Source organism: Leucopleurus acutus, assembly GCF_964270905.1.
Source record: "Leucopleurus acutus genome assembly, chromosome: 9".
Lineage (NCBI taxonomy): Eukaryota > Metazoa > Chordata > Mammalia > Artiodactyla > Delphinidae > Leucopleurus > Leucopleurus acutus.
This window is the reverse complement of record NC_139144.1, coordinates 102,954,523-103,007,122: the sequence shown is the minus strand read 5'-3', so window position 1 is coordinate 103,007,122 and position 52,600 is coordinate 102,954,523. Positions and strand designations below refer to the sequence as shown.

The 52,600-nt window shown below is 53.3% G+C and overlaps 4 protein-coding genes across 4 annotated transcripts; all 4 read left to right on the top strand.

The window, feature by feature from the left end:
* Window positions 1-6,146: 6,146 nt before the first annotated feature.
* On the top strand, window positions 6,147-21,582 carry LOC309966032 (ATP-binding cassette sub-family F member 2). Its single transcript, XM_082845933.1, has 15 exons — window positions 6,147-6,221; window positions 6,882-7,083; window positions 12,620-12,832; window positions 13,315-13,497; window positions 13,582-13,753; window positions 14,804-14,899; window positions 15,861-15,963; window positions 17,526-17,621; window positions 17,789-17,908; window positions 17,997-18,086; window positions 18,458-18,568; window positions 19,235-19,297; window positions 19,504-19,632; window positions 20,117-20,320; window positions 21,003-21,582. Exons 2-15 carry the CDS (start codon window positions 6,924-6,926, stop codon window positions 21,138-21,140), a joined length of 1,878 nt encoding a protein of 625 aa, XP_082702059.1. The 5' UTR covers window positions 6,147-6,221; window positions 6,882-6,923; the 3' UTR covers window positions 21,141-21,582.
* Window positions 21,583-24,932: 3,350 nt separating this feature from the next.
* On the top strand, window positions 24,933-27,258 carry H2BK1 (H2B.K variant histone 1; the record flags this gene model as incomplete). Its single annotated transcript, XM_082846306.1, has 2 exons — window positions 24,933-25,064; window positions 27,004-27,258. The coding sequence occupies 2 exons, from the start codon at window positions 24,933-24,935 to the stop codon at window positions 27,238-27,240; spliced, it is 369 nt and encodes a 122-aa protein (XP_082702432.1). The 3' UTR covers window positions 27,241-27,258.
* Window positions 27,259-28,069: 811 nt separating this feature from the next.
* Window positions 28,070-43,137, top strand: DRC11L (dynein regulatory complex subunit 11 like; the record flags this gene model as incomplete). Its single annotated transcript, XM_082846873.1, is given in 25 exon segments — window positions 28,070-28,086; window positions 28,451-28,564; window positions 30,111-30,417; window positions 31,300-31,419; window positions 31,709-31,798; window positions 31,802-31,828; window positions 31,832-31,894; window positions 33,986-34,057; window positions 35,460-35,653; window positions 36,215-36,299; window positions 36,766-36,801; window positions 36,804-36,896; window positions 37,628-37,700; window positions 38,095-38,127; window positions 38,130-38,197; window positions 38,844-38,927; window positions 39,021-39,079; window positions 39,689-39,771; window positions 39,927-40,034; window positions 40,681-40,880; window positions 41,326-41,406; window positions 41,678-41,773; window positions 41,776-41,857; window positions 42,224-42,462; window positions 43,030-43,137. Coding segments are annotated over 25 exon segments (2,532 nt in total).
* A 2,489-nt stretch (window positions 43,138-45,626) lies between these two features.
* Window positions 45,627-52,219, top strand: ASB10 (ankyrin repeat and SOCS box containing 10; the record flags this gene model as incomplete). Its single annotated transcript, XM_082846054.1, has 5 exons — window positions 45,627-45,936; window positions 46,093-46,360; window positions 49,041-49,560; window positions 51,661-51,774; window positions 52,034-52,219. 5 exons carry the CDS (start codon window positions 45,627-45,629, stop codon window positions 52,217-52,219), a joined length of 1,398 nt encoding a protein of 465 aa, XP_082702180.1.
* Between the last annotated feature and the right edge of the window lie 381 nt (window positions 52,220-52,600).

The window sequence follows — 52,600 nt, the reverse complement described above, 5'->3', positions numbered from 1 at the left end:
AAGGTGACGCAAGCTTCAACCTCAACTCCCTTCTGCCCTAGAAAAAATTACTCTCCCTCAGTGAGCGCGCTTCTGCCTCCTTGGACGACTGTTCCCAATGGGCTTCCCGAACCCCATCACCCACTCAGTTATTTCAGAAATGTTTGTTTGCCTACTAAGTTCCAGGTCGTCGTAAAGGAGTGGTAGACGAGATGGGCATGGTCCCTGCCCTCAGGTAGCTGAGAGTTGCGGGAGACAGGCATTAAAGACACATTGACAAAAAAAGTATAAATTTAGGTGGAAGTCACAAACTGTCATAAGAACCATTGCAGAAAAGTAGACTCCAGTGGAGAAACAGGGCAGGAAGAATTAGACTGAGAATTTGGGAATCCTGAGATCCAAAGGTTCAGTAAATTACCCAGACAAAAAGTGAAGAGGAGTTTTCCAGGCAAAGAGAACACAGAAGGCCCTGAACAAGGAAGAGATTGGCCCAGAGAACTGGGAAGGCCAAAGCCGCTAAAGCCTGGTGAGTGAGGGGAAAACAGGTCAAGGGAGGCTGGAAGGCAGGCGGGGCCTTCAAACAAGTATGGTGGGTTCCCACCCAGGACGGCACATCCCTAGGGAGCAATCTGGAAGTGCAGTTTTGTTGTCAGATGGTTGAGGGGAGAAGCAAGCATGCTAGATGTCTTATACGTTGCAAGATCGTATCACACTAGAAAGAATTACCTGTCCTACATAGCTTTCTTTGGTTTTTGTTTTTGCTTTTTCTTCCAGCCGCGCCGTGGGGCATGCAGGGTCTTAGTTCCCCAACCAGGGATTCAACCTGCGCCCCCTGCAGTGGAAGCCCAGAGTCTTAACCTCTGGACCCTCCAGGGAAGTCCCTGTCCTACGTAGCTTTCAAATATGTCCTACTGAACAATCTTGTTAGTGAAAAAAAAAAAAAAAAAGCTTCCAATCATCTAATCCTTGAGCCTGTGTTTTATATATAAAAATTAAGTAATTTTGCAGGGTTGTAATATGTGCAGAATTTTCAAGGAATGGAACTGTCATGAAAATGGAAGGAACATTGTACTTTCATTTTGTCCAGGAATGTACTTGTTAACATTTTGGAGAACTGTATCATGCACAGCAATGTCATTCATAGTGTTGTGTCTGCATTTGTCCTGTCACATTCAAGCTGGTACTACATTAGGTACAAGCGTCTGACTAATGATGTTTTCTAGCATACTGAAATAACATTATTCTTTTATTATAAAGGATTTCCTTTTCTTCTTGCTGTTGTCATCGCACTGTAATTTTTTGAAATTTATGTGTGTAGTTATGTGACATACGAACTTTATTTCAAAACAGGAAGGGGGGTGTTCCTTGAAAAGTTTGTTATTAAAAGGGAACACTGGGGTTGGTAGAGTCAAGAACCCATATAGGAGGCACATGAGATGGAATGCACCAGCCCCTTTACCCTTTACTGTGTTTTGGTCTTATCCTCAGATAGACAGCAATTTGATCTCCCCTCAGCAACTGGCACATAATAGGTGGTAAATGAATGGCTTGTTAGAAGACTCTGGGAAGCATAGTAGAAACACTCATCTAGAGGTTGAAAGATACAGTTTCCAGACCAGCATTGTCCAATGGAAATACAATGTGAGGGACTTCCCTGGTGGTCCAGTGGCTGAGACTCCGAGCTCCCAATGCAGGGGGGCCCGGGTTTGATCCCCGATTAGGGAACTAGATCCCACGTGCCACAGCTAAGACCTGATGCAGCCAAATAAATAAATAAAAATATTAAAAAAAAAAGAAATATAACGTGGGCCGCATATGTAAATTTTAAATATTCTGGTGGCCACATTTTAAAGTATTTATTTAATTGAAGTATACGAAGTTGATTTACAATGTTGTGTTAGTTTCAGGCGTACAGCAAAGTGATTCATTTAGATATAGATATATTCTTTTTCAGATTCTTTCCCATTATAGGTTATTACAAGATGATGAATATAGTTCCCTGTGCTCTACTGTAGGTCCTTGTTGTTTATCTATTTTATATACAGTGGTGTGTATCCCAAATTCCTAATTTATCCCTCCCACCCTTTTCCCCTTTGGTAACCATAAATTTGTTTTCTATGTTTGTGAGCCTGTTTCTGTTTTGTAAATAAATTCATTTGTATCATTTTGTTATTCCACATATAACTGATATCATACGATATTTGTCTTTCTCTGACTTCATTTAGTATAATAATCTCTAGGTGTATCCATGTTGCTGCAAATGGCAATATTTTTAAAAAATTTATTTTATTGAAGTATAGTTGATTTACAGTGTTGTGTTAATTTCTGCTGTACAGAAAAGTGATTCAGTTTTATATATATATGTATATACATTCTTTTCATAGTCCTTTTCATTAGGGTTTATCACAGGAGATTGAGTATAGTTCCCTGTGCTATACAGTTGGACCTTGTTGTTTTTTCAGTCTATATATATGGGTTTGCATCTGCTAATCCTAAACTCCCAATCCATGCCTCCCCCACCCACCCTCCCCCTTGGCAACCACAAGTCTGTTTTCTATGTCTGTGAATCTGTTTCTGTTTTATAGATAAGTTCATTTGTGTCATATTTTAGGTTCCACATATAAGTGATATAATATGGTATTTGTCTTTCTGACTTACTTCTCTTAGTGTGATAATCTGTAGGTCCATCCATGTTGCTACAAATGGCATTATTTCATTCTTTTTTATGGCTGAGTAGTATTCCATTGTATATATGTACCCCATTTTTTTATCCTGCAAATGGCAATATTTCATTTTTTATGGCTGAGTAATATTCATATATATATACCCCACATCTTTTTTATCCATTCATCTGTTGATGGACACTTAGGTTGCTTCCATGTCTTGGCTATTGTAAATAGTGCTGCTATGAACATTGGGGTGCACGTATCTTTTCAAATTAGAGTTGTCATCTTTTCTGGATATGTACCCAGGAGTGGGATTGCTGGATCATATGGTAATTCCATTTTTAGTTTTTTAAGGAACCTCCATACTGTTCTCCATAGTGGCTGCACCAATTTACATTCCTACCAGCAGTGTAGGAGGGCTCCCTTTTCTCCACACCTCTCCAGCATTTCTTATTTGTAGATTTTTTGATGGTGGCCATTCCAACTGGTGTGAAGTGATACCTCATAGTAGTTTTGACTTGCATTTCTCTAATAATTAGCGATGTTAAGCATCTTTTCATGTGGCCACAGTTTTTTAAAAAGCAAAATGAAACAGGTGAAATTAATTTTAATAATATATTTTATAGTATCAAATATATCCCAAATGTTAACACTTCAACGTGTAATCAATATAAAAAATTGAGATATTTTTCATTCTTTTTCTTTTCCACATGCAATCTTTGAAATCCAATGCCTATTTCACACAGCGTATCTCAGTTCAGACTAGCCACATTTCAAGTGTTCTGTAGCCACATCTAGCTAGAGGCTACCACATTGAACAGCAAAGTTCTAGACCTTTCTCAGTTACTAAGTTTCTAGGTAATTCTGGATGAGACATTTCCTCCCTTGGGTCTCAGTTTCTTCATATTTTAAATGAAGAGTCTGGACTCTTCATTTCCTGCTTCCAGCACTGATCTTCTGTAATTGTTCATATTTAGCCTGTCCTTTTCTCCTTCCTCTCTCCCTCTTATTTCCCCGTTTCTTCTCCCTTCATGCCCAGGTCTGTTCCCTGCAAGAGACCTAAACCCTGGATGAGAATGGCAGAACTTCTTACTTTTCTAGGCCACTCTTGATGTGCTGAAGGAGACTTTGCCCAGCAATGGTCAATTCATGGGAAATCATGGATGTGATAGGTGGAGTCAGAGAAGGAACTGGTTAGCCCTTGCCGTCCCAAGTCACTTTACAGAGCTGGAGTCCCAGAACTGGAAGATTTGAGCTTCAAGCCTGGCCATGTTTCCTCTCAGCAGTGCTGTTTTATTAACAGCGCCGTGCCTGTATTTCCAATCTGTAAAATGCTATTAATACCCACCTTAGCGTCTGTTGGGGGGATTAAATGTGATGGCATAAATGAAAGAGTATAATTAATTTTAGGTCTCTGTAACCTGAAACCTGCCTGTGACCACGCATTTTAATGAGGCTGGGAGAGGCAGGCATGTTGTAGACCTCCCAGGAGGCTAGATGCTTGGATAAGCAATTTTATGTGATCCACAATCATATATAACTTCCTTGTTTCGAAGGGCTTTGCAGGCAGTTGACTATTGTCTGTATATCTCTTTACCTAAAACAATGCTTTTGCCCCTATGGCACTTATCACCTGAATGTCATGATCTGTGTCCTTTTAAAATTTTCCATCTTGTCGGCTGAAAAAAAAATGCACAACATGAGAGTTGTGAGTTAAGTTTTATTTGGGGCCTAATGAGGACTATAGCCTAGGAGCCTCTCAGATAGCTCTGAGAAACTGCTCTGAAGAGGTGGAGGACGTCAGTATATATATGATTTTACTGAAGGGGGGCTATTTGTAATCAAGCACACATTTTGGCAGGTTACTGCTAGTCACAAGGAGCAAATGCCTCCATTAATGATTTTAGTGTTTTTCTAGATATGAGGAGTTGCAAGAAATTGGGCTCATAAAGTCTTCTCCAGAAAATATCTGAAGGCCTGTTCTGCCAGTTTTTCCCAGAGCACAGAGTGCCTCATTCCTGATCTCGGCCCTGAACTCCTTTCAGGGTGTGTGGAAGGTCAGTGACTGCAGTGGCTAGTGACTTCATTATTCTAGAACCAGATGGTGAGTGACAATTTTTTGGCATTCTTAATTGTAAGCTCCGTGAGGTCCGGGAATGACTTACCACCACTGAAACTCTAGCATCTAGCTCTGAGTCGGACAGAGTAGGCACTTAATTCATGGAGGGTATTCTAGGAAAAGGCATGCTCAAAGGCGTGTGGTGTAAAATGGCATGGCTTATTTCTGAAATGCAAGTAAGTAGGGTCTACTGGAGCATCAACTTTGAGGAGGAAAACTAGGTCTGTGGGGGGGGGGGCATGGAGCGAGCTCACTTTAAAAAAAAATTTTTTTTTTAATTTATTTATTTAGGGTGCGCAGGGTCTTAGTTGCGCATGCGTATGGGATCTAGTTCCCCGACCAGAAGGCGAACCTGGGCCCCCTGCATTTGGAGAGCAGAGTCTTACCCACTGGACCACCAGGGAAGTCCCTGGGCTCACTTTTGTAAAGGGTCAGGGGGGGCTACTTTTGGAGGATGTGCTCAGAGGGAGTAACAGCTTCCTTTGCTTCCCTCCAGCCGTCTCACTGCTGGAGGCACTGCTGGTCAGAAGCCTGGTCAGAAGCCTGGAGAGGTATTTGAGACTACACATTTGGTATTTGCACTGTAGGCTATGAGAAGTCTGTGATGGATTTTAAACAGTGAAAAGTTAACGGGCAAGGAAAAGTAACGGGCAAGATCGCGTTGGTAAATGACGATAAAGCTAAATTCAGAAAAGAAGTCTTGTTTTTTACTTCAGGGCTCTTCCCATCAAACTTACATGGCTTGGATGGAAACCTAACAATTCTAGAGTGGGTAGGCTGAGCAGCCACGGTTCAGGAACAACGTTCCGCACCTTCTAAAGTTTGGTTAACACTGGACCAGCCTCTAAAACCTCAGTTTCATGGAACGAGGACACCTTTCTTTCATGAAGGAATTCTGTTCTTCGCATCATCTTCGTAGTGATGAGCGTCTTCCCGTCCCTCTCACCAGCCGGCTCACGCTTCCTCCTTCTCCCTCCTCTTCGTTCCCCCATTGTTTCGACCCATTCCTGCCTGATGCCTGCCGGGAAGTGTAGTCGCTCGCCCTGTTGTCTGAGCTGGTTGGGCGGCCCTATAAACCCCGTATCTCCGCATAATTCCTCAGCTATTCCCGGGGTAGGGTAGCCTGGGAGGTCCAGCCGCTTATCCGAGGAGCCAGCTGGGATTTGCAGTTTCCAGTTCCCGCAGCAAGCCGCTGGCAGAAGGTTCTTGGACTCCAATCTCCCCAGCCTCGCGCATCCTGATGACGTCGCGCCGGCCCGCGAGGCCCCTGGAATCCGCGGTAGTTCTCGAGGAGGGTCTCAGGCTCGGCAGCCACGGCTGGAGGACGACACTTCCCAGGAGCCTACGCGGCGGCGCGACGAGAGCCGCGCGAGGCCGTGATTGGGTAGTGAGCCGGCCGCACGCGGAGGAGCTCAAGGAGCTGCTCTGTTGCGACAGAGGCCGAGCGGCGAGGCCCAGTGAGTTGGGGGAAGGGGCGCTGGGGGGGAGGGTGCTGGCCGGTGAGGGGGAGGGGGGAACGAGAAGAGGGAGGAAGGACCGGGCTGGGATGGAGGCGGCTGCGCGGGAGAAGAAGGGGCCAAGGGAGAGACGGTGACGGGCGGGGGCTGGGGAGGTTCGCGGGTTGGCGAGTGAGGAGACCCCGAGGAGACTCACGGGGCGGGGGGGGCACGAGGGCTCCCCGGGAAGAAGCTGGACCCGGCGGCCAGCTGGTGTGGAGGGGGACGACGGGGAGGAGGCCGGAGGGAAACAGGAGGAGGAAGCCCGGGAAAGTGAGGCGGCCGGCTGGAGCGCGGAGCGCCAAGTTGTGGGGAAACTGGGGACCGGGACCTGTGCCGAGGGCCCGAACCCGGGCCCTAACTGGAGGCCCCGAAAGGAGGAGCATTTCCAGAGTGAGGCAGTCCGTGGGGATTGGTGGACAAAGCCCGAGGGAAGAGCTGTTGAGATTAGAAGAGCGGCCGAGGATCAGAATTGGCTTGAGAGATCCTGACAGAGTTGGGAGCGACTAGTCTGGGACGGAGCTGGGATCACAGGCTCGCTAGGCAGTTCCTGAGAGGGATGGAGCCAGGCCCAGGCATTCTGCGGAAGTTTAGAACCTGGGGGTGTTTGCCTTTCTTCAGGCTTCCTGAAAGAACAGTAACGTGCCCTTGTGGTTCATCACCATGCCTTCCGACCTGGCCAAGAAGAAGGCGGCCAAAAAGAAGGAAGCTGCCAAAGCACGACAGCGGCCCAGAAAAGGCCATGAAGAAAACGGAGATGCTGTCACAGAGCCACAGGTGGCAGAGGAGAAAAATGAGGAGGCCAATGGCCAAGAGACCACAGGTGAATTGAGGGAGAGGTGGGTCCCTGGGATGGTTGCTCGGACGTAAAGGACGCCCCGGCTGGAGTCACAGTCCGGATGCTGGGGGCGCTGGAGAGTATATCTGGGGCCATGAAACTTTTCATGATGAACCAAACCAGTAGAGTTGGCGCTTGATCAAGGAAACTGAACACAGAGTTCTCACATACTCAGTGGCAAGCAAACATGGGAGTGGTGGTGCTGCCTTGCTGCTCTGTCTTCTAGACTTGGAGAAGAAGGTCAGTTCCCTGCCCCTTTCTTAATTTCCATTTCTACACATGAAGGTCAGTGTGCCAGGCTCCTCACCACATAATACCCTTGTCCTCCCAGCGGTAGTGGCTGTACCAACAAGACGGAAACACATGAGTTGTTTTATGGGTTTTTTCTGGGAGAGAGATGCCTTTCGGTTGCGAGCACTTCTCAAGTGTTAGACACTGTGCTGGAAACTCAGGCACTATAAGAGCGCCCTGCTGTCTGATATCTTGCAGTCTAGATGGGGAAACAGGGCAGTGTGTGATAAAGAATATCCCAGGCCCTTGGCAGTCTATCCCAGCCTTCCTCCTTGCCCCCCTGAAGACACTCTAAACAGGTCGTCTCCATCGACTATTGTTGTCCCTTGAATAGTCACCACATTTGTCCATTTACACACTGAGGTTCTAATACCACAACTTTTGTACTAGCTACATTTGACATTTCTCTCAGGGCCCAGCTCAGGATGGTAACATCTTTCCCAACCAAACCTGACCTCAATAATATTGCCATTCACTATACCCCTGTACTATCTATAGTGTTCCTTTTTTTTTTTTTTTTGGCCGAGCTGCACGGTATGTAGGATCCTAGTTCCCCAACCAGGGGATGGAACCCACACCCCCTGCGGTGGAAGCGTGGAGTCCCAACCACTGGACCGCCAGGGAAGTCCCAGTGTTACCTTTTTATGTTGTGCCTTCTGTTTCTTCGTCTAAATTGCTTGATCTTTGAGTGCAGAGACCATGTCTTGTGTAATATATCTTTTTTGCCTGATCAGCCTTGCAGATAGAGATACTAGGTAGATGTTTGAAGAGGAGAGGAGAATTACTAATGCAAGTTACAACAGACAGATAGGAATTCAGAAAAGGGAGAGTTAAAAATGATTGAGAGCAGAGAGTTGAATGGTAGGAATTGTCTCCAAAATAAGAATTATGAGAGAAAGCTAGTGCAGTAAAGTCAGGCCATGGGGAAGTTTTCTTCCTGGCCAGAGTGGTGGAGGGATGGGAAGTTAAGAATGATAGGAGTGAACGAGCAGGCTGAATTGTGATCTGTAAAGTAGACAGGGTTCCCCCTAGGTCCTCAGGAACAATGGTCAAGAAGTATCTATCATCAGCTCTGTAGGTACTTTCTGGATGAATTGGAAAAATAGAAAACTGAATCCCACTCTGAGACTATTGTCCACTGTTCCCATTACAAATTTCTTCTTCACCTTTCTCCTTAGGAAACCAGAATTTCTCAGGGGGAACCCAGCTATAATACCCCTATCTCAGTAATAAGGGAGCTTTGGTTTTCACCCTGCTTCCTCAGGGAGCTACTCTTCTGAAATATGAAATCTGGTTTTCTTTCCAGCTCTCTCAAAACATTTCTTATTACCAGGGACCCAGCGTCATTTCTGCTTTCATAATTAATGGGTCATCTGTTCCCTCTCCCAAGACTGGGTCCTCTCTCTTCTCTGAGTTTGGAATTACTTAATGCTGCAGGTCACTGTTCTCCAGCCTTTACCTGTTACCATTGCCACATGGCCTTCTTTAGGTAGTGAGGTACGGAAAGATTAAGATAAATATCAAAGAAAGCGACTTCTGGCAGACAGTTCAACCTTCTTTAGAAAGTGAGACTCTTCAAGACAGGTACTGGAGTTCAGCTGGTCCCCTTGTTTGGGGAATGAAAGGAAGGGGCTGCTTGTGAAGCCTGCAGTATTCTCTCTGATGAAGTTTATTCCAGAATCCCTTCTGCATTTATTCAGTGCTATTCACTTACTTTTTGAGTCTGTTTTGTGGGATGCTGTAGGCTAGGACAGTGAGGTCTAAGTCTTACTTTTTTTTTCTGTGGTACACGGGCCTCTCACTGTTGTGGCCTCTCCCGCCCCTGAGCACAGGCTCCGGACGCACAGGCCCAGTGGCCGTGGGTCATGGGCCCAGCCGCTCTGCGGCATGTGGGATCTTCCCGGACCGGGGCACTAACCCGTGTCCCTGCATCGGCAGGCGGACTCTCAACCACTGCGCCACTAGGGAAGCCCCATCTAAGTCTTATTTTTAAAGCTCAGGAGATGACTTAGGTCATAGATGCTGTAAAGTGGAAGAGATCAAGAGAAAATGGTATACAGTAGTGCCTCGGTATCTGCTGGTGATTGGTACCAGGACCCCTGTGAATACCAAAATCCACAGAAACTCAAGTCCCTTACAGAGAATGGTGTATGTAGTATCTGCATATAACCTAGCACATCTCTAGATTACTTGTAATACCTAATACATTGTAAATGCTATGATATAACGGCCATTGTGTGGCAAATTTTGGAACTTCCTGGAACTCTTTTTTTTAATCTTCAGTTGGTTGAATTTGTGGACGCAGAACTGTGGATGTAGAGGGTTGGCTGTATAGCTTTCCCTTAATTTTGATCTTCTTGCCCGAGCAGATAGAGATATAGACCAAGGACTGGCAAACTTTTTCTGTAAAGATCCAGATAGTAAATATTTGTAACTTTGTGGTCCATATGGTCTCTGATACAGCTGTTCAACTTCGCCATTGTAGTGGAAAGCAGCCAGTAGACAATATGTAAATGATGTGTGTAGCTATGTCCCAATAAAACTTTATTTACAGAAACAGGCAGTTGGCCAAATCTGGCCAGCCTCTTTTTAAGCCACCCCCCCCTCCCAGGCTAAGAATGGTTTACATTTTTTAAGTGGTTACGTTTCAAATGGTAATGTGTATACCTACATAATAGTTTTGATTTTTGCCACTTGGGCTGTAAACCCTAAAATATTTACCACCTGGCCCTTTAAGAAAAAGTTTACGAACTCCTAATCTAGAGCATCAACTTCTCCCTGTACATCTTCTTCTCAACATCTAGAACATAGAACAAGGATTGGCACAAAGCAGGGCTGTGGGAAGCCTGGTAACTCAACTGTGTAGGAAAGAGACTTTTTAAATTCTTCTCATCAGTCAAAACAAAAAATTTGTCCTCCATTTGAAAAGTACAGGCATACCTTGGAGATATTGTGGGTTCAGTTCCAGACCACCATAATAAAGTAAATATCAATATTGTGGTATCAGTAAAGTGAGTCACATGAATTTGGGGGTTTTCCAGTGCATATAAAAGCTATGTTTACGCTATACTGTAGTTTAGTAAGTATGCAATAGCATTATGTCTAAAAAAAAACAATGTATGGGGACTTTCCTGGCGGTCCAGTGGTTAAGACTCCGCGCTTCCACTGCAAGGAGCACGGGTTTGATCCTTGGTTGGGGAACTAAGATCCCACATGCTGTACGGCATGGCCAAAAAAATAAAAAACAAAAAACCAAACGAAAAAAAACCACTATGGAATTCCCTGGTGGTCCAGTGGTTAGGACTCTGTGCGTTCACTGCTGAGAGCCCAGGTTCAGTCTCTGGTTGGGGAACTAAGATCCTGCAAGCCATGTGGTGCGGCCAAATAAATAAATAAATAAAACTAAACAATGTACGTACCTTAATTTAAAAATACCTTATTGCTAAAAAAATGTTGGCCATCATCTAAGCCTTCAGTGTGTCGTAGTAGTAATATCAAAGATCACAGATCACTGTAACAGATATAATAATAATGAAAAAGTTTGAAATCGTGACACAGACAGGATGTGAGCAGATGCTGTTGGAAAAATGGTGCTGATAGACTTGCTTGACGTAGGGTTTCCACAGACCTGCAGTTTGTAAAAATTGCAGTATCTGTGAAGCACAGTAAAGCGAAGTGCAATAAAATGAGGTAGGCCTGCATTCATCAAGCAGTTACGTATAACACACTGTACTGGAAGCTGAGGTAGACATAGAGTGACTGCCAGCTTTCTGGCAGGACAGTCCCTGCCCTCAGTTCTGACTCCTTGCAGGCAGAGCAGGTTCAGCAGCAGGGTGGGTATAGCACCAGCAGTGGTATCTCCCGACAGGATGGGGTCTTCGGAGAGTGACCTAAGACTAACCATCACACTCTTGAAGTTGCTCTCCCCATGCCTGCCTGTCTGAGGACGGCACCGAGCTCTCTTCCCCCTTCTACTCCATCTTTACTCTTGCTAAGGACAAGCATGTGGGCTTTCTCATTTCAGGTGTTCTACTGTAAGGTTACCATGGGAAAACGGGTAAGGGTAACAAAGACTATAAAATTAGAAGATTGTCACGGTAGCGGATCCTCATGTAGTTTTTGACTCCTTCCTGAAAAGGTTAATAGATCACCTTACTCTCTTTTGGAAGAAGCTTACCAAGACTCCCTGTACCCCCATTTCTGTCCCACTTGCAATAATACTTTGTGGGCGCTTGTCTTTTATGGAGAGGTAGTATAGTGAGATAGCTAAGGTCATGGCTTTGGGGTCAGACAAAGCCTGGTTCAAACTCTGGGTCACTAGCCTTTTTGACCTTGGCTATATTATTTAACCTCTTCATCTATAAAAGGAGGGTCCTAAGTGTTATCCTATAAGGGTTATGGGGATTAAATTAGATGGGGAATGATAATGTAGTACAGTCCCAGGCACAGAGTAAACTCAACAGCTATTAGCCAGTTAACGTTAGCCATATATTAATAGTTCTTCCCAGCCTGAAAATGTAGTCATGCCTGCAGAGCTACAAAGGCAGAACAGCTAGTCTCTTGTCTCATGTCAGTTTGTGTCTCTGACACCCTCCAGACTTGGAACCTCTGGTCTTCCCAGCCTTGGCTCTGCCTGCCATTGACCCCTCTGTGCATTTCCTTATACTGGTCCCTTTTGGGCAGCATAGCGTCTTGGAAGCACCATCTGGAAGCTCTAGGTCGTGGAGTAGGAGCATTGCACCTCTATAGCATCTGCTTTATTTTGGGCATTGGGACTAATTCTTTAACACATACTCATGGAGGACAGTTTGGAGTTCTAGCCATTCCTACCATGCATTATATCATCTTAGAACAAGGAAAGTTAGAATTAAAAGGACAAGTTACGAAGTAAAAAATGTCCGTGGAAGCAGGATACCAGGGCAGATCTGTATGCAGTGTACACCCTGTTTAAAGCTTGTGAAACATCTGAGTCATCTCAACCTGATCTGAGCCCAGGTCCTTCAGGGCATGCCTTTTTCAGCCTTTGGATCTTTGTATGGTAATATTTGGTAACTTAAGGAAGGGCAAAAGCCACAAATGCCCAGACAGTGGCCTGAACCCTGGACCCTCCGATTAAAAGTCTGATGCTCTACTGACTGAGCCATCCAGATGCTCTAAGACATGCCTTTCTGTGTAAGAGCTCAGTCTGTCTTACAGCCCTCTTCCCAAACTGCTTTGTTTCTGTCCCCAGAAGTGGACTTGCTGACCAAGGAGCTGGAGGACTTTGAGATGAGGAAAGCTGCTGCTCGAGCTGTCACGGGCGTGCTCGCCTCCCACCCCAACAGCACCGATGCCCACGTCATCAACCTCTCCCTCACCTTCCATGGCCAAGAGCTGCTCAGTGACACCAAACTGGAGTTAAACTCAGGCCGTCGTTACGGCCTCATTGGCTTAAATGGAATTGGTGAGGCCCTTGGAAAGTGAGGCGGGAGGTATCTCTCCTTGGCTCATATGTCACTCAGCAAGTATTTACTTAGCACAGCTATTACAAAGCAAGGAGTTTATAGTATGGGTGGGAGACCAGGTATGCCCAGGGAAGAGGAACTAGCAATACAGAGCAGTCATGTGATAAGCACCACGTGAGTAGTTGTAGACAGTAGGTGCCGGAGAAGTGGGTGGAAGGGGCGGGAGTAGCGGTGCGTGAGGCGGCTGTAGATGAACAGACTTCACAGAGGAGGGCTGGGACAAGGACTGGAGGAAAGGTGTCCCGAGGATGCGGGCAGGGGTGGGGGAGTCATAGGATTTGAATGAATGAAAGGAAGGAAAGTACGCAAACAATGATGAGGTCGTGGTTTGGCTGGAGTGGAGGGGCTGAAGTAGGAGAATGACAGGCAGAACTGTGCTGAGCGTCCACTTCTCTTCCTGTGCTTTGCCTGCCCCTCCCAGGGAAGTCCATGCTGCTGTCTGCTATTGGGAAACGCGAAGTGCCCATCCCTGAGCACATCGACATCTACCATCTGACTCGGGAGATGCCCCCTAGTGACAAGACGCCCCTGCAGTGCGTGATGGAAGTCGACACAGAGCGGGCCATGCTGGAGAGGGAGGCTGAACGGCTGGCTCACGAGGATGGTAGGGCTCCAGACCCAGGGCCCTGGGGGTGGGCTTCCTCCCGGGAAAGGCCCAGGAGCCTCACGGGCCTTGCACTGTCCGCAGCGGAGTGTGAGAAGCTCTTAGAGCTCTATGAGCGACTGGAGGAGCTGGACGCTGACAAGGCGGAGATGAGAGCCTCACGGATCTTGCACGGACTGGGTTTCACACCTGCCATGCAACGCAAGAAGCTAAAAGACTTCAGTGGGGGCTGGAGGATGAGGGTTGCCCTCGCCAGGTGAGTCTCTCCCTCCTCGACCCTCTGTAGCACCCCATCTCTCTCAGCGTTTAGAACAGGGTTCTAAACCAGTGGAACTGTTTAGAACAGGGTTGATGGTCAGTAAGTGCCAAATATTGACAGTGTGGAGGGGCGGGGGTGCTATACCTGAGCTAAGGAGTGCGCTTCCTGACTGAAGTGGTCATTGCTGGACTTCCTGCACAGGGTTTAGGAATCTGGGACCAGCCCTAGGTGAATGGTAGAAGAGGTCTGTTTCTTCCTTTCCTCTTGACTCCTCTACCACCGTTGTTTGTGCTTCAGTCCTTCTAATTCTTGCTGTTTAAAGATAAAATGTTAGACAGCTGTTAGGATATCTGTCCTTTTTACCCTCTTGTGACCTGGACCCAAAATGAGTATCTGTAGATCATCATTCCCCCACCAAACCCCCAGAAAGTCCCCAGTTAAAGAGGTGGTTGCTTACCCCACCAGCCTCTGCCAAGGGCATTGGTGAGGCTTGATAACTGCTTTAGCAAAGCTGCTTGTGTGCCTTAGAACGTAAGAGCCGTGGTTTCACGTGCCAGCAAGGATTAGCTGCCTCACATTCACCTGGGGAGCTTTTAAAACTACAGATTTCCTACCCTCTTCTGTCTGTGCTGGAGTCAGAATGCCGGAGATGGATGTCCAGAAATCTTTCTAACAAGCGCTGCGGAGGTGGTGACCGCGTGCGGACCCAGCGCTCTCCCCTTGTTTCTCCTGTCTTGAGATGCCACCTCAGAAAAGAACATTCTTTGGCCTCCTTGCTGGAGTCTGGCAACCCCACCAGTTCGGTTTAACCTGAATACTTTGTAGTTCAGCATCTTCCCTCTGCTTTTCAGCTGTTTCCTGCCCTTTAACCCCCACTCTTCGTCTCTGGTTTCTCCTAGTTCTCACCTTTCCCCTGAGGTCTAGAGCCTAGAGTTGATTTCAGGACTCCGTGCAGGCCTGACCAGAACTGCAGGTAGCAGGCAGGCTGTCCCCTCCTGCGTAGCACCCATCACACTGAAGTGGCTCTGTCTCCTTCCTGTTCTTCAGAGCCCTCTTCATCCGGCCCTTCATGCTACTCCTGGACGAGCCCACCAACCACCTGGACCTCGACGCTTGTGTGTGGTTGGAAGAAGAGCTAAAGACGTAAGGGGGCGGGGCTGGGGTGGAAGTGGGCGGGTCCTGGAGGGGGAGTTGAGCAGAGTCCCAGGGAGATGGATGCCCAGGACCCACAGTGATATTAGAGCAGTGAGAAGTGGACTGAAGTGGGGCCAGAGTGAAGGCCGGATTGAGAAGGTGGTAAGCATCTTTAAGGCAAGCCTTTTTGTTTAGTCTGAAATATGTGGATTGGTTTGTTTGTTTTACTTTTTTTGGTTTTTCCCATTATTTAAAATACAATGTCTTTATTAAAGACAATATTTTTTCTTAAGTGTATTTATATATATGTCATATAAACGGGGATTCCCATCTAAGATCATGATGCAGTGACAAAGAGAAAAATAGCGCATACAGCAGTGGTCCTATGGCTGGAGAGCCAGATAACCTGGCATACTGCCCCAGTTCTGGAATAAGGCTTTCCATGGTCTCTGCAATGACTTGGCACCTTCTTTAAAAAGCCGAGCTGGTGACTTTCACTGTGCCCATTGCTTCTTCCCACCCGTGATTTTAGATGCGTTCACGGGGGTCTGTGTGCACACACTTGATGTTACCGTCACTGTTGCTGCCACCTCCACTCCATTCTTCTGAAAATTAGAACAGGCTGCTCTCGCCTTCTGAGACGGCCCACACTCTTGTCTGTGGAGTATGTTTCTCTCTAAATAAATCCACTTCTTACCTATCAAGAAAAAAGAAAAGGAAAATTAGAACAAAAGTCTGAGGAAACTCAGACTGTCTCACCATACTTTGAAAGGCATCAAAGTGTTCTTACGGGTCGATTGTGCACTGGTGGCTTAGGTGCTAAGAGCTGGGAATTGGAGAATAAATCTAAAGGATGCCTAGGCGTAAGGATGGGAGAGGATGAAGGTTTTCTGGGCCTGACATTCAGCCCACCTGTTGTGAACCATCTACCGTTCTGAGCACCGCCCTGACTGGTTCTCTGGCTTTGCAGTTTTAAGCGCATCTTGGTCCTCGTCTCCCATTCCCAGGACTTTCTGAATGGTGTCTGTACCAACATCATTCACATGCACAACAAGAAACTGAAGTATTATACGGTGAGTGGGCCCCAGCTTCTCCACAGTAACCTTTGTGCTTACCAATTCCCTGAAGTTCTCCTTTAAAACAAAATAGACTTAGCAGTCCTTTTCTACCTGTTGCTATAAAAAGACGTGGACAGGGAGTTCTGCACCCTGTTTTATTTTGGTCCCAAAGTAATTGCTTTCAGGCCATAGGCCACGGATTGGCAGCGTGTGCATATGGTGTATGTTTGCCTTATGCAAAGAGGTTGACTTTTCGTGGTGCCCAGGCAGGCCTTGCTGCTCTCTGCCTTCTGCAGTGGCAGCCAGCACAGTACCCCTCCTTCTCTTCTTCCATGAAGAAGGGGAGCCAGGATCTCAACAGCCCACTTTTCTGCCTTGCCTTTACACTTTTTCTGTTTCAGAAAACATATCAAAAAATGAAAACCAGAAGTTCTCTTTATTCATGGTTGTACTCACCATGGGAGTATTAATAGGTTTCTTACATAGTCTTTCAGAAATTTCACATGTACTTGCAAGTAGCATTTGTAGAAAATTTCACGTATACTTACCACAGTTGTAATCTTAATCATTCTCTTCTGTAGGTTGCGTTTAAATTTTAATTTGTCTTGGACTGCTTTCCGTATGAGTATATATAAATCATGCTCATTTTTTCCAGTGACTGCATAGTATTTCATTGTGTGGCTATCGTGTAAGTCATTTGTCAGACCCTTTTCGATGTATGTTTAGGTTGAGTCTAGTTTTTTGCAGATAGAAACCATGGCAGCCCATAGTGCAGGGTTTGCCAGGTCCTAAATCTGATGGGTCTGATGTCTTCCCACCTGGAGGAAGTTCTTGTAGTCTGCCTGGGGGCTTCAGTCTCTAGGGATGGGGAGTAGAAAGAGGTGCTCTTGGAAGGCTGTGAGCCTCTAGATATCTGTTTGACAGTGGTTTTCAGGGCTATTGCCAACGCTGTGGGTGTTTTTATGGCCAACCTGAGGATTTGATCCGGAGCCCTGCTGTGGCTAAGCTAAGAAAGAGAGGCACACAATTCAGAAGACCTCAGGTTCTAGATTAGGATATGCTTCTTTAATGCACTTCCTCTTTCCCTACTGCACAATCCTTTTTTTTTTTTTAAAGTTATTTATTTATTTTTGGCTGCATTGGGTCTTCGTTGCTACGCGCGGGCTTTCTCTAGTTGGAGTGAGCAGGGGCCGCTCTTCGTTGCGGTGCGCGGACTTCTTATTGCGGAGGCTTCTTTTGTTGCAGAGCACGGGCTCTAGGCGCGTGAGCTTCAGTAGTTGTGGTGCGTGGGCTTCAGTAGTTGTGGCTCGTGGGCTCTAGAGCGCAGGCTCAGTAGTTGTGGCGCACAGGCTTAGTTGCTCCGCGACATGTGGGATCTTCCCGGAACAGGGCTCGAACCCGTGTTCCCTGCATTAGCAGGCGGATTCTTAACCACTGCGCCAGCAGGGAAGTCCCCTTACTGCACAGTCTTACAACCAGGGCCAAATGAGATGCCATCTCACATCCCCCTGAACCCTGAGTGAGAACCCAGGACCGAGGCTAAAGCTGCCCGTCTCGCCTGGTGCACTTTCCTGCAGGGTAATTATGATCAGTATGTGAAGACACGGCTGGAGCTGGAAGAGAATCAGATGAAGAGGTTTCACTGGGAACAGGATCAGATTGCACACATGAAGGTAGGGCGATCGTAGAGCCGAGTTCGCATTCTCCGGGCCAGTTGGGTGAGGGTGTGTGGGGATTGGGGGCTGCTGGAGGAGACGTTGTCAGCAGTTTTTACCGTGCAGTTAAGATGAGTTGTTTGGTGCCTGCCCATACTCCTGGCCCCCTCTGTGGTCTCTTTCAGAACTACATTGCTAGGTTTGGTCATGGCAGTGCCAAGCTGGCCCGGCAGGCCCAGAGCAAGGAGAAGACGCTACAGAAAATGATGGCATCAGGACTGACAGAGAGGGTCGTGAGTGACAAGGTAGGTTCTGACTGGGTGGAATTTGGCGGCCTAAGGTGAGGTGGATAAGAAAGGGCCTGACTTGATAAATGCCCTCTCTTTTTCCTAGACACTGTCATTTTATTTCCCACCATGTGGCAAGATCCCTCCCCCCGTTATTATGGTGCAAAATGTCAGCTTCAAGTATACAAAAGATGGGGTGAGTACTTGGGTGTAGTTGGGAAGCTGGGGTGCATTTTCCAAGGTAAGTGTCAGCTGCTGAGAAGAGTCTCCTGTTCTTTGCTGAGCACGCCTGCTAACCCATGCGGTGCTGGGGAATTTTCAGGTGTGGCAGCCTGGGGCGCCTAATTGAGGGACTTAGAGTAGAAGCCCCCCCGCAAGTACTTGGAGGGAATACTGCTCAGCTGGGTTGGTGGGTGGAGGCTGTGGGTTGGGGTCTGCCGTGAGAGCTGCCGCCCTCCTCACTCCCACCTCCTCCAGCGGTGACTGGGGACTCAGCGGGGTGAGTCTGCCAGTCAGACTGATCAGCACCCTAGCCCCGTATCCCTTTCTCTCTCACACCCACCTCAGCCTTGCATCTACAACAATCTAGAATTTGGTATCGATCTCGACACACGAGTGGCTCTGGTGGGGCCCAATGGAGCAGGGAAGTCAACTCTTCTGAAGCTGCTAACTGGAGAGGTATGGTGCCACGCTGGGGCGTGGGACTTCCAGGATTGGATGCTGGTGCGTCTGCGGGAGAGGGAGGGGAGGCAGGGGCCACTGCTCTTAGAGGGCCTGAGCGAGCCGTCCTCTGGGGCGTGTGGTCTCACTGGGTAGTGCTGAAGTTTGGGGCAGTTTTTTCAGAGAAACCTGACGGGGGGAGTCTGTGTGTGTGAGAGCGTGGGTGAGAGGGAGAACACATGCATGCTCTCAGCATCTTTCTGTGGTTTCATTCAGAGCAGTTAGAACACAGAAACGCCTGTGCGTTGAGAAGTATGCTCTTGCTGTAGAAAATGTATGTCGGACCTGTACCCGAGCCCCTTGTTACACAGTCGGTGCGCCGTACAGTAATCCAGCGGCTACTCAGTAGATGGTGTGGCGTGTGTCTGTGCCTCCCTTGAAAGCACCTGTTTCAGTACCTTCCTAGGTATTTTTGGAGTGGCCAGAATAGCAGTTCGTGAGGTGGTGGCGTACATTCAGTTCAGGAAGTTGTATGAGTCTCGTTCAGTGCGAACATGTGTTTGTTCCCCTCTCTGCCTATGTCTGCTTCTGACCGGGGTTCCTTTTCTGTGCGCTTATCTTTCCACTTTCTACTCTGTGTTTTTTTGTTTTTGTTTTTTGTTTTTGTTTTTGTTTTTTTTTTAGCTACTTCCCACAGACGGAATGATCCGAAAACACTCTCATGTCAAGATAGGGCGTTACCATCAGGTATAGTCCTGGCGGGGAGTGGGGAGCGGGGAGTTACCCAGGGTGTGGGAATGGGGCTGCATGTGACCAAGTCAGCTCCTAGTAGCCTCTGGAGTCTTGAACAGGTCCCTAGGTAGAGGTAGAGAGGTACTCGGCAGGAAACCCAGCAGGCTTCCTTTGGAAGTGGGACACCAGCCACATCTGGGTGGGTCCCTTTTTTCCTGTAGCATTTACAAGAGCAGCTGGACTTAGACCTCTCGCCTTTGGAGTACATGATGAAATGCTACCCAGAGATCAAGGAGAAGGAAGAAATGAGGAAGATCATTGGGCGATATGGTCTCACCGGGAAACAGCAGGTCAGTGGAGGGGGTGTGGGAAGAACCCCAGGTAACTGGGAGGCTATGGCCGGATGGTCTGCCTTTCCTCTGCTCTGGGTTATTATGCATTGGAGCACTTAGGTCTCGGGGGAGGGGCGAGGATAGCATGCCAGTCTCTGACGTGCCCTTGCCCCCCTGACTAGCAGGTTGAGCCATAGTGCTTAAAGGCAAGGGAAACTGAAACCTAGCACACAGGTTCCTGGATTCAGATCCCAACTGTGGGTCCCCTGGATTGCTCCACTTTATTAAGATTCTGTGTCAAGACAGGGCTTCAGGCTTCTAGATGTATCCCTTTTGGGTCTTGAGAGACAGGCAGCTATGCCACCGTCTTGCTGTGTGACCTTGGGTCTTCCTGAGCCCCGCTTTCCGTGAAACGGTGACGACAGAGGAGCCATGGGGAGAGGTGAGTTGCGATGTGTGGTGAGGGCGACACCAGCTTTTATAACTGGCCGGTTGCACTCAGGTGAGCCCGATCCGGAACCTGTCTGATGGGCAGAAGTGCCGAGTGTGTCTGGCCTGGCTGGCGTGGCAGAACCCTCACATGCTCTTCTTGGACGAGCCCACCAACCACCTGGATATCGAGACCATCGACGCCCTGGCAGACGCCATCAATGACTTTGAGGGTGGTATGATGCTGGTCAGCCATGATTTCAGACTCATTCAGCAGGTGAGGCTCCTGGCTGGGTGGGAGGCATAGCAGAGGGCATCTCAGAGGCAGTTGGGTAGAGCACCGTCGTGGCACGTGGAGGGCACGTAATTCACGTTGACTGTATTTGGAAAGTGGGCTCAGGACATAGACAAGGTGGACAGGGCCAGATCTTACGGTTCTTTGGGAAACTTAGAAAGCCTTAGTGGAAATACTTGAATTCTTCAGCAGCTATTTGGGGCTGTTAGCCTACTTGGCATTGTTGGCCAAAATGGGCAAGGGAGTTGGGTAGAGAACAGGGTGCTGCTTCTGTGGTTCCAAGATTCTTCAGCCTAGAAGTAGTATCATACTAGGGAGACTGGGTTAGACAGAGGGTTACTGCTAGTCATCAGTGACAAAGCTGCTGGTCGTTTCGCTGAAGCTTTCAGGAAGATGGGGTGGAGAAAAGGAAACTCAGAGTGAAGCGTTCCTGCTAGGGAACTGGAACTAGGGGTGACACGGCAGGTCCTGGCTTGGAAGGCTCCAAAACCTGCTGGTTACGGTGCCCTTGGGTTAGGCCAGACCTAAGTAGCGAAACAGCTGGCTGTGGGCCTGCACGGGGGGGTTATGGGGTTTTCTTCCCAGAATCCCCTGGGGACAGTCTCCTGGGCAGGGATGGGAAGGATACTGGTCAGGATTATTAAGTCTAGGATTTGCTTTCTAGGTTGCACAAGAAATCTGGGTCTGTGAGAAGCAGACAATCACCAAGTGGCCTGGAGACATCCTGGCCTACAAGGAGCACCTCAAGTCCAAGCTAGTGGGCGAGGAGCCCCAGCTCACCAGGAGGACCCACAACGTGTGAGCCCTTGCCGGCTGGCCGGCTGGGCCAAGCCCCTGGGGCCACACTCCTGCATTGCTGCAATACTGCTCCCCAGCCCCTCCCCCACCTGCCTTAGCTGCACTCTGTGATCTTATCTACAGCTGGACAGTACCTGTCCGTCTCCTGTCCTTCCAGTTACTTTTGTCCATGTCTGGACTCGGCTGGCTGTTCCTGCCAGCTCCTTGCTGGTTCTGACCCTGATAGTGATGCAGCCAGAGGCATCTGAGTGTTAACCCAAGGGCCCGTGCCCTGGGTTGGCCTGTGAAAGAGCTTAGGATCCTCGTTTTCTGGGTTTGGGGATGTTGGAGGAACACCTCCCAGCCCACCTCCCCTGTTCCTTTCTGCTTCTGGTTTGGAGCTCTGGACCAGGGTCTTAATCCTGGCCGGTTTTTAAATAATTATTTAATGGTGTAACTTTTAGACCTGTGTGACATCTACAAAGCGTCCAATAAAGAGAGAAGCAGCCATGGTCCCTGTCTTCCTTCATGGGTCTCTAGGCCCTTCTCCCACTCCTTGCTGCAGTGCCAACATTCACTTTCCCTCAGCATGAGCTAGGGCAGGAGTCAGTGGGCTGGGTGCAGCCTGAGGACTAGCCCATAGGCACTGGAAGAACTCTCTTCCCTTCTGATCTGAAATTGTGCCTTTTCAGGGACTTCCCTGGCGGTCCAGTGGTTAGGACTCTGCACTTCCACTGCAGGGGGCACAGGTTCGATCCTAGGTTGGGGAAGTAAGATCCTGCATGCCGTGCGGTGCGGCCAAAAAAAAAAAGAAAGGTGAAATTGTGCCTTTTCTTAGGCCAGTGGTTCACAAACATTAACATGCATCAGAATCACCTGTAAGTCTCGTTCAATCACAGATTGCTGGGCCTTGCCTCAGAGTTTCTGGTTCAGTAGGTCTGGGGTGAGACCAAGAATTAACAATGCTAAGAAGTTCCCAAGTGATGCTGCTGCTGCTGGTCTGGGGGCCACACTTGGAGAACTGCTCTCCCGGAGCATGTTTTTCAGAGCGGTCTGAGGCTTTGCTGCTGCTGCCTGTACAACACTTGGGACATTGGTTAAAAACGCAGATTCCTGGGCTTCAGGCCTATTGATTTCGGTTGGTGGGATGGGAGAGATGCAGAAATGGTCAGGAGTCTGCATTTTCACACTGATGTTTGTGAACTACCGTTCCTGGTGGGATATAGGAAGTTTTATCATTTTATCTGTCCACAACCTTAATTTTCATTAGTGCTATATCTGTTTTATTTCCAAGCCAGGACTTTGCATAGCCCGTCTGAGTTTTAATAGCACTTCCAGCCTCTGTGCCACCCGGCTTCTAGCCTTACCGATGTGGATTCATCACACCATCTCTGAAACCTCAGCAGCCATCCCTGTGGGGAAACCTACGCAGCCATGATTTTTCAGTGCCCATCATGGAACATCTAAGACTTTGTAAAACAGACCAAAAAAAGTCCCAGGTGGTGTCTGAATCCCCAAGGAGCTCTCGATCTAATGGGAAAGCCAGTAAGACAGAAAGGGCGTAAAGCAGATGTTAAATTGTGACTGAGTAGGATACACCGAAGGCTGTAAAAGGGAGGGAAGTTTCTCGTGAGTAGCTGCCCAGAAAGGTGGGATTGGTGCTCTAACTTGGAAGGTGAGTAGGATCTCAGATGGCCGTGGAGTCCAAGAGCTGCCCTGGGCAGAGGGAACAGAGTAGCAGGTGAGGAGTTGCAGCTGGGTCTGAGATTCGCGAGGCTGGAGGAAGAGACTAGGACTCCCACTCCGCCCTCTGACCCCAAGGGGCCTGGCTTGGCTGCTTTGTGCCTCAGGTGGGGCCCAGAGAAAAATGGCTTGTCAGTCTGTCCTGAGTATCCAGAGACTTGGTTAGGAGGATAATGGGAACAGATGAGAGCTGGTACTCTGGCCAAGGGAGGGTCTGGGTATGTTAAGAAACCCCGTTGAAGTCTGTTGGGGTCTCCAGGGATGGGAGGGCTTCAGAACCAGAGGAACAGACATAATAGGCTATCAGCTTGTCCAGAAAAAAAGGCAGTCTCAAGATTTTTTAAGAATGCTTAAGGGCTTACCTGGCAGCGCAGTGGTTCAGAATCCGCCTGCCAATGCAGGGGACACGGGTTCGATCCCTGGTCCTGGGAGATCCCACATGCTGCAGAGCAACTAAGCCCGTGCGCCACAACTACTGAGCCTGCGCTCTAGAGCCTGCGAGCCACAACTACTGAAGCCCGCGTGCCTAGAGCCCGTGCTCTGCGACAAGAGAAGCCACCGCAATGAGAAGCCCGCGCACCACAACGAAGAGTAGCTCCCGCTCGCCGCAACTAGAGGAAGCCTGCATGCAGCAACGAAGACCCAACGCAGCCAAAATAAATAAACTAATTAATTATATAAAAATTTATACTTTTAGGGGCTTCCCTGGTGGCGCAGTGGTTGAGAGTCCGCCTGCCGATGTGGGGGACGCGGGTGCGTGCCCCGGTCCAGGAAGATCCCACATGCTACGGAGCGGCTGGGCCCATGAGCCATGGCCACTGCGGCTGCGCATCCGGAGCCTGTGCTCCGCAACTGGAGAGGCCACATCGGTGAGAGGCCCGCGTACCGCAAAAAAAAAAAAAAAAAATTATATATTTAAAAAAAGAATGCTTAAAAATCCCACAAAATACATATTTCTATGAACACGTAAAATTAGGGCCTTATTTTGGATTTAAAACTGCCCTCCTGGTCCTCCAAACCCTGGGCTGTAGCTGGGCGTTGGAACTGGGAAAAGGGGGGCTTGGTGAGCCGGCAGCTGCTCAGGCCCACCTTCCCCCAGACAGGTGATGCTCGTCTTCACTCCCTCCCCACCTCTTGATTGGGAAAACCCTCTTCCCCACAGCCCGGACTTGTCACCTTGCTCCTGGTTTCTTTAATCACAGCGTTCAAGAACCTGAAATACTCGCCCACGCATAGGTGCCAAGTGAGACAACTTTCTCCATGCAACAGCGCCTTTTTCTTCCCTTCCCCTGGCGGCTGACTTCCACAGGGACCCCATGACACCTGCTCCCACGGGGAGCGCCCTGCTTCCTCCAGTCCTCCCGCCCGGACGCCCTCTCTGTCAGGCCCTCCCAGCTGTGCTTCCTGCCGCCTCCACCTAGCCTGGGCTCCATCTTCTGCCTTCAGTCCAAGCCTCCCTGTAACCACACGCATTGATTTCTTTCTTCCGTTCCTCCCAACTAAAATCTCCTTTCTCCCCAGTTAAATGGTACCCATCCTACCAGACCAGCTTCACATCCTCATTTATTCCCTGAAGGCTTCTCTGGCCGCTGTAGCCCTAAGTTTTCTCTGAGCTCTCTGTTCCACACACTTTTGCCCTTTCACTCTTCCCTGATTGTTGCGTGTTAACCAGTCTTGTCTCTCCAGCTGTGTTGTAGGGCCCTCGCGGCGGGGGGCGGGGGGGGCCGCGGTGCATTGTGCCCCTCCTGACCCCAGCGCTCAGCCACGAGAGTGAGCTCGCGGGTGCTGCCGTGAGTGCAGGGCGTGAACTCTGACGGCAAGTAATACAATGGGAGATGGTAGTGCGGGGAAGGGGGCTGGTGGGGGCCTTCTTGCTCAGAGACAGGAAATCCCTGGGGGGAGGAGGGAGCCATTAGGCTCTTTGTGGATTAACCCAGAGCGCCTTCTGGGTAGGGTTGGGCCAGGCCCCTCCCCCGCTCCCAGGTGCTGGCCCCCAGCCCCACCTGGCGGGCAGCTGACTTCTTAAAAGTTCACCCAAGGAGCGGAGGAGGAGGCCACCAGGAGGACCGGGACGATGAGCGCTGAGCATGGACAGCCACAGCAGTCCGGGGGCCGGAGGGGCCGGAGCTCTGGAGACAGGAAGTCCAAAAAGCGTAGCCGGCGCAAAGAAACCTACTCAATGTATATCTACAAGGTGCTGAAGCAGGTGAGAGCGGGAGCTAGGGGCGTGTGAGGAGCGCTGGCAAAAAAGCCTGGAAAGGGCACTGCGTGGAGAGCGCGGGGCGCAGTTTACTTGCGGCGCTGAGGCCCCCGAGCCCCTCTGGAGGGGGTGGCACTTAATCTCAGAGGTCCCCGCGACCGCTCAGTGTCTGTCCTGACCTGTGATGTGCAGGAGACCCTTCAAACATGCTCCCACCACAGTCCAGAGGCTTACAAGGCTTCTGGACAGACCAGATTATTAAGCGGAACATTAGGTGGGACATAGTTAAAGGAAGACCACAAAAAAGTGCCGGGCTGAAGGTGACCAGGTGCCAAACATACGCTGGCACAACGAGAAGTACTAGTTAGTGGTGGCTAGAGTGAGGATACTAGTTACTGGTGGCTAGAGCGCGGAGCGGTGCGTGTGAACTACAGCCTTGGGGAAGCCTTCCAGACGGGCAGCACTCAGTCTTTGGGGGGCTAGGGGGTTGGTCTACCTTATAGATAAGGAACCCCAGGTGCATAAGGGCTCATTGGGGTGACTGAGTCCCATGACCTGACAGCAGCGGACGTCTGGTCCCCCTGGCTCTGGGGGGTTAGTCCCACCCTAACCCACACGTGTGCTCTGCTTCTCTCAGTGCACCTGTGAGAGGCACCTACTCCTGGGACTCTCGCCCTGGCAGGCATCTGGGGGCACTCATGTACCCAGCCAGTGTGTCTAGAGGATCCCGGGCAACCTGGCCTCAAACACTGCCCTGCTCAGCAGAGCCAGGGCCGGGAGGAGGGAGGGGTGTCTGGGCTGCCTGCCCTCAGCCTCCCCAACCTCCCTGAGCCTCACCCCTTGTTAGGTGAGACCGCAGACTGGAGCCTGTCTCCGGTCTGAATCCCCGGGTCTCTGGAATGCTCTCCTGGGGTGGGCCCGGCACCCATGTGGATCCGCCAAAGGGCAGCAGCAGAGAAGACGCCAGTGTCCTGAAGAAAGCGGGTGTGGGAGCGGTTATCAGTGAGCCCGGCAGCTTAGCCTAACTCTTCGGCTCAGAGCTCGTGCCGGGAGGGTTGGAGCGGGGCTGGGCTGCCGCGCGTGTCCCCCGTGCGGTGGGGTGAGCCACTGTCCCTCCTCTGCGACCCTGAGGGGGACAGGATGTGAAGACAGCACGCAGGGGTCAGCCTGAAGCCACGTGGTACAGGCCCAGGTTTCTGACTGTCACGTCCGGGGCACCAGAGGCGGTGGGCAGAGCGGGGGCCCGGGCTTAGTTCTGTGGCCACCACCGGCTTGACCTGCCTCATCAGGCAGTCACCTACCTCTCATTTACAGAGAAGCAAAAATCCGCCTACTCACATTTTAGGACTGTTACGAGATCCCTACCATTTGTTTTACTAGAGGTCACCTAGTTCAAAAACTGTGACAGAAGAGGAAACAGGCCCGGAGGAAAGTGTCGTATTTAAGGTCGTACGGTGACTCATGGGACAGCCACAGAAGCCAGTCTGGTGCTGAGATTGTGTCCTATGAGTGTCCTCTCTGGAAAATAATTTGGTCACGATTTACCAAGTTACGTGCACGAGCCCTCTAGGAACTTCTAGGAATAACCTTCATTGTGCTCACACAACTGTTCAAAGACATATTTATTATAATACAATGTAATAGCAAAACAAAACCCCTAAATGTCCATTAAGAGAGGAATGTATAATATAAACTATGATTCGTCCATACTATGGAACACTCTGCAAATGCATTAAATGAAAAAAGAGACGTAGCATTGCTTATCTCTTGAAGTTGGGAGAAATTTTTTTTTTAGCTTGAATATAGTAGTAAAAAAATAAATCCCTATTTCCATGTCTCTCGGCCTCTGGAAAGAGGCTGGTAAGGGGGCCTTGCAGTCCCCAGCTTGGGGCTGGGGCTTGGGGCAGAGCCCTGTGTTAATCGACTGGTCCTGCCGCTTCTCCAGGTGCACCCCGACATCGGCATTTCCTCCAAGGCCATGAGCATCATGAATTCGTTTGTGAACGACGTGTTTGAGCGGCTGGCCGGCGAGGCCGCCCGGCTGGCCCAGTACTCGGGCCGAACCACACTGACGTCCCGGGAAATCCAGACAGCCGTGCGCCTGCTGCTTCCAGGGGAGCTGGCCAAGCACGCTGTGTCTGAGGGCACCAAGGCCGTCACCAAGTACACCAGCTCCAAGTGACCTGGGGCCCAACCTTAATAAAGGGTGAACTGCTCCCTCGTGCTGTGGTGATTTGAAAAAGGGATAGGTGAAGGCAAGGTGTGCTGGGGGGCAAGGGTGTCGTCACTTTTTTGGCTCCCAAGGTGGAAGAACACTTATTCAGACCTTTAAAAACTGCTTTCTGGGGGCTTCCCTGGTGGCGCAGTGGTTGAGAGTCCGCCTGCCGATGCAGGGGACACGGGTTTGTGCCCCGGTCCGGGAGGATCCCACATGCCACGGAGCGGCTGGGTCCGTGAGCCGTGGCCGCTGAGCCTGCACGTCCGGAGCCTGTGCTCCACAACGGGAGAGGCCACAGCAGTGAGAGGCCCGCGTACTGCAAAAAAAAAAAAAACAACAAAAAACTGCTTTCTGGGTAGGCCCCGTGAGGGACATGTGAGTGTACATGTAAATGTACAACGTTCTCATTCTTAGTGAGATGAAGTACGACTTGGTCTGGATTAGAATCCTGGGTCTACTGCTAGCTGTTTCCATCATGCCGTCTCTGGGCCTGAAATTCCATGCGTGTTACTCTTGCAGGCCATGGTTTTGTGATGCCGTTTCCGGCACACCATAATTTTTGTCCTGTGCCGGGCACAGGGGCTACACAGGTCTATTCTTCAAGACACAAAAATGAAAGGCCCAAACCAGCTTCTAAATAGCCGATTGGGATCTCTAAGATGTTTTTATTTCCCCCTAATGCTTTCTTCCCCTTAACTTCAGAACAAATTGGTGAGAATGCTTTGAGACTCCTAACTTTTCTTTCCCACTTTTATTTTGAAAAATCTCAAATCCATAGAAAAAAATTGCAAAGATGTACAATGACCACATGTATGACCTGCACCTGGATTCACCACTTAACACGTGGCCACATTTGCCTTTTGCTTCTCATTCAGCCTCTGAGGCACTGGGGTGAAGGGGTGGGGTTTAGTGAACCGTCCAAAATCCCTTACGTTCCCTTTGTAATTTCAGCTTCTTGTACTGAAAAGGCTCACTGTAATGATGGCTGAAGTGTGGCCCTACATACTTCACACGTGTTTCTTCCTATGTCAAGCCTACCGTGGAGATGCTGAGAGATGAGAACAAATTATCCACACTTTGGTCCCACGGCCAGAAAGGGGCAGGCTCGGGAGACGTGGCCCAGGAACCTCGGCTCTTCCCCACTCCTGCTGTGTTTCACACCTTGCCACTCAAGGTGTGATTCAGAGGCCAGCGGCATCTGTGACGCCGGGGACCTTGTTAGAAATGCAGGATCTTGGCCCCAGCTCGGAGTGCAGAATCGGACCCTGCATTTCGACAACATCCTCGGGTAATTAATTTGCAGGTGCATTATGCCTGAGAATTCCTCTCGGGCTGCTCTTTGCTGCTGCCTCTCTCCTCCCACTGTCCTTTGCCCCATGCCTTATATATAAGTGACATATGACTTATGACTTATTCATAAGTCCCTACTGGACACTGAGCTAAAAGATCACCCCAGCTGCCCAGGGCCAGGCTGCTGCTGTGTTTCGTATTTTCCAAAGAGCCTTCTCATGAGCCTGGAGCAGTGATGGGGAAACCCACAGAGGGCTCAAAATGAGCCCCAAACACCACGAGTCCCACCCACTACTCCCAATGTCATTCTTTACGAGGGTATAGCTTACTCGAACCAAGTGAACTACTGTCAGAGCCCAGGGAAACAAGCGTGCTTGTGCCCTCACTTTAAGGGGGAAGAGTGGGGAATTCCCTGGCGGTCCAGTGGTTAGAACTCAGCGCTTTCACGGCGGCCATGTGCCTGGTACAGTAACATACGAGAGAGAGTAAGTAGGCTCGATCTGCAGTAAGGAATACAGGGTCTCCAGCTGAGAGGTACAGTTGGAGTAACGCCTTTAGGACTGCTATCTACCTAGAGCCTCCCAGTTTACAGGGTGACCTCAGATGAAGCCCATTCTTTCATCTGATGCTCACGAGGCAGGTAGCCACAGCTGACCCACACTCTGCCCTGGTCAAGGCTTGCTAACAGGGAGCCGGTGTCCCCAAGCATGCTGCCTCCATGACATCCTCTAAGTGTCCCCTGGTCTTGTACCTGCAGCCCCCTCCCCTCGCAACCTTAGAACTTTGGGACAATGGGACAGAACTCTTAAAACTGGGCTCTTCTGGCTTTGCAGGGTAGAGTCCGGGTGGAGCCACAGTTCTTCGGATTCCAGGACCAGCTCACAAAGGGCAGTGTGAAGAGTGAGCACCACAACTGAAGGGTGAGTGAAGTGATGGGAGAACAAAGAGCAAAGTGCGTCCCTGGCTCTCAGGCTGGGGTTACTGGGCGGGGAGAAGGCCTGGTGGGGAGAGGGACCCCTGTGTGGGCCAGTCCCGGCTGGGCCCCAGACGTTCACACAGCAACCCTGCCCTCCCCTGCCTGTGGTCAGGCTTCCCTTGGACTATTAATTCCAGAACCAGGGCTCTGCTCTGGGGAAGGGACCCTTCTCTACACTCATCCCTCACCCCCCCTTCCCGCCCACCACCCTAGACCGTTGCAGCATCCCGGGGCTGCACCTTCACCTGGAGGGCACCAGCTGCAGACTCCTTAGCAGGAGCCCTAAGGGCCGTGCCCATTCTCCATCCTCCTGGCTTATCCCCAGGGACCCCAGTCCCTCACTTTCTCTAAGCCTCAGGGGGTGCTCACTGTAACTACCCTCTCACTCCCCCTGAGGGCCCCTCACTTCACTGAACTCCACCTCGGGACTGTGAGTAACCTTAACGTCACACCTTCTGGAACCTCGACTTCACAGTCCTCAAAAGCCTCTGTGGAGCCCACCTCCCCTACCAGCCGGCGCCCCTCCTCTGGGGCTCAGAGCATCCCTTGCTGGCTACCTCCTCTCCAGAGCTTACCAGCGCCTCTGGGACTCCTCCCACCTCATCTTGCAAGAGCTGTTGGGCCAAAAGCAGCCCCTGCTGGAACCCATGCCCCACCGGGAGCGGCAGTCCTTCCAGTACAGGCTCTTCTCGCTCTACCTGTACTACCTGGGGCTGCTGCGCTGGTTCGACACCCTCTATGACCAGATGGTGCAGCGACGGCTGCTGGACGGCATGGCGGGCCGCGTGCTGGAGCTCAAAGACGATCTGGTTCGCGTGGACCTGTGCAAGACCCACTGCCTGGACCAAGCGCTGCAGGACTTAAAGCTCACCCCGGTGGGCCGGCTGCGGGGAGAACCATGCCCGTGCCAGCTGGGGTCGGGGACTGGGGGTGGGGGTGACCTGGACCTCCTGCAGGTACCCCTGGCATTGGGACATCTGCAAGGGAAGGAGGGCAGGGCAGATCAGAGGATGGGGTTTGGGAAGTGCATGTAGGTAGTTGAGGGGTAGCCGGAGAGTCAGGCTGGAGGCTCTGCCTGGCTGGGAGGACCCATGAACTCAACTGCAGGGGATTGGTGAAGAGAGTCCCCCAGAGGCTTGTTCCTCAAAGCGTGGTCGGTGGGCCAGCAGAACCAGCATCGCCTAGGAGCTTGTTAGAAATGCAGAACCTCTGGCTGCACCCCGAACCCCCTACAGTATTCTGCACCTGCGTTTTCACAAGACCCTCAGGCGATGTGTGTGCACCAGCAAGTTCCAGAGCACAGAGCTTCTGCACCGGCCTCCAGTCCGCCCCAAGGTCATGGTTCACTGGTCCACGTCCAAGGCAGTCTCCAAGTTTCCCCAGCTAGCTGCATCAGACTCAGCTGTGGACTTGAAAGAACAAACATTCTCCAGGCCCTGCCATTCTGCTGTGGTCAAGGCCTAGGAGCCTGCATTTTAAGAGATTCCCAGTTGATTCAGGTGCACAACCAGGATTGGGACCATTGCCCATTACCTACCACGATCCTACAGAATTCAACTCTGGCCACATGGTGGGGGTGAGGGAAGAGAGGGATTACTCTTGGGGGGACCTGCCCATAGCCTGGACATTTCCCACCCCAGAGCTCTAGGATGGAAGAAAAGAGCCCCAGTGTCTGTGTGTACAGCTGAAAACGGTAAGGGGTTGGCCAGATGGTCTGGATTTTTATTCTCATCTCCCTCTCCCCTGTTGCCCCAAAGGCAGACCTGGAGGTTCCAATTCCCAAATACTTCCAGCTGGCGCGGTCCAGCATCCTGAGGGAGCGAGAGCATATGCTGGCAGAGCTCCTGTCCAGACGAGAGCCAGTGTTCGCCGAGGAGGTAAGTCAGGGAGACGCCCTCAGGAACAGAGCTGCCACCCTTCAGGACACAGAGGCCCTGCCCTGAACTTTGCCCACCTCTGGGTGCTCTCTGGGTAATCCCTGGCCTCATGGCTGCTCTTATGCTCCTTGTAACCTTCCAACACCAAGGTAGAGGGACAGGACTTGTGCACCTAGATGCTCTGGGAAAACCTTACCCCCGGGATGTCTTTTGGGGGCTGGTCTCCCAGCTGCCCGCCTGGATGCAAGCCCTCCCTCATTTCCTCCTCCTTTGCCCCTGCTCTGGCCAGAGCTTTCCAATATTACCCCAGACGGAGGCCATAATCCTACTGCAAAGGGCCGAGCAGGCCAGGCAAGGCAGGCTTCGAGCCACCTTCATGTGAGAGATTCGGAAAAAGGAGGAGGGAGATTGAAAGATTCGGGAGGAAGGGCGGCCCAGGTTCAGTCAGGACGAAGCAGCGATCATCATACAGAAGGTAACCCCCCACCGCCCTCACCCCCACCCGCCCCACACCCAGGAGGAAGGTCAGGGTAGAGTCGCTTCCTCCAGGAAGCCTGCCTGGCTCAGCAATTGATGACAGAAATGTAGGTGCTTGGACTCTGTTGCCCCATGACTAGATATTAAGCTAGAGACCTTCATCAGTCAATAAACATGTATATTATTTGTTTATTATTTATTCTACATCTTATCCCCAAAAGGACTTAAAGTGGAATACCATAAAAGCCCCCAAAACAGAAAGACCATTAAAATTAGGGGAGAAAGGGAATTCCCTGGCAGTCCGGTGGTTAGGACTCCATGCTCTCACTGCCAAAGGCCCAGGCTCGATCCCTGGTCAGGGAACTAAAATTCCACAAGCTGCACCGCAGCCCAAAAAATTAAAAAATAATAATAATACAAAAATAAAAATAAAAAAATTAGGGGAGAAAGATCCATAATCCAGCAGCAGAACAGAGTAGACGATCATTCCAAAAACTTTTAAGACTGTTAAAAATGAGTCCCTAACATGTATCCTGAGCCTCCTGAGGCAAAAGGAAACATGATGAACGAAATCGAGAACGGATGAGGTCCCGGTGTCTTTGGGGTCTGTGCCACCTGGGCTCACCCTTTACGTTAATCACACCCCATCCCACCTGACTACAGAAAACCCAGCTCTGTCTCTAGATTTCTCCGTGCCTTCCTACTGTCCTGGCGGGCGTGACTCTCCCGTGTCACCTGGCAGCCCTGCTGTCTGCCCTGGCGCGGGGGCGTGGCCTCTCTAGCATCCCCCCAAGGGTGCTGTTAAGCCGGCTCACTCTGGGCCGTAGTGGTTACCAGCTTGACGAGATTGGAGGCTGCCTAGAAAACTCCAGGGCAGAAAGGGCCCAGGACTGCTGACCTAGGGCTGCTGGATCTTTCTCTCTTAAATCAATCTCCTCTCCCATCTTCTCTCTCAAGTCCCAGTGCCTCAGAAGCGTCTGTTTCCTAGTCCAATACAGGAAACTTAGAACTCTTTCCCCCCAAAATGCAAAAGCAAACCAATCAACAAACAAGCAACAGCCCTGAGAACAGACATCCTCTCCAAATGAGGTAGATTTTTAGGTTATAAATCAGTATGCAGAGAACCCCAGCCTGAGCTCCCTGTATCTGGGTGACTGTACCCAGGTCCGGCTGCCCCATGGATGAGCAGGGGGTCCTCGCCCTCAGGAAGCGTGGAAGCAAGCCTTTGGAGAAGGAAGGTCAGCCCCAAAGCTAGAGCTTCCCTTCCCCCTGAGAGCCAAAGCAAGTCTCTTGTCCCTTTTGTCAGACATCAAGGGTGTGGAAACACTGCGTTCCAGGCCCCGGGTTCCCCACTACACTCATCAGAGGCCCTTAGTTATCGGGGGCCTTTCCCGTGCTAGTCACAGGAACAGGAGGACGAAGTGGGACGGGGGCCTGGACGCAGAGCCTGCTCACCGAGGCGCTGTCTCAGCGACACTACCAGGGCGACGCCATGGCCCCCTCTGCCCAGCACCCACCCTTCACCCCATGGCACTGGGGTGTCCACGGGTCCGAGAGTGGCCGGCAGCCTGGGAGAGAAGCATTGGGTGAGGGGTCAGGAAACCTGGCCCCGGTCTCGGCTCTGCACCGAACAGCCCTTGGACTTGGGAGAGGCCATGTCCCGGCTCTGGCCTCAGTTTCCTTGTGTCCAAGATGTAGGGGAGCTGCACAGTTCCTACAGCGCCCACGTCTATGTGCCTGGGTGGAATCAAGCATTTCTTCCAAATGCTGGGGGGATTCTGAGAAGTGAGATCAGGGAGGGCTTCTCGGCGAAGGTGGTACTTGAACTCTGATTTGTGCTTCAAAAGATACAGCAGGTTAGAGGGTGGAGATGAGAAGGAGGGGATTCCGGGGCATGGGGTGCTGAGGGGACACAGCCTTGGAGCTGGACACCTTGGGTGCGGACGGGCCCCACCCCGCTCTGGGCTGTCCCTGCTCAGGGGGGCAGTTGCCAGCGAGCTGTCCTCTGGAGGTGCCCTCCCCAGAGCTCTGCCCCTCACATCTCTGCAGAAATGCAGTATGGGGAGTGTCTGGGCCCATGTATCCCTGGGTGTGGAAAGATTACCAGCAGAGGAAACGCACTCAGCAGGACCGGCGGACGGAGATGGAGTTCATCGGCATGGTGAGTGCCCCCCTCCCCGGCCCTATACAGCCCCTTCCTGCCCACACCTCCGTCCACTCAGGACTGGGGTGGGCATGAGCGGAGGGGGGCCAGGCTGGGGCCAGTGTCCCTGGTTGAGGGATCCTTCCGGGTTTGGTTGAGGGAGAACCACGAAGCCACTGCCAGGCCACATCCCTTTCCACCCCTCCCTCTCTGGAGCCCTTTGGAAGGAATTCACACGTGAGGCGGCGTGAGGGATAGTAGCCCCGAACATCTGGACCCCTGCTCCATGCCCCCAGCTGGCAGGAGAGGCTGCAGTGAGTGGGTCCCACAGAGGGAGGCGGCCGCAAAGCCAGTGGGAGCACCGCCAAGGCTCTTGCAGCCTCTGGGAGAAGCACAGGAGGCCGAGTTGGGATGAGGACACACCCCTTTCACACCAGAGTGGGCCACTTGCTCTGGGGGCCCCAGACTTGCTTCTCCTCTGCTCTGCAGGCAGGATGGCTAAGTCTGAACAAGGTGCCGGGAGCGTGAATGCGCGTGCCGGGGAGTGTGGGCGGTAGGGGTGCGCGTGTCCAGGCAGGGTGGACAGACCCCGCTCCCTGAACCTCGTCTGTCCTCTGCTCTGTGATGGTCTGCCCCCAGCTAATCTCTGCTGACTTAGGAGAGCAAGGCCATGATAGAGGTGAGAGGCCTGATCCCTGAGAGGGGGCTTGGCCATGGGCAGAGCCTGCAGAAGCCCAGCGGATAAAGGCTGATGGGGAGGGCCATGGGCTGGGGGGGCAGAGGAATCAGAGACAAGGGCTGGGATGGCTACTCCAAGGAGGGCGGACGGCGGCTTAGAAGGAGGGAGGGGCCCGGGTGGCAGCTGCGTGGGAGTGGAGGTCCGAGCTCACTGGGGGGCCGGAGAGCTAGACCCCCAGGAGGCCAGAGCAGGCAGAGGGAGGCCGGGCTCGGGCCTTGGCGGGGCAAGGGCAGGGGGCCACGGCACGGCAGTGGGTGAGGAATGAGCCCGGCCGCCCGGGCCCATCAACATGTGAGCTCAGCGTTTTCAGTAATTGTCTCTGCGCGGAGTGATATTTAAAATACATTTGGGAGCCAATGAGGCGGGAAAGTGGCTGCGAGAGCGGCTGCCGGGCGGGGGGCGGGGGGTGCCGGGTGGGGGGGGGCCCGGAGGTTCACAGGGGAGGGTGTGCTGGGGGGAGCGGGCAGCGGGGCCGGCCCGGATGCATCTAGCAAACTCATTATCAGAGTAATTTACGCAGACGAGTTTCAGGCTCCAGACACAATTTCTCCTGCTGCAGGCATGCCCGCTGTTCCGTGTGGGTGTGTACGCGAGGCCTCGCCTGTGCGGGGCTGTGTGCCGGGGGCCGGGCCTCCCCACTCCCACCCCTGAGCCCCTCTGTCTCCCCGTCCACGTCCCCAGCTCCCCTCGTCCAGCCCGGCGGAGCAGTCGGGCGTCATGTCCCAGGCCAGCCTCGGGGGGGATGTCCGGAGACTCCTCCAGACGGAGAAGGAGTTCCAGTCGGCCGTGGTGAAGACCCACGATGCCCTCAGGGAGACGGAGGGGCCCGACATGAAAGAGAAAATGAAGGGGCAAATCCGACAGTGGTTTATCGAGTGCCATCAGCCTCAGCTGACCCAACCCTGAACCCTTCTTTCCTTCCTCATCCCAGTGTTGAACCCTACTTCTGTTTTGTCCTTTGGTCCAGATTGGATTCTCTTCACCATCCCCCCGACACGCTGCTGACACACTTGGTTTAAACCTGGGGCCCCCAGCCTACAGGAAGAGCGCCACACGTGACTTCCCATTCCCCAGATGGCAGAGAAAATGCCAGAATAAGATGGGAAAAGCATCCAGGGACGCCCCCTGACTAGTCCCCCCGCTCTATTCTGTAACTCTCCACTCCTTCCCTCTCTCCCTCTATCTCCCGGGTCCTTCATCTTTCTCCATCCTTCCCTCTATCCATCTATCCATTCATCCACCCACCCTTTCTGCCACCCATCTATCTAACCATTCATCAATCCATTTATCCTTCTGTTCCTCCACCCATCCGTCCACCCATCCATCCATCCACCCATCCACCCATCCATCCACCCATCCATCCACCCATCCACCCATCCATCCATCCACCCATCCACCCATCCATCCGTCTCTCCAACCATGTTACGTTCATTTAGTGCCTTTACTGGCCGATTCCCTGATTATCCAGATGAGTCTTTAGGTGGATCCTACCTGATCTTTGCAGACAAGACTCCAGAACAGGTACCGTGGAGCTGGGGATAGAAGACTTTCTATGGTAGGTGCAATCTGAGGTTACAGAGAGTTCTGGGCGTAAGCTGAGGGTGGCAGGGGGTGAGGCCACCCTCAGTAGAGGCAGACGTGGTGGAGGAGATGTACGTAGCCAGTGTGATTGCATGGGGAGGAGGGGATACCCAGAAGAAGCTGGAGAAGGCTTCTTAGCCAGCGAGAGGAAACATGTCTGGTGAGAGCACCATGGCTCCAGGCCCCTGTGGACTGGGAGAGCAGCAGCTCTGAGCAGAGCACTCCCTCAGTTGCACCCCTTTCTTCCTGGACCCCAGTCAAGTGTCTGGACTCTCAGTGCCTGGATCCCACCAGTGACGCTGGGCCTTTGGAGTCCTGGGTCCACCCCTAGCTCAGGCCCTTGGTTCTCTTGCTCCTATCAAATCCCTGTGGTCTTCTCTGAAACATCTTCCCTTGTTTGTCACAGTTGAAAATGGAACTGGAGGTGCAGGTCCAGGAGAGCAAAAAAAAAAGGACAAAAAGAAAAGTAAGGGAAAAGAAAAGGAGAAAAAAGAGAAAAAGAAGAAGAAAAGGAAGGGAGAAATGACCAGGAAGGGGGTAAGGCACTGCCTGGACTCATGGACCAGGTGGGCAGGGACAGAAGCTCAGAGAATTCCCAGGGGGAGGCTGGTCCTGGGAGAATCAGGGCCAGAGTTTGTGATGCGTAGAGGTGAGGGAGTCAAAGCCGAAGGATGGGGGACTTCCCTGGCAGTCCAGTGGTTAAGACTTCACCTTCCAATTCAGGGGATGTGGGGTTGATCCCTGGTCAGGGAGCTAAGATCCCACATGCCTCGGGGCCAAAAAACCCAAAACATAAAACAGAAGCAATATTGTACAAACCCAATAAAGACTTTACAGATGGTCCTCATCAAAAGAAATCTTTAGGGCTTCCCTGGTGGCGCAGTGGTTCAGAATCTGCCTGCCGATGCAGGGCACACGGGTTCGAGCCCTGGTCTGGGAAGATCCCACATGCGGCAGAGCAACTAAGCCCGTGCACCACAACTACTGAGCCTGCGCTCTAGAGCTCGCGAGCCACAGCTACTGAGCCCATGAGCCGCATCTACTGAAGCCCACGTGCTCTAGAGCCTGTGCTCCACAACGAGAGAAGCCACCGCAATGAGAAGCCCGCGCACCGCAAACGAAGAGTAGCCCCCGCTCACCGCAACTAGAGAAAGCCCGCGCGGCAATGAAGACCCAACACAGCCAAAAATCATAAACAAAAATAAATAAATTAAAAAAAAAAAGAAATCTTAAAAAAAAAAAAAAGCCGAAGGATGTTTCTGTTCTAGGAAGCAGATACGATGCTGAGAGTACTGCCCTCCAAACCCATCCCTGTGATTAATGCCGGACACGAGTACACAGGTGAGAGAGGAGGGACTGGGGAAGAGTGACCAGGCCTGTGGGGTCTTGGGGTGACCTTGGTCCTGGGGACAGTGGACCTGTGCCATGTATCATGAGGTGGCAGTGTCAGAGTGTGGGTGTGGAGGCCGAGGGGAGAAGGCCAAAGGGGAGAGGGGTGTGAGGTGTGATTCCCTGGGTTGGGGGCATTATGTGTTTGGGTCTGAATCCTGCGGCCACAGGCCTTGGGATCAGGCCTTGGTCCGTGGTCTGGGTGGAAGCGTCAGGCAGCTCGGTGAGGAGAGATGGACCAGCGCGTGTGTACGCACGTGTGAGATTATTTGTGCATGTGGGTGTGAGTGCGTGTGTGCACCTGGAACCCTGACACTCCGTTGCACTCCAACCTCTCCACGGTCAGATCTGTGGAAGAACCGGTTTGATAGCCTACATCCCAGAGTTTTGACTGTGAGATCCTCCAGGTAGAGAAGAGGAAGGAAGTGGAGCAAGAGACCAGCCTCCCGCCCGCCACCCGCTGCAGCATGCTCTACGCACTGCCTGCCCTGCGCAGTCCGGGCTCCGTCTGGTCCATCTCGGTCCCCATCCTCCTCTGCCTCTCCTTGGTCACCCTTTTTCCCTGGGGTGTGGATGCAACCCTGACGTGAGGGAATGGGAGTGGCTCTGAGCCCGGGGTCACACCCTCCACCCTCCTCACTGACACTTTGAGGGCTCCCTGAGGTGTGCCAGCCCTGTGCCGCGCACTCTGGAAGCATCCACTCACACAATCTTTCCAACAAAGCGTGAGGCAGGCCCCGTGATTTTCCTGACATTATATATGAGAAAGCTGAGGCTGAGAGGTCATGAAATTGCTCAAGGTCACACAGACTTTAAAGAGTGGATCTGGGGCTGGAACTGAAAGCTGACCGACTCCATCTTGGGGGCTCCTCCCCACACTAATGCCAGCTGAGAGCAAGGCTCAGGCGTGAGGTGTGAATCAGAGTTGGGGTGCAGGGGCTGAGGGTTCCAAAAGAACGACCCCTTGCCCCGCTGCCTTCACTGGGCTTGTCTGGCTCTTCCCTGAGGTGCCCTCCACCCCGACTCAGTCCTCACCCTCCTACCTGTCCTCTCCAGCCCCTGGTCGCCCCATCACACCCCCTGCTGTCCCCCCAGGTAAATGAGCTGATGCATCAGGAGCTGAAGAGCCTCCGGCTGGCCGTGGTCAGGGAGGAGGGGAGATCTACGAAGTCTCCGAAGACAAGATGAGGGGCCAGGGCTGGCACAAGGAAGGGCACACGCCAGGGAGGCAAGGAACAGAAGACAACTGCCTGTGTGTTTGCTTTCAACCAGAAAAAGGTGGGCAAGAAACCTGAGAAGAAGAAGAAAGAAAAAGATCTGACCCCAGACAGGTAGCAGACCCTGCACTTCACCAGGGGTGGTGGAGCGAGCCCTGGCCCAGGACAGATCTGACTTCCAGTCCTGGTTCTGTTGCTGTGTGACCTGGGGAAAGTCACTTAACCTCTCTGATCCCCTGCCCTCATTAACCACGTACCTACCCTACCAAACTCACGGGATAGCTGTGAGGATAAAGCAGAAGCACAAAAAAGTGCTTTGAAAGTGATGACGCAGAGCTTACCAGAGGTCGCTTTCTACTCACTTCTCTGGTGATGCAAGCCCACTGGTGCGGCTGCCTTAATGGCCGTCCCTCCCAGGAGCATGTACATCTTCAATGTGGTTTCTAGGAAGAGGGCCATGTGTCACCCACACTGGGTTTTTAGAGGGAGGGTCTCGGAGGGCTCTGGTCCTTCTCCACCCCGCTCAACCCCCAGAGCACCCACCTGGGGCAAACTGCCTTCTGGGCCAGTGGGCCGGTGTCGGGCCTTTGGAGATGGCTGACGACAGGACTTTGGACAGGAGGGCTCCCTACCCCCTCTCCTCATGCCTACAGCACCGCCCCAACCCATCTCTGTGTCCCTTTCCCTTTTCCTCGGGGCCCCCGCTGTGCCATCCTCTGCCAGGTCTGTGGACTCCCTGTTTGAAGAACTCATCATCTTTGGCCTTCTACAGAAGTGCGAGACACCGGCTTTGAAAGACTGTGTTGGTGAGAGCCCTCCGCAGCGCCTGCTCCCGAGGTTAAGGAATGGTGCCCCTGGCCATGGCCTTCCCCGCAGCCGACTGCCACCTCCCCAGGGACCCTTCTCCTCGCGTGCCCTGCCCCAGTGGGTGCCACTCACCAGCGGGCCACCTGTCCCCCAGGTGACTGCTTCTGTCTTGGATCGACTCTGAATTTGGCAAACAAGCTGCCTATGCCTTCCCTGTTTGACATACGACAGAACGTGGCCTTGTATGGGGTTCTGCGGCTTGGTGAAAGGCAAGAGCCAGTGCCGGGCAGGTGGCTCTCGGGGAGGCTGGGTGCAGGGTAGGGTGGCCGAGGCAGGCGTGTCCAGCCTGGGCTTCCTAATCCCAGTGCCATGAACTCATGTCGGACTCCCCCTGCCTTCCCCGGGCCCCGCTGGAGGTCATACCCCAACTGGGCTGTCCTGGAAGTCATGTGGGCCCTCGACCTGCTGAGGGGCCACATTTCCAGCCCCTCGCTCAATCCCAAGTGACGTCCCATAGTCTGTCCCATTCCCCGAAGACCAGCCCCCCACCCCCTATAAACACCAGAGGCCGGATCTTTCTGAAGTGGTTTGTCACGTGCCCTTTAATTCCATCCCTTCAAAATCCAGGAGTGAAAACAGATGGTATAGGAAGCAGAAGGGCCATTGGGAGGAGGTGGAGGGCTTTCTCCTGACACCGCGTGTAGCTCTTTGGAATCATGGTTGCTACACCGTTGGACTTCCTCCAGGGCGCCTCCCACAGAGGGCATGCCTGGGGCGTTGCCCACACCCTAGGCGAAAGCAGTGCTGCCAGGACCCGAACCTCGTCCTGCCCAGCCTGGGGCCTTTGGCCTCACCTGACACAACGTCTCCACCCCTGACCCCCTGCCGGCCCCTGTTTCCTCTCTCAAACTCCCCAGACATACACTCCGTGGCCCCCCTCATCTGCTCCATCCTCCTGGTGGGCCCCTCGGGCATGGGGAAGAAGTCGCTGGTCAAGGCCGTGTGCACGGAAACCAGTGCCAACCTTTTCGACCTGTCACCTGGCAACCTGCAGGGCAAATGTCCCGGCAAGACCGGGGTGCAGACGTGGGTGTATATCGTCTTTAAGGTCTGGGTCCCCGACGGCATTTCTACTTCTCAGACTGTGACAACAGAGCAGGGTGGGCTCAGGAGGTCACCCAGCTGCCCGGTTGGTGTAGTTTCAGGAGCTGGTGAGGTCTCCCTACCAATCCCTGCTGGAGGCTCGTGGATTCCTGAAGCCCCAGGGATGGAGGAGGTGAGGGGAAGTGGGGAGAAGAGTAGTTTCTTCTCATGGCAGAGATGAGGCTGCACACGTAGCCCCCCGAGCCCGGCGAGGGCAGGGACTCTGCTGTGATGATATGATGGGTATACAAGGAGCTGAGAGGTGGGGTTCGCAGGATGTGGGAAGCGAGGCTGGAGCTCCGAGGTCCGCCATTGCTCGAGGCTGGCCCTGACCCTGGGTTGGACCAGATGGGGAGGTGACCCTTCCCCAGGGACAGCTAATGTCAGTTTTCTATTCTCTGACCTGTCAGGTTGGCTCGGTACCTACAGCCCTCTGGATTGGGAATGCGGAGAAGAATTTCTATAAGCGAGTCCCAAAAAAAGACAAGGAGGTGAGTGAGGGAGCCTGGGCAGAGCCCGTGGGCGGGACAGGCAAGCGTGGGCTTGTTCATGTCACTCCAAACCTCGCCCGCTGTGAGGCCTTGGACAAGTCCCCTGTCCTCCTCCTGCCTTGTTTCCTTATCCTTAAAGCAGGACTGACAGCCCCTCCCGTCTGCCCCACCAGGGTCCATGTGAGGCGGATCGTGGGCACGTGCCCTGTGAATTAGAAGCCTGTATAATGTCACTGTGTCCCCACCCACCTCCCCTCCTTCCCCAGAGCATATGGACCCCAAGCGAATAAAGAAGGACCTCACCAAAGCCCTGCGACTGCTGAATCCTGGAGACCGTGCAAAGCTGATCGGGACCACTGACCTTCATCTCGGCAGGTGCCTGAGATGAAGGGGCTGTGCCGCACCTACGAGCGGATCCTCCTGCCGCGGCCCGATTATGCTTCTCGCTGTGGTGAGGCCCTGGGACTTGGGGACGGGCCAGAGAAGGGGTCGAGGGGCCACCCCTGCTGAAGCTCCCCGCTTCTTCCCATCCCCACTGCTCTGAGGCCTCACCTCCACAGCCAGGGGTTCTGGAAGTGTCACTGGATAAGCGGCCCTGCGGTCTGGGTCCTGGCCTGGTTCTGTAGACACGGGCAGGCCACTTCAGCCCTTGGAGTCTCACTTTCCCAGGTTAAGAGGGGAGGCTGACCCTTACCTTCCTGGGAGGAGAGGCGCTGTTGGACGTAGGAGCGCCCTCCAGAAGCACAAACTCTTTCCAGATACAGACAGAAGCGCCCACTGCCTCTCCCTGCCCCGTGTCCTCCCCCCACGCCCACAGTGCTCTGGAAGCATATGATAGAGGCCCAGGGGGTCCAGGTGACCCAGAGCCTGGACATCAGTGCCCTGGCCAAGGTGTCCGATGGCTACACACCTGGCTGCGTTCTCCAAGCCATCCAAGCAGTGCTGACGGAACGGCGGCTCCTGCAATTGTCCAAGCGGCCCCTGGTGGCCTCAGAGATCCTGCGGCACCTGGCGAAGCTGGACCCGGTGTACAGAGAGGAGGAGGAGTCCCTGGAGGTGGGGCTTTGGGTGGGGATGGGGTGGGGGGAGGGGTAGGCGGGGAGGAGGGCTGAGGGCTGGCACCAGTTAGGGAGTCGGTCCTCTGAAGCCCCAGGCTCACAGCCCACTTTGGAGCCCCCCCTCTGCTCCCCGTGGAGCTCAGCTGAGAAGGGAAGAAGAATCAGGAGAAGGACAGGTGGGCAGGGCTGTCTCACCTGGTTTCCTCGACTTGGGGGGAGGGGGGAGTCCGAGAGCGGCACCTGCGTATTGGGAGCCTTGGTTGGTTACTGCACCAGCAGCTACTCACGTCCCCACCTCTGAATCCCTTCCCACCCCCAGGGATGGCCGTGGAAGCACGGAGAGAGGGCTGCAGGGCAGGGGAGGGGGGCTCGCCCCTGACAGTGGCTGGCACGCTGGCCTAGAGTATTTGGTGAAGAGCAAGGGGAACCACGACTCTAGCAGGACGCAAGGACCCCAGAGGAGAGCTGAGGACACAGACCCGTCTAAAGGGAAGGGCAGGGCCAGGGAGCAGAGCTGAGGGTCAGAGCCAGTGCACCTACCGTTCCTCCTCTGCCTCCAAACCAGGACCGGTACTTCAAGACCCCACTGGGCGAGAAGAGGATGAAACTCATCAAGGACCAAGACGCCGCCGAGGAAGCCAAGCTGGCAAAGGAGGAGAAGAAAAGGAAGTGATGCTGAGGCTGGAGTGCCTGAGATTAGCGATGGGACGGTGCGGGGGGGACCCCACAGGCGAAGGGGCCAGGGACAGAGGGATAAACGGCCAGACGGCGCGGGCACCTGCTCTCTTTGCCCATCTCCATGCTTCCCGTCCCTGGCTCTGTGCCCCTGCCCACACCCAGCCTCTCCCGACCTCCCATCCAGACCCCACCTGGGTCTTCACCTCCTGTCATTCTCCTGTCCTGTCTCCCCAGCTCTCTTCCTCCTCGAGGTATTTCAGGGAGAAAAACAAGAAAAGAAAGACAAAGGGAAAGAGGAGAGAGGGGAGAGAGAAGGTCTGTAGTAAGTATGGAAAAAGAAAAAAGCCAGCGTCTGGGCGCCAGTGGACCCTGGTTCTAGCCCCACTTGGCACGAACCTCCTGTGGTCTTGCACGGTACTTTCCTGTCTCTGGACCTCAGTTTCCCTGCCTGCGGAGTGAGGAGAGGTTGGATCCGCTAACCTACAAGGTCCCTTCTACTCTAGGGTTTGGTTATTTCTACAAGAGCGTCTGGGAAGTCGGGGAGGTGAGGGCTCTGGGGCAGCGGTTGGGTGGGGTGAAGTGGGGAGAGAAGGTTCTAGGGAAAAAGGCTGTAGGGAAAGGCAGGCGTTTGTGGCCACAGCAAGGGCTGCGGGTAGATCCAGTGCCTTCTATGCGAATGCTCCACCGCTTTCCTCTGGACACCACCCCTCCCCCCGCACCTGCCCAAGCTCTGCACTGCTTGCTCTGACCCGCGGGGGGCTGCAGGGGTTGCAGCCTCCTGCCCCTGGTGGAAGTCCACCCGCGGGCTCCCCTTGTTGTGGGAGCTGGAGTCGGGGAACTCGGGGAGCAGGGGACAACCATGCCACCGAGGGCTGGGAGCCCCAGACTTCTCTCCGAAGAAGCCAGGTAAGGAGTGTGTGAATAGAGGTCAAAGCGTGTTCTACGTGTCATGAGAGCCAGGTGAGGGGAGACCGCTGGGTTGGTGCAAGGAGGCCCTGTGCTGGGCAGTGGTCCCCAGGGGCTGGGTGTTGAATGTCCTTTCTCCCCTGTCCCCTTTTCACCTCCCCAGGTGGGAGTAGTCTCACCATGCATCCTCAGGTGCCCGAATGGGCAGAGCCACTTCCTCCTCACTCTCCAGGTAGCGATGCCACGGGAGCCCCTGGGGCCACCCAGGGAGAGGGGGGCCAGCACCGAGGTGGGCTGCCTGGAGGCCAAGCCCTCTTTCCCCTGCACAGAAGCCCGTCTTCCAGAGAACCCCTGGAGGGGATTCCTCACAGAGTAGGGTGTTCTCTGCTGTTGGTCCCTGCTGTCCCCCTCCCTTGCATTTGGAAGTGGGAAGGTGTGGGGCTAATTGGTGGCATTTGGGAAGGCAGGAGAAATTATCTGGTACCCACGCGCCCTCCCTCTGGGATCAGAGCCCCAGCCGCTGGAGGCCAGCGTGGTGAAGTACAGGATAGATGAGAACGAGGGAGAAAAGGGCAGCTTGAAAGCCCCATCCGCCGTCCCCACCCCCACCCCTGCAACAAGGTGTCACACCTTGGCCGAAGCCCTCCCCGCCTCTGGGCTCCATTTTCCTTTACCTCTGAAATTGTGGATTGGACACCAGGTCTGGGTGGTCCGTTCAACCCTGCTGCATGCAGCTCAGGGTCGGAGGGCTCCACCCGAATTCCCAGCCCCAGACTGACGCCTCCTTCCCTGCCGCTGACAGCTAGGATGTCCGGGCTATTCAAGGGCTATTTGTGGCGTGGCCTCTGTGTGCTCCCTGCCCCTCCCACACCGGACCTGCGCCTGGCTTGGGCCCAGCACCTGCCCACCCAGTCCGCCAGCGGCATCGCCCTGTGTCCTGCCGCTTGGGCCCTCTCTCCCTGAAACTGGCCATGCCAGGGAGAAGGAGCTCCCCTCCCCACTGGGGACACCGTCTGGGGTGCCTCCGTTCGGCCTCAGCCTGCCGGGTCTGGGGTCCCCGGTCCTGCCCAGCCTGGGAGGCCCCTCAGCGCTCGCCGCTGCTGTGCCGGGACATGGCGCTGCAGAACGCCCTGTACACTGGAGACCTGGCGCGGCTGCAGGAGCTGTTCCCCCCGCACAGCACAGCCGACTTGCTGCTGGAGAGCCGGGCGGCCGAGCCTCGCTGGATCAGCCACCAGAGGGGTGAGGGGCGGCCGGGGGACACGGGGCTGAGGGCGGGGGGCCTGGGCGGGCCGCACCAGGCGCAGAGGTACCAGGTGCTTGAGGACGAAGTGTGCTCCCGGGCTGTTTCTCTCCCACCCTGAGGCTTGCCTAAACCTTGGCCCGGGAGAGAAGTCATGCGGAGCCTAGAATAGCTCCTGCTGAGCCCAGGGGCCAGGTCAGGCGAGGCTCCGCACACGGAGACACTCTCCTTGCATCTGTTCCTGTCCCCTCCTCCTCTCCTCCTCTCTGCCTTTGGCCCCTACCTCTCCTCCCCGAGCCCCCAGCCCGCTTCCCCGACGCTCCCACGCTGCCCTCATGAGCTGGTCCCCAGAAGAGTGCAGGGAGCACGGCGAGCCCCCTGGTGACCGACATGCCCTCTGTGCCAGGCTGGTGGAGAAGCCCAGCGGAGGGTCCGCCGAGCGCCGGGAGGCAGGCCCGAGACCCATCGTCACGCGCGCAGCCTCGGGACCCGCCCTGGCCTTCTGGCAGGCGGTGCTGGCCGGGGATGTGGGCTCTGTCTCCTGCATCCTCGCCGACTCCAGCACCGGCCTGGCTGCGGACTCCGTCTTTGATACCAGCGACCCAGAGCGATGGAGGGATTTCCGCTTCAACATCCGTGCTCTGAGTACGGGCCAGGGACACTGGGGGGTCTGAGCGGGAGAGGGAAGCCTGGGGAAGGAGCTCTGGGCTCCCTCTTCCTGGCCTCCGCCCACCTCCCTCGTTGCCTGGCAGCTCCTTGCCTCCCTCCAGGGTCTGAGGCCCAGGTCCCGTCTCTCCCTAGGACTCTGGTCGCTGACGTACAAAGAGGAGCTGACCACCCCACTGCACGTGGCGGCCAGCCGGGGCCACACGGAGATCCTGCGGCTGCTGCTGAGGCGGAGGGCGAGGCCAGACAGTGCCCCTGGGGGCCGCACCGCCCTGCAGGAGGCCTGTGCCGCAGGCCACGCTGCCTGTGCGCACGTGCTGCTGGTGGCCGGAGCCGACCCCAACATCCCTGACCAGGATGGGAAGCGCCCCTTGCACCTCTGCGGGGCGGCCGGCAGCCTCGAGTGAGTGACCCCTCGCTTCAACCCCCATTCCACTCGTAGGGGAGGCAAAGAGACGAGCGCAGGGAGGATGAGGGAGCGCGTCGAGCGCTGGCAGGCCTGGTGAGCTGGGGCTCAGGTGGGAGTCAGGATGCGATTTCCCCCCAAGCCATCCTACCACTGGCCTGGTGGGCTTTGGAATGGCCTGTCCTTGCACCAGCTTCTGCCTCCCCAGGGCCGGAGGAGGGCTGTAGCAGGGCCCGGCTGCGCGGCCGGCACGGGGGAAGTTGTGGCTCCTTTATGGGGAAGTGGTGTAAAGTTTTCATTTTTCTGAGCTTATGTCCCAGGCACCGTGCATAGCACAGCAGTAAATAAGGCACGATTCTGCCCTCAGGGAACTGACTGTCCAGTGATCCAGATAGGCTGTCGAGGATAGCAGGCCCCCAGTTAGGGCCTGTGGTGGTCCTTGAGGGCAGGGTCTGGTTCTCAGCTGGGCAGGTCTGGCATTTCCATATTGGCAGGCACCCTCAGATAAATGGGCTCGGGGACTGAGCCCAGCTAACCAGACTCACAAGAAACCAATGGCTATACCCAAATGTAATAATGTGTTATTTATTGTAGAGGACATTCCTTTACAGTGACCCAAATAATTGTGCCCTATGTGAGGGGACCTTGGAGAATGAGTCCTCATAATTTTTTGATGAATCTGGAAGCCCGGCAAAGGGAGCCTTGGCAAATCTATGAACTAACTGTAGGTACGACAGAGGCCTTCTCTCTACTGACGACACACCTGCCAAATTTCACATCTTGCCCCTGAATGGTGCCACAGTTTTGATCCTTGGGTCCCCCTTTCGTGGACCTTCTTCCTCCTGTTAGCCTCATCGGCCCTCAGAGGATTCTACTGACTTCCTCGTGTTATGGTTGGAGATGTGTTCTACATCAGCGTGGTCCAATACAAATATACCACGAGCCACGTATGTAATTTAAAATTTTCTAGTAGCCCTACCAAGCCATGAAAAAGAAACAGGTGAAATTCATGTTTAAATTGTGGCAAATTACACGCCACATAAAATTTACCATCTTAACCATTACTCAGTGCACAGTTCAGTGGCACTAAGTACATTCACATTGTTGTGCGACCATCACCACCATCCAACGCCTGAACCTTTTTAATCTCGCCGAACTGAAATTCTGTATCCTTTGAACAATAACTCGCCCTCCCCCTCCCCCCCAGCCCCTGGCAGCTACCGTCTACTTTCTGACCCTATGAATCGGACTGCTTTCAGCACATCTGATAAGGGGAATCATACAGTATTTGTCCTATTGTGACTGCCTTATTCCGTTTAGCATAACATCCTCAGGTTCATCCAGGCTGTAGCACGTAACAGAATTTCCTTCCCTTTTAAAGGCTGGCTAATATTCCATGGTATAGATCACATTTTATTTATCCATTCCTCTATTGATGGACATTTAGAGTGCTCCCATGTTTTGGCTATCGTGAATAATGCTGCTATGAACATGGGTGTATAAATATCTGTGAATCAAGTGAAATTAATTTTAATAATATATTTTATTTAGCACAATGTATCCAAAATGTCATCATTGGGCTTCCCTGGTGGCGCAGTGGTTGAGAGTCCGCCTGCCGATGCAGGGGACGCGGGTTCGTGCCCCGGTCCGGGAAGATCCCACATGCCGCGGAGCGGCTGGGCCCGTGAGCCATGGCCGCTGGGCCTGCGCTCCGCAACGGGAGAGGCCACAACAGTGAGAGGCCCGCGTACCACAAAAACAAAAAAAAAAGTCATCATTTCAACATGGAACCAATATAAAAAGAACACATGAGACACTTTACATTCTCTTTTTGTACCAAGTCTTCAAAATTGGTGTGTATTTTGCACTCACAGCACGTCTCCATCAGGACTAGCCGTCCTGCAAGGGCTCGGTGGCCGCACGTAGCCGGTGGCCACTGATTGGACGATGCTGTTCTATGCAATCCCACATTCTTTGGCCGTGTTTCAGCCCAGGCTCACTGAGATCACACTTTGTGACAATCATTCCTTCCTTTTTTGAATAAGCAAGTGTATTTTTAAAATTATTTTGGAGAATTTCAAACATATAGAAAGGTGGACAGGATAATATAATGAGCCCCCACGATCCACCACCATCTATGCCACCCACTGTCCCCACCCAACGAGGCCATTATGAACTCTCATGCCGACAGCTTTTCAGGCATTGTCTTATATGCCACTCACAGCAACCTCTTCGGTCTAGGTATCAGCAATTATCCCCATTCTATAGATGAGGAAAGTGTCACTCGAAGACGCTAAGTTCCCTTAGCCTTGAATTTAAGGGCACACATCTTGGCAGGCGTACACAGTCTTCTGAGAGGACCATCCTGGAGCAGATCTGGCGGCCGATTTTGGTTTTGGTCTTTCTCCCACTGCCCCAGTTTCCATTTGTGCTCACTTCTGCGTCCCCTTCCCCCCTCCTCCTCCCGTCCCAGCACGCAGAGCCCTGGCTTGAGAGAGGGCACTAAAGATGCTGCAGGATGTTGCTGGATGCCCAGTGCCAGCCAGGATGGAAGGAGCAGACAGCACCAGGAGCCACCCAAGGGTCCCCCCAGGTTTGCTTTGCTCAGACCGGCAGGAACACAGGGGTGAAGGTCTGCACCCCGTTTTCCTCCCCTCGGCCGTCTCGTCCTTACTAGGTGTGCAGAGCTGCTCCTGAGGTTTGGAGCAAAAGTGGATGGTCGGTCCGAAGAAGAGGAGGAGACCCCTTTGCATGTGGCCGCCCGGCTGGGCCACGTGGAGCTGGCAGACCTACTTCTAAGACGGGGAGCATGTTCCAATGCCCGCGATGCTGAAGGCTGGACCCCGCTGCTGGCTGCCTGCGACGCCCGCTGCACGTCCCCCGCTGACGCCGAGGCCACCACCGCCCACTGCCTCCAGCTGTGCCGCTTGCTGCTCTCGGCCGGGGCCGATGCCGACGCTGCTGATCAGGACAGGCGGCGGCCCCTGCACCTGGCCTGTCGCCGAGGCCATGCGGACGTCGTGGAGCTGCTCCTGTCCTGCGGCGTCAGCGCCAACGCCATGGACTATGGAGGACACACGGCCCTGCACTACGCGCTGCAGGGCCCGGCTGCAGCCCTGGCCCAGGGCCCCGAGCACACAGTGCGGGCGCTGCTCAACCACGGTGCCGTCCGCGTGTGGCCTGGGGCTCTCCCCAAGGTAACGGGCTAGGGCCCGAGTGAGGGCCATGAGAGCGAGGGCGTGGGGAGACCCAGACCTGTGTTCCATCTTGCTCTGGGTGCAGCTCCAAACTTGGGCACATAGGTCAGTACTTTGACTTTCATTCATCATGTAAGCAAAGCCCAACAGGGGGCAAACAGCACACCGGCAGGAGGGGTGTATGCGTGTGTGCGTGCGCACACGTATATACACTGTGTGTGTATGCATATAACGTGTTTGTACGTGCGTATGTGTTTGCATGTATGTGTGATGAAGGGAGACTGAGGGCACTGGGGCCAGATTATAAAGGAGCTGAAAAGACAGAAGGAGCCAGGACTGATGTGGGTGGCAGGGAGTCGTTTCTTCATCAGCGGAGAGAGCTGATGAAAGAAGCACTTAGGAGGCTCCCCCTGGCAGTGGGACCCTGAACATGAGACACTCCAGGCACAGGAGACGCTTGCCCAGGGCAGAGTGATAAGCCTGGGTCATGAGGTTCAAGGCCTCCTGACCATCTGCAGATGGACATGGTCCTTGTTTCCAAGAGCTTAGCAGAACATACACCACCGAGACCAGCAGCTGCTATCCTGGCACCAAAGAAAAACACCTTTCGCTGTCAGTTTCCAATCTCTGTCTTATTTTACGTTAATATCCCCCGAGGTGGGTTCAGCTTGCAGACCTGTGCTACCGAGGCACTGGCACGGGACACTATCCATGCTGTGCCTTGTCTGGAGGGGCTATATAACATCACGGAGGATGCTGGACCTGGGGTGGGGACCCTCGTTCTCCAAGGAGCTGGGTCAGGATGGGTATAGGGCAGCAGGCGCAGGTTCCCCGCCCCGCCCCCGAGCTTGAACCATCCAGTCCCGCGGGGTCCTGGACTCTCCCTGCTGTCCCTGCCTCTCTCCTTCACTCATAAACCTAGAAGCATCTGTCTAGTTTCCTAAGCAAGACCAAATAGTTAAACAGCCCGAGAGTTCAGCAGATTGGTCTCCCCTTTGGGAAAATACAAGAAAATCAACAATTAACACTAATTAATCTCCTATTAACACCAGATAATTAGGAGACGAGCAATTCCCTGTAATCTGACAGTGGTTCTGACAGCTAATGATTTCCCCTTCGGGGAAGGGGTGGGAGAAGGAGGCAGAGCAGCAAACGGATTTCCTGGGACCCCACTGCCTGTCCCTCAAGCCGTGTTCTGTCCACATGGCCTTGGGGACAGGCTGGCACGGCAAAGTGCCCCATTCGTCCCTTCATCTGGCCTCCACGACATCCCAAGCGATCAGAAAGTCGGCATTCATCTCCCACAACCTGCAGCTGCTCCAGGCTTGGCTGGGGTGCCTGTCCTCCAGTGAGGAACCCCTCCCTGCAAGGAGGCCTCTATGGCCACACCTCCAGGCTTGCATTGCTGGAACTACAACTTGGGCAAGTTACTTAAGTTCTCTGTGCCTCAGCTTCCCATGTCTGTAAAATGGGGATAACCTTGTAGGGACGAGGATTAAGAGTCAACGCACGTGAAGCGCTAAGAAAATATCTGGCATAAATTATGCACGATAGAAATGCTAGCTGTTGCGCTCATTTCCTGTCGTGGCCATAACAAAGTACCACAAACTGCGTGGCTTAAAACAGTAGAAGTGTATTCCCTTTTGGCTCTGGAGGCTGGAAATTTGGAATCCAAGTGTAGGTAGGGTTGGCTCCTTCCAGAGGCTCTGAAGGAGAACCTGTCCCAGGCCTATCACCTAATGTCGGGTGGTTTCCCACAATCCTTGGCTTGCTTGTAGATGCATCACTCCAGTCTCTGCCTGTGTCATCACATGACATTCTTCCTGTGTGTCTGTGTTCTCTCATAAAGACAGAAGTCATATTGGATTAGGACTCACCCCAATGACCTCATTTTTAACTTGATTACATCTGAAAAGACCCTATTTCTAAGTAGGTCACATTTATAGGTACTGGGATTAGGACGTCAACATACCATTTGGGGGACTCAGTTCAACCCACAACAGCTGTTCCTTGGCTGGCTGGTCATCCTGCATTGGACGGACAGGGTACCAGCAGTGTGTGGTAACCCCTAGAGCACTGACGCAGCTCTGCCCCCTGCAGGTGCTGGAGCGCTGGTGCACGTCCCCGCGGACCATTGAGGTCTTGATGAACACCTACAGTATCATGCAGCTTCCCGAGGAGGCCGTGGGCCTGGTGCCTCCTGAAACTCTGCAGGTCAGATTCTAGGACCCTGAACATACACTCATTCAGCCTGCCCCAAGAGACTTCCACCGCCTAAAGGGAAGCCCTGTGGGTCCCCCCACCCTGCCCCACAGAAGTTACTCAGAAAAAGAAACCTCACATTGTGAACACGCGAAGCACTCCCTACTTCTAAGAGGCTCCTGGAGACCCACTGGCCACCAGCCTCCCCTCGCTAGGAGAAGTAGTTACCACGTGTCCAAGACTCCTTCTGAGACCCTCGTTCTGCCCCCAGAAATACCACCGTTTCTACTCCTCCCTCTTGGCCTTGGTGAGGCAGCCCAGATCGCTGCAGCATCTGAGCCGCTGTGCCCTCCGTGCTCACCTGGCGGCCTGCCTGCCCCATGCCCTGCCCCGCCTGCCCCTGCCAGCCCGCCTGCTCCGCTACCTGCAGCTGGATTTCGAGGATGTGCTCTACTAGGTGAGCCCTGGGCTCTGTGGACAGTCCCAGCCATTGGGGGCTGGGGTGGGGGAGTGGGGGGAATGGGTCGGAGGCAAGAGAAGAGTTGGGGGCAGGGCCCTAGACAGAACCACCCAAATTCCCAGACCACCGGACGTCTCTGAATCCACATCTCTCCTTCCAGATGTCCACTGCCTTTTGAGAGAGTCTGAAAGCAGATGCCCCATGCCCTAGGGGATGTCAGCCCACGGCTCACAGCGCCTGGAACTCAGGACTGAGTTGAACGGATTCAGGTGGAGGTGGCCCTCTCAGCAGGAGGTCCAGCTCCACAGGCAGGTGTGGATGTCGTCATTCCCACCAGGAGAGGCAGATGGGCCATGTGGCCAGGTGACATCTGATGGA

What these genes read in the sequence shown, in the direction of transcription:
- LOC309966032 (XM_082845933.1), top strand. Translation starts at nt 6,924, where the DNA reads ATGCCTTCCGACCTGGCCAAGAAGAAGGCGGCCAAAAAGAAGGAAGCT. An exon ending in AGAGGGTCGTGAGTGACAAG is followed by an intron (nt 17,909 to 17,996) that starts GTAGGTTCTGAC and finishes TCTTTTTCCTAG; the next exon opens with ACACTGTCATTTTATTTCCC. An exon ending in TCAAGTATACAAAAGATGGG is followed by an intron (nt 18,087 to 18,457) that starts GTGAGTACTTGG and finishes CACCCACCTCAG; the next exon opens with CCTTGCATCTACAACAATCT.